The 53085-nt window shown below is 41.9% G+C and overlaps 1 protein-coding gene across 1 annotated transcript; it reads left to right on the top strand.

Annotated features, from left to right (window-relative positions):
- Positions 1-8054: 8054 nt before the first annotated feature.
- On the top strand, positions 8055-38836 carry nat16 (N-acetyltransferase 16). Its single transcript, XM_014207186.2, has 5 exons — positions 8055-8286; positions 23448-23671; positions 25722-25946; positions 26214-26483; positions 26791-38836. The coding sequence occupies exons 2-5, from the start codon at positions 23456-23458 to the stop codon at positions 27121-27123; spliced, it is 1044 nt and encodes a 347-aa protein (XP_014062661.1). The 5' UTR covers positions 8055-8286; positions 23448-23455; the 3' UTR covers positions 27124-38836.
- Positions 38837-53085: the final 14249 nt, after the last annotated feature.

The raw sequence follows: 53085 nt of genomic DNA, 5'->3' as shown, positions 1-53085 counted from the left end.
TTAGAACCTTTGGAGTGTTTTCTGTCCAAAGCTAATAATTATATGCATATTCTAGTTTCTGGGCAGGAGTAATAATCAGATGAAATCGGGTACGTTTTTTATCCGGCCGTGAAAATACTGCCCCCTATCCATAACAAGTTAACCTGTCTCCTCTCCTTCATCTGGGGCAGCAGGTAGCCTAGTGGTTAGAGCGTTGGACTAGTAACCAAAAGGTTGCAAGATCAAGTCCTCAGCTGACAAGGTTAAAAGTTGTTGTTCTGTTCCTAGGTTGTCATTGAAAATAAGAATCTGTTCTTAAACTTCTCTGGGGTATGTGGGACAGTAGTGTCCCACCTTGCCAACAGCCAGAAAAATAGCAGCGCGCCAAATTCAAAGCAACAAAAATCTCATAATTCAAATTTCTCACACATACAAGTATTATACACCATTTTAAAGATAATCTTCTCGTTAATCCAACCACAGTGTCCGATTTCAAAAAGGCTTTATGGCAAAAGCATAGCATTAGATTATGTTAGCACAGCACCTAGACAAGAAAAACCACAGCCATTTTCCAAGCAAGGAGAGGCGTCACGAAAAACAGAAATACAGCTAAAATGAATCACTAACCTTTGATGATCTTCATCAGATGGCACTCATAGCACTTCATGTTACACAATACATGTATGTTTTGCTTGATAAAGTTCATATTTATATAAAAAAATAACATTTTACATTGGCGTGTAATGTTCAGAAATGTTTTGCCTCCAAAACTCCCAGTGAACGAGCACATCAATTTACAGAAATACTCATCATAAACTTTGATAAAAGATACAAGTGTTATGCACAGAATTATAGATAAACTTCTCCTTAATGCAACCGCTGTGTCAGATTTCAAAAAAGGTTTTCGGCGAAAGCACACTTTGCAATAATCTGAGTACAGTGCTCTGACAACAACAAGCCATACAGATATCCGCCATGTTGGAGTCAACAAGAATCAGAAATAGCATTATACATTTTCACTTACTGTTGATGATCTTCATCGGAATGCACTCCCAGGAATCCCAGTTCCACAATAAATGTTTGTTTTGTTCGATGAAGTTCATCTTTATGTCCAAATGCCTCCATTTTGTTTGTGCGTTAGGTTCACTATTCCAAATGCAGAAGGTGCACGCACTAAAGTCCAGACGAAAAGTCAAAAAATGTATATTACAGTTTGTAGAAACATGTCAAACGATGTGTAGAATCAATCTTTAGGATGTTTTTATCATAAATCTTCAAAGATATTCCAACCGGACAATTCCTTTGTCTTCATAAAGGAAAGAGAACTGAGCTCGAGCTCATGGCTGCGCACGTAACTAAAATAATGGCAGACTGGCAGACACCTGACTCAATCAGCTCTTATTCTCTTCCCATTCACAGTAGAAGCCTGAAACAACGTTCTAAAGACTGTTGACATCTAGTGGAAGCCTTAGGAAGTGCAATATGACCCCATAGACACTGTATATTGGATAGGCAATCAATTGAAAAACTACAAACCTCAGATTTCCACACTTCCTGGTTGGATTTTTCTCACATTTTTGCCTGCCATATGAGTTCTGTTATACTCACAGACATCATTCAAACAGTTTTAGAAAGTTCAGAGTGTTTTCTATCCAAATGTACTAATTATATGCATATTATAACTTTTGGGCCTGAGTAGCAGGCCGTTTACTTTGGGCACGCTTTCATCCGGACGTCAAAATACTGCCCCCTACCCAAGAGGGGTTTTAACTGACTTGCCTAGTTAAATAAAGGTAAAGTCTACACTGATTGAAGTGGATTTAACAAGTGACATTAATAAGGAATCATAGCTTTAACCTGGATTGCTATGTCATGGAACGAGCAGGTGTTCATAATGTTTTGTACACTCAGTGTATGTGCGTGGTCTTTGTTAAGTGTTTGTACACTATGATAATGTGTTTGTCAATCAGTGAGTTTGTGCACCTGTACACATAACACAACTAATGGTGCAATAGCAGATTAAAAGTCTACATTCTTGTGTGCACATTAGTTTGTTTGTAAGCATGTACGTACTGTATCACATGTCAGTGTACGTGACTACTGTTCAGTTTGTGGATGTCACAATAGCAGAATAAAAGTCACCACAGTACCATTTTGCCATGCTAGCTGAAATAGAACTGGAATAGTACAGTATGTGTGTGGAAAGATTTCTTAACGCTACTTACAGTGAATTACTGACACTTCCTGTGATTGCCTCTGTTGTCTGTAACAGTGTTCTTTCGTTCTTAATAGCGTTGAAATAACTTAACTTTCTTTATATTACAACGCTTGCACAACTACTCACTTTCACTCACATCAGATTGTCAAGTGAGGGAATCACCTGTTTATAGGAAATGACAAATGAGAGACACAATGCATATCTTAGGTAGGTATGCACGCTACTGATGTGACATTCCAGTTCACTTTAGATAAGATATTGATATGAGACGTTTTGGAGAATGAAGTGATATTGAGCAATGAGTCATGTATGATGATGTAATAATATAAGAGACCAAATGTAATTCAAGTTCTTTAAAGTTATAGTATGCCCTCTCTGGCTGTCTGGTCTGTGTAATCTAATGTCTCTGTCTTTTGGTAGATACAAGAACACCTTGAACCTTTCAATTTACCATGCCCATTCTTCTACTCTAATGACAGTTAAATACAGTAATTATAGCTTAGTTGGGGGGGTTGTGAGGAGGAGCTACCAAATAACACAACAGTGAAGTTCAGACAATGCAGCTAGGAGATCGATTGGGCGTTTTCCAGTGGATGGACCAGTAAGTGTGTGTGTTAGTGCGTGTGTCTAACATGACATTTGTCTTGTCAAACACACAAAGTGACGGCAGAATGGTTGGACAATATAATCCATGGCAGTGTCAACAACTAATACTAAATACAGTGCATTCGGAAAGTATTCAGACCCCTTGACTTTTTCCACATTTTGTTATATTACGGTCTTATTCTGAAATGGGATTTAAAAAAAAGATTCCCTCATCAAATCTACAGATTGATGAGGGGTTTTATACATTTTTGCAAATGTATTAAAAATAAAGAACTGAAATATCACATTTACATAAGTAGTCAGACCCTTTACTCAGTACTTTGTTGAAGCACCTTTGGCAGCGATTACAGCCTCGAGTCTTCTTGGGTATGACGCCGCAAGCTTGGCACACCTGTATTTGAGGAGTTTCTCCCATTCTTCTTTGCAAATCCTCTCAAGCTCTGTCAGGTTGAATGGGGAGCGTCGCTGCACAGCTATTTTCATGTTTCACTAGAGATGTTCAATCCGGGCTCTGTCTGGGCCACTCAAGGATATTCAGAGACTTGTCCCGAAGCCACTCCTGCATTGTCTTGGCTGTGTGCTTAGGGTCGTTGTCCTGTTGGAAGGTGAACCTTTGCCACAGTCTGAGGTCCTGAGTGCTCTGGAGCATGTTTTCGTCAAGGATCTGTACTTTGCTCCGTTCACCTTTGCCTCGATCCTAACTATGTGTGTGTAGTCTCCCTGTCCCTGCCGCTGAAAACATCCCCACAGCATGATGCTGCCAACATGCTTCACTGTAGGGATGGTGCCAGGTTTCCTCCAGACGTGATGCTTGGCATTCAGGCCAAAGCGTTCAATCTTGGTTTCATCAGACCAGAAAATCTTGTATATCATGGTCTGAGAATCTTCAGGTGCCTTTTGGCAAACTCCAAGCAGGCTGTCATATGCCTCTTACTGAGGAATGGCTTCAGTCTGGCCACTTTACTATAAATGCCTGCTTGGTGAAGTGCTGCAGAGATGGTTGTCCTTCTGGAAGGTTCTCCCATCTCCACATAAGAACTCTAGAGTACTGTCAGAGTGACCATTGGGTTCTTGGTCACCTCCCTCACCAAGGCCCTTCTCCCCCGATTGCTCAGTTTGGCCGGGCAGCCAGCTCTAGGAAGAGTCTTTGGGGTTCCAAACTTCTTCCATTTAAGAATGATGGAGGCTACTGTGTTCTTGGGGACCTTCAATGCTGCAGAAATGTTTTGGTACCCTTTCCCAGATCTAGTTTTAATACATTTGCAAAAATTCTAAAAACCTGTTTTCGCTTTGTCATTATGGGGTATTGTGTGTAGATTGCTGAGAAAATAATAATATTTAGTCCAGTTTAGAATAAGACTGTAATGTAACTAAATGTGGAAAAAGTCAAGGGGTCTGAATACTTTCCGAAGGCACTGTATATTTGAAACAAGTAGGTTATTTTATAATACACACATAACTAAGTTCACAATATTGCACTTTCTTTATCTGGCTTTAATATATGTCATTTAGCAGACCCTTTTATCCTAAGCGTGCATACATTTTATGTATGGGTGGTCCCATACATAAACTTCTGTCATCTTCAGACAAATTAAATGTATTCATTTGGGACATTGAAACTAAAGCCAGCATATGTTTTTTTGCTTCACCAAAACTGGTGTCTAACCCTTTTGGCCACTTGACACAATCAAGACTGTACTCAAAAGACTGCCCTCCACTGTGTAATGTTGAATGCTCAATCAAACTGAGCCAGATCTGAATGACACAGTTATTTACCTGGAATTAATCATAGAATCAGCAAAAATACAATGAAAATGTTATCTGGAGTTGGATTATATTTAGGCCTAGATTGTATCTATTGTATCTAACTTCATGACATTATTCTTATTTCCTTTTCTTTGCAATATAATTTCTCAGCATATTTAATACGCAAGGGAATAGAAGAAATCACATCCATGAAAAGGGTGCAGTGACTCAACACAATCTATTGTCTGAGTATCAGGCGTATGTCCAACAACTGTTTTCACTCAGTACACCCTCCCAGAAAGGCAGCACCTGAGGAGAGAAGCAGGTTTCTCCATCCTTTGTCCCTCCTCCCCTCGCGAATGCTGTTTAAATAGCGGGTGATTGATAAAACGTATCGGTGCTCATCGGCCATTGGACATAAACATTACACAAGTTGGAAATCGCAAATTCAACAATGAGTGGTTTGGAAGGAATCAGTGGCTAACTGCAAGCACATAAACAATCAATGTCTAAATTGTCTCAAGGCTTAAAAATCCTTCTTAACCTGTCTCCTCTCCTTCATCTGGGGCGGCAGATAGCCTAGTGGTTAGAGTGTTGGACTAGTAACCGAAAGGTTGCAAGATCAAATCCCGAGCTGACAAGGTTAAAAGCTGTTGTTCTGTTCCTAGGTTGTCATTTAAAATAAGAATTTGTTATTAACTGACTTACCTAGTTAAATAAAGGTAAAGTCTACACTGATTGAAGTGGATTTAACAAGTGACATCTATAAGGAATCATAGCTTTAAACTGGATTGCTATGTCATGGAACGAGCAGGTGTTCATAATGTTTTGTACACTATGATAATGTGTTTGTCAGTCAGTGAGTTTGTCAATCAGTGAGTTGCAAAGCATTGCAAAGCAATCACTAGCCTGCTTTTCAGTGGAGTGGGTGTGTGGTCTGGGTTTAAGGGTCTCTTTACCAAGCTTAAAAGGATAAACATTCAACATTGGCTATGCTGCCAATCTGGCATACTCAAAACAACGGGAAACTCGGAACTGGGAAATCTCAGACTTCAGTGAGTTCGAGACAACTGGGAACTCTGAGGAAAACGAGCTCCGACTGGGAAAGTACGTTTTAAACGGTCATCGAACTTTGAATTACAAGTCCGGAACTCAGGCCTCATTCTAGAGCTCCGACCTGAAGATCACTGACATCATCATGATTCGACCTTGTTTTTTTCCCCGAGTTCCCAGTTGTCTTGAAAGCACCTTAAATCCAGAGAATTCCAGACTTTGATGACTGTCACGTTCGTCGTAATGATTGGACCAAGGCGCAGTGTGAGTAGCGTTCCACATCTTTATTATAATGTGAAACTTAAGCAAAATACAAAACAATAAATGAACAAACGAAACGTGAAGACAGTGAAGTGCAAATAGGCACCTACACAAAAACAATATCCCATAACCCACAGGTGGAAAAAATGCTACTTAAGTATGATCCCCAATTAGAGACAACGATAACCAGCTGCCTCTAATTGGGAATCATACAAATCACCAACATAGAAAATGAACCTAGAACCCCACATAGAAAATATAAACAAGAACAACACCCCAGTCATGCCCTGACCTACTCTACCATAGAAAATAAAAGCTTTCTATGGTCAGGACGTGACAATGACAAAGTTTGAAGACAAACTTTTCCCACACAGGACCATCGTGCCACCTTCCTGTTCAAGTGAGCACAACACAAGAAGGTGAGTCCAATAATGCCTTGTATGCTGCTTCATAAGTCATGTCATAAGCCAGGGCGATATGAATGCTGTAGCTAAGAAAGTAATATTAAGTGTATGTTGTGTAGTAAGCTGTTAGTAGCCAATGTGCCTCATCCTAATAATTTGGTCCCTTTCCCCCCTCATCATTTTGCCTACTGTTCTGACTTGGTGGTGCACATGTAGCCTATATAGCCTGTTTTAGAGAAATGTAATCATCGGATATTGTAAGAGCTTTCATTGTCTGCTTATATGCTCTCTTTATTAATCTTACGGTTCTGACTTGGCGTACTGGGAGAATACTGTAAAAATGGCCCATGTTCTGAATTCTGTCGCTGTACATTTAAAAAGTGCTGAACAAATAGTTATATTGACTAAGTCCATCCTAGCTTGCTCATTAATGTCTTAATCGAAATTACGGATTGCCTCTTATCGGCTCGTCGTCCCCTTATGTCATAGTTTGTATATCTCAATTGTCAGTAGAAACCAGATTTGTTTAACACTCCTGTTGTGTTCGTTTCATAATAATTAATTCTGTGTTCCCGGTCCAAAATGACCACCCCATTATAACCGATTATAAATCCATAATAATACATATATTATCACCTAATGTTGTGTTAGATCTTTTTTTATCAACTTAAGTTATTGTGAACATTACAAGTTTTGAACTTGAATCAGCAAAAATGCAATTAAATTGTTATCTGGAGTTGGATTATATTTAGGCCTAGATTGTATCTATTGTATCTAACTTCATGATATTATTCTTATTTCCTTTTCTTTGCAATATAGTTTCCAAGCATATTTAATACGCAATGGAATATAAGAAATCGGATCCATGAAAAGGGTGCAGTGACTCAACACAATCTATTGTCTGAGTATCAGGCGTATGTCCAACAATTGTTTTCACTCAGTACACCCTCCCCGAAAGGCAGCACCTGAGGAGAGAAGCAGGTTTCTCCATCCTTTGTCCCTCCTCCCGTCACGAATGCTGTTTAAATAGCGGGTGATTGTCTTTTTATCAATCAGATTAAATTAACTAAATTTTTCAGAGAGAAAACCTGTAAATCGGTCCAATTTGAACGGAACACAGCAATTTTTTTTTAAAGACAGTAAATGAGGCTGAATGAACAGTTTCGCTGCCAGACAAGGCTCCGCTGATAGCCAGGTGTAGCAGTGGTAAGGTGATGGTACTGCTGTTGGGACTCTGCTGTTGGGACAACTTGTGGGCACAGTTTGTCACCGTTATAATGCCATTAATGTATTATTTACTGTAGTGTTGTGTTGTGTAGTGGCTTTGCTGGCATGCATCTAAAAAGAAGTTTTTGTTTGGCCCACCCAGATTTACATGGTAAACTCGCCACTGCACAGAACCACAAATCATTTGAAAACAAATCCAATTTTGATAAACTCCCATATCTATTTTGTGAAACACCACAGTGTACCATCACAGCAGCAAGATTTGTGACATGTTGCCTTTCATACTTCAACTATTTGCATATTTTTTATAACACTGTACACAGCCGGTAATATAACATTTGAAATGTCTCTATTCTTTTGAAACTTTTGTGAGTGTAATAAGCTATTTACTTTTAATTTCCGATTGTTTATTTCACTTTTGTTTATTATGTATTCCACTTGGTTTGACAATGTAAACTTGTTTCCCATGCCAATAAAGAGAGAGAGAGAGAGAGAGAGAGAGAGAGAGATATTGATGGGTGGTTGGGTGGGGGATATTTTGGTGATGATGGTAGGCAGGGGTTAGGATAGCCTAGCCTACTACGAGGAGAGAGAGCCGAGCATGCAGGGTTTGTAGGAGGGGCCTAAACGGTCATCTCTTATATTGAAAACTCGAGCCGGTGGCTGGGAGAATTCGTATTTTATCCTGAATTTGAACAGTAGCCGCTGTGACCACCCATCCACCTCTTGCACCTGGCAATACACCTGCCGTTACCGACAACACTTGCACGAGACCTCCGGGCTTCACTAACGGTAAGAGGGAATTAATACATTTCACCGGCAGTGGCAGACATTTGGAGCACATCGGTGAGCATAGTCAAGTTTATCGATCACTCACGATAACGGTATCCATCCATGATCGATCATTATGATTTTGTAATATTTGTTGTCATATTTTAAATAATATTTTATTTCTAGGCCAAATTATGTTTTCATAGAAGGCAACGTATAGGCTACGTGTGATCGGATATTCTGCATTGCCTTTCTATCTTGTCTCTGTAGCCTACCTAAACCTTTTCTCATATTCCCGACCCGATTATTCCACTATCCCCATCCTATTCTTATCGGCCATTTTGTGTGGCCAAATTTAAGGAATTTACCCGAGAGACTGAGTTACAGCGGAGGGGATGGTAATGATAAAGCAATGAAACGATGTGTAGACTACCCCGAAACTAGTCCATAGGCTACAATGCAGGTTTTATAGTCTACTGTGGGCCTATAGCATTATGGAATTGTGTGTCTGTCTGTATGTACTATAGTATAGGTAATGCGGATGAATGATGCCGATAGCCTATCTAATCGAATATGGACATGATCAAAGATTCATCCAATCACCGTTGAGGATGCAATCCTGGCGCTGTCACCACCATCCCCCTCAGCCGAATATAATAAATGAATATAGTAATATGAAACAATAAAGATAACAAACATATGTTTATCAGATATCACCTTTCGGCATCACTTTTGCGATATATTCATTTGTTAGGCTATATCCAAAGATCGGCTATGCAGTTGCAGTCAGTATGGAATGCTGAAAGCCCCTGGAAAAGGAGTCGCATACATTTAGGCATAAAGGACAGATAGATGAGCGGGTGGAAGCGGGGGATTTAGGGGGCAGGAGATGGCAAGCTACGATGAATAATTCCTTTATTCACAACATAGGCTATGTTGCATAAATACGCATCTGCGGCCGCAATGCTATGGCAGCTGTGAGGGAGCTGCTGAGCGGTGCGCGCGCCTCCGGTATGTGTACGTACAGCACGTGCTTGGATAGAGTCGTGACAGCTAGAATTCTTATGTTCTCTATACGTTGGTGCACGTGTGGCGCAATTTAGGTTATAGTCTATTTCTCCGAATTTAGCTATAACAGCAATTCCTGTAATTCTAGGTATAGGTTTAACTTAACATGTAAAGCAAATACAGCATGTATAAGCACACATGCTATGCGTGCATTCTAGGCAATGGTTATTTCCCAGCCGGTGACAGTTCCACCGTGATCCGTGTGTGCAGTTAGTTCGTGATTTATTCAAAGCCTGTTCTATTTCTCCACATTCCGTCTGGGTTGGGAAACTCGCTCACATTCGGCACGAGGAGCTGTGGGAGAGAGACTTCTAACCAACCTGCCCATACAGTGCGCGTGCCGTGCGCCAAAGAGCGCGTGTGCGTGCGCTCGTGTTTTTGCTCCTCTCTTTGGGAATGAAGAGGGAATGCATGCATACTTTGTGATCTGATTCCACTTGGCAGTTTGGAATGAAAGAGGGGAGACATGACAGTGTACTCATGATTAGATGTATCAAGAGACAGTTGAAGAGGGAGAAAGATGGGAAAGCACGACATTGAGTAGAGCAGATTCAGGACATCATGGCCTGCAAACGGTTTAACCTTTTATAGATATACAGACAGTTCTCTCTTTTTTATCCTACTCTTTGATTTCTGGTCTGTCTGTCTCTCGCTCTCATGCGTTCCCTCTCTCTTTCACTGTCTCTCTGTGTCTCTCACTCTTCTCACTCTAGATAGATTTGGGATGGAGTGAAGTGAGTGTCGCAGCATTTTCAAAGGACATGCTGGAAGGACTTGCGCTGCGTCCCACATGACACCCTGTTCCCTATGTAGTGCACTACTTTTGACTAGGGTCTGTAGGGTTCTGGTCAAAAGGAGGGAAATACATAAGGAAAAGGTTGCCATTTGGGACATAGCCTGTGCGGGGGGGTTGCACCATTGTCCCGCTTGAGCAGTTAGTTATATGTTTTATCATGAAGGACTGTCGTGGAAATTCAGTACTGAGAGAAACTTGGTCATTTTTTTCAAACAATCCACTTTATTTAATATCGATTAAATATTGCAATAATGAGGCTGGTCGACCCCCCACTCTTGAGTGTTGGACTGAGTAACCTAACCCTTACACAAATGCAGAGTCCTGTATATAGCTGACACTAAGAATGCTTCATTGTGGTTGGTTCAACCACTTCATGCAGACCAAGGAGCATCATAAGCCACTCTGGGTTCATCCTGTCATTATCCGCACGGGGGAGTGGTCTTAACCCCACCCTGGCTTAGTTTCCCAGATGCAAGGATGATTTAGAGACGATGAGGAATTGTTCTAAACTCCTGGCTATCTCTATCTCGGTTACACCCACCACATCTTGTCTATGTAATGCAGTCTTTAACTCATCTGTCAGCTCAAGCCATCTCTAGTGACCATACGCCCAGATTAGCTGCAGGGAACTAGAGTGGAGACCATAACTAACAGACACTACTAGGACAGAAATGTCCTACTATTAGTTAAGTAAATAATTGTTAAATATCCAACAAATCAGGTACGTATGTAATTTTTCTATCACAGGGCTCAGTGTACGAATTACAGGGGGGTGGGGGTGGTCTCTTCCCTAAATGCAACAACAGTCAAACTTTGGGGGGTCTCTAAATAATGCTAATTTAACCATTCTCCTTTTTGTTTGAAATGCAATTTACCTGGGCATGAAAATGAAAGCTTATTCTAAATGAAACGAAGACCCCCACCTATCTGTTATGGTTTAAACCATTTATTGGCTGTTTGGATGTTGGAATTATTTTGGAGTGGATGAATATGCACAGGTAGCCTGCTTTTTGAAGTGATTTGTTTGACAATCCTATGAAAACATCATGACTGGTTGTGTTCATGCCACATTAAAAGGTCATTCTTTTTTGCCTTTAAATTTCATGTCATTTACTATCAGGCCCATAAAAAAATTACACACTTAGGAGGTACTATGAAAAGTTAGAGCCCCCCCACCCACGCACACACACAAACAAACACCCCCCCACCCCTCTGCATCCGCTCTCCTTTCTATCCATTCACCCCTCTTTCCTTCTATACACACACATGCACACACACGTGGCCAGAGCACACACACACCCTATACGCTCTATACACACTCATTTGATCCCCCCCCTCCCCCAACACATTCATCAACCCCCCCAACCCTCCTCCCTCCCTCCCCTCCCTCCCGTCCCTCTTAACCCGAAAGCAATTCTGGTGAAGTTAATTTATTCAGACTCACTGAGGTGCCCTCTATACCCACACAGGACTGAGTACCGACCATGCAGTTTATAAAGGCTTAACAACACAACCGCACGCACGCACGCACGCACGCACGCACGCACGCACACACACGTACACGCCCACACCCACACCCACACCCACACACACACACATACATTTTGGGGCGGCAGGTAGTCTAGTGGTTAGAGTGTTGGGCCAGTAACCGAAAGGTTGCTAGATCGAATCCCCGAGCTGATAAGGAAAAAATCTGTCGTTCTGCACCTGAACAAGGCAGTTAACCCACTGTTCCCCGGTAGGCTGTCACTGTAAATAAGAATTTGTTCTTAACTGACTTGCCTAGTTAAATAAAAAAAGTAGTTGGTTGAAGTTCCTCATGTATTGCCTACACACTGATCTGAGATAAGTTCTGTATTTTTCCACCCTAACGGTTAAGGTTAGGAGTGAGGGAGGTTAAGCTGATCCTAGATCTGTGTGGATTGGCTAACTCTCTTACCGGAGTGAGTGACAGATAGAGTTATGGAAAGGTAAGAGTGTTGATGAGTTCAGTGCAACAGCGTCATCATCAGCTATTCAGTCTTAAAAGTCTGTTGCTGCATTTGCTTGCTTGTGATGCTGGCATTATTGTGATGCCGATCTGGGTCTTGTTCATTCGGCACAAAACGGAAGAAAACAGACTGAAACAGGTAGGGACCTGTACTTTTCCAATATGAGATGTTCATTTCATTTTCATTGCGTGTCCTAATGATCATGGTGATGCATGCCAGGGCATTTGTCCTGTGTCACCCACATCAGTATAATGGACCTCAAGGGAAACAGACTCATGCCTTCATCATTCACAGCTGGATAAGAATAGCATGTTTGTTTCATAAGTGTTTTCTAAGATGTTTTCTTTAACATAGAGATATGAAAAAGGGTAATGTTTTGTTCGCACTCTCTAATTTTCTACTATCCCATCCCCAGCGCATTGCATCAAATGGATGCCCATTTTTGTTTAGGTTTATCAAATCAAATGTTATTTGTCACATGTTAGTGTGTTAGTGTTTGCTTGGTCCAGCGCAGCTCCAGTAAAATGTATGGCTATATTTCTGAAGCTCTAGTATGATGGATGTCTATATTTCTGCAGCTCTAGAATTATGTGCGTCTACATTTCTGCAGTTCTAGTATGATGTACAGGTAACTGCCAAAATAAAGGAAACACTTGAGTAAATGAGAAATACAAGGTATGTTTAAAGTAGGTGCTTTCACACAGGTGTGGTTCCTGAGTTAATTAAGCAATTAAAACATCCCATCATGCTTAGGGTCATGTAAGAAAATGCCCAGTTGCTCATTATTCGTCGTACCATGGCTAGAAGAAGAGATCTCAGTGACTTTGGAAGATCGGTCTCAAAGGAGCATAGAGGGTTTAAAGGGTGTGTGAGTGTGTGTCTCAGTCACCAGGTCTCAACCCAATTGAACACTTATGGGAGATTCTGGAGTGGCACCTGAGAAATCCACCAAATTATAGAATTTATCGTGGAAGAATGGTGTCGTATCCCTCCAAAAGAGTTCCAGACAAGGCGCATTGAAGCTGTTCTGGCGGCTGGTGGTGGCTCAATTCCCTATTAAGACCCTTTATGTTAGTGTTTCCTTTATTTTGGCAGTTATCTGTATGTCCATATTACTGCAGTTCTGCTAGTATGATCTAATATGTCTATATCAGTGGTTCCCAACCTTTTCTGTTCCGGGGACCACCAAAAACCTTCAAAAGCTGTTGAGGACCACCATCCACGGAGACGCACAATCTTTTAAGCATTAAATATATTTGCGAACAAATTTTGTCAATTTCAGCATTGAATGTAACAAATGAAAGGCCTATTATTATTATAAACAATTTATATTGTGAAAAATAATGTAAAATTGCTTACAATGCCATTAATACTCCCAAATATTATTGTTTTTGGATGTTTTTTTTTTTTTAGATATATACAAAATATATATAAAAGAATTTACAGACCAGCTGCAGTACTCAGGACCATGTGTAGAAAAAGCACTGTTCTAAGTATGATCTAATACATATATATTTTCTGCAGGATGTACATTTCTATTTTCGCAGCTCTAGAAGGATTTCCAAACCTAACCCAAGGATATTGCATGTAATTCTCCTTTTCAAAATGTACACTTCTCAAAAAAATAAAGGGAACACTTAAACAACACAATGTAACTCCAAGTCAATCACACTTCTGTGAAATCAAACTGTCCACTTAGGAAGCAACACTGATTGACAATACATTTCACATGCTGTTGTGCAAATGGAATAGACAACAGGTGGAAATTATAGGCAATTAGCAAGACACCCCCAATAAAGGAGTGATTCTGCAGGTTGGGACCACAGACCACTTCTCAGTTCCTATGCTTCCTGGCTGATGTTTTGGTCACTTTTGAATGCTGGCGGTGCTTTCACTCTAGTGGTAGCATGAGACGGAGTCTACAACCCACACAAGTGGCTCAGGTAGTGCAGCTCATCCAGGATGGCACATCAATGCGAGCTGTTGCAAGAAGGTTTGCTGTGTCTGTCAGCGTAGTGTCCAGAGCATGGAGGCGCTACCAGGAGACAGGCCAGTACATCAGGAGATGTGGAGGAGGCCGTAGGAGGGAAACAACCCAGCAGCAGGACCGCTACCTCCGCCTTTGTGCAAGGAGGAGCAGGAGGAGCACTGCCAGAGCCCTGCAAAATGACCTCCAGCAGGCCACAAATGTGCATGTGTCTGCTCAAACGGTCAGAAACAGACTCCATGAGGGTGGTATGAGGGCCCGACGTCCACAGGTGGGGGTTGTGCTTACAGCCCAACACCGTGCAGGATGTTTGGCATTTGCCAGAGAATACCAAGATTGTCAAATTCGCCACTGGCGCCCTGTGCTCTTCACAGATGAAAGCAGATTCACACTGAGCATGTGACAGACGTGACAGAGTCTGGAGACGCCGTGGAGAACGTTCTGCTGCCTGCAACATCCTCCAGCATAACCGGTTTGGCGGTGGGTCAGTCATGGTGTGGGGTGGCATTTCTTTGGGGGGCCGCACAGCCCTCCATGTGCTCGCCAGAGGTAGCCTGACTGCCATTAGGTACCGGGATGAGATCCTCAGTCCCCTTGTGAGACCATATGCTGGTGCGGTTGGCCCTGGGTTCCTCCTAATGCAAGACAATGCTAGACCTCATGTGGCTGGAGTGTGTCAGCAGTTCCTGCAAGAGGAAGGCATTGATGCTATGGACTGGCCCGCCCGTTCCCCAGACCTGAATCCAATTGAGCACATCTGGGACATCATGTCTCGCTCCATCCACCAACGCCACATTGCACCACAGACTGTCCAGGAGTTGGCGGATGCTTTAGTCCAGGTCTGGGAGGAGATCCCTCAGAAGACCATCTGCCACCTCATCAGGATCATGCCCAGGCGTTGTAGGGAGGTCATACAGGCACATGGAGGCCACACACACTACTGAGCCTCATTTTGACTTGTTTTAAGGACATTACATCAAAGTTGGATCAGCCTGTAGTGTGGTTTTCCACTTTAATTTTGAGTGTGACTCCAAATCCATACCTCCATGGGTTGATAAATTGGATTTCCATTGATTATTTTTGTGTGATTTTGTTGTCAGCACATTCAACTATGTAAAGAAAAAAGTATTTAATAAGATTATTTCTTTCATTCAGATCTAGGATGTGTTGTTTAAGTGTTCCCTTTATTTTTTTGAGCAGTATATATAACCAGAGAGAAGGGAAGAGGAAATTAGCCTTTTGAAATTATGCAATGTAAAACTGCCATATATCAGGATAGGAAGTTTGGGATTTTGACAAAAATTGTAGGATGAGAGACAGATAGAGAGACAGAGAGAGAGAGAGAGAGATAAAGAGAGAGAGAGAGAAAGAGAGAGAAAGAAAGAGACAGAGAAAGAGAGCAGGACATTAGAGAATGAGACATTTATATAAACAAGGAGACGTTCTGTAAAATGATGGGCTGATGAAGATGGGAGTAAAAAGAGGGCGAGTGGGAGATTTATACAAACGAGAGGAGGTACTGTACTCATGCTTGATGACGATGCCCTCAGACAACTGTTAAAACAGGCCACCAATGGCATTTTGATTACATGTAAACGTCATGTTCCATAGCGTGTGTGACGTCCTCTAGCGGAAAAATCATCTAATTTAGACTGATTAGAAGCTGCCCATAGGCACATATCTAGGATCAGCTCAGGCAATCCCAATCCTAACCCTAACCATTATACGGGCAATGACAAAACCGACTTCAGATCAGCTGCTCTGGGTAGGAAATACTGTACAGGGGAAATACAGTGTATAAATACGTCATGGGATTTTACCACAGAAAGTTATGTAAACACACAAGCATAAGCACATGGACTAGATCCAGAGGGAAGGAGTCAGAGGAAAGAGACAAAGAGCGAGGGAGAGAAAGGGAGAGAGAGAGGGAGGGAGAGGGGATGAGGCTGCTGCCACGTGCGTTTGTTGTGTGTGTGTGTATGTGTTCGTGACAAAGAATGATAGAAAGAGATAGAGGCTACTACCCTCACGTTGCACTGCCTATCGTGACGTATTTACAAAGACAAAACCGAACTGACACCAGGGGGTTACCCTTTTACAATCACCTTGAAACACTGCAGCAAAGAGCCTTCTTTAATGTAGCCTAATTCAGGAACCGCGACTGATGTTCAGTATCTGCTTTGTGAAAATGAAACGTAATCTCCAGTTGTAGATTGTGTTGATGTGTTCTCCCTATTCAGATGAGAGGACGGAGAACTGTATCGCGCCTTTGCAAAATTATCACGCGCACGCGCACGTCTCGTGTGCTAGACGATGATGGGACGTATCGACGTGGCATTTTACCTCACACGGATCGGCAGACACTGCTCGCTGAATAAATCATCCAAGATTAGAAGTGTGTAGAGAATCCTCTATCTTACCCCGTAAGGTCTTCAAGATAGAGAACAAGGAAAGTCATAGGTGAGTATTTCATCCAGAAATAGATGATGTGAAGAGTGTTATGTGTAATAGGTTAATTAAAGGTGTGATCTGTAATTTCTTTGTCCCCTAAAGGTGGGATCTGTCGTTTCTTTGTCCCTTGTGTGGCCCACGGGATAAAATTGACAAAATCAAATGGAAATCTCAAACTCCCCCACACACGAACACACACAGTCACACACACACAGTCACACACACACCACGCACCTGAGTTATAGGATAGGTTATTGTGTTGATATTGGACTTACACTGCAATAGCATGAAGTACTGAGGTCACACTTATTGCATACTACTCTTTGTTTTGTTTTGGCTCTCTAAAACTCGTAATAACTTGGCCTGCAGGCCTGTCGCTCCAATCCTCTGTGTTTAGTAAAAGAGTGAGGACAGTAGCGCGTGTGTGTGTGATGGTGTGTCTGACAGTGTGTGCATGTGCATGTGTGTGTGTGTGTGTGTGTGTGTGTGTGTGTGTGTGCATGTGTGCAAGTATGTGCTTGTGTGTGTGTGTGTGTGTGTGTGTGTGTGTGTGTGTGTGTGTGTGTGTGTGTGTGTGTGTGTGTGTGTGTGTGTGTGTGTGTGTGTAGTCAAGAGCATCATCATCACAACACTGTGACAGCAGCACTGTATAGCCTAAATCCTCCTCTTCGCTGTCATCCTCTGTTGACATGTGATCCAGTTTAGTCAGTGTCACTGCTGTTTCAAATGGATAGGAAGAAAGAGATTTTCAGGGCAAATGGATTTTACTTTATTCTATGCTTTTTATTCTATTCTATCCTATTCCATCCTTTTCTATCCTATTCTATTCTATTCTATCCTATCATATTCCATCCTATCCTATTCTATTCTATCCTATTCCATCCTTTTCTATCCTATTCTATTCTATTCTATCCTATCATATTCCATTCTATCCTACCCTATTCTATTCTATCCTATTCCATCCTTTTCTATCCTATTCTATTCTATCCTATCATTTTCCATCCTATTCTATCCTATCCAATTCTATCATATTCCATCCTATTCTATTCATCCTATTCTATTCTATCCTATTCCATCCTTTTCTATCCTATTCTATCCTATCCCATCCTATTCTATCCTATTCTATTCCATTCTATTGTCCTATTCCATCCTATTATTTTCTATCCTATCCTATCCTATCCTATCCTATCCTATCCTATCCTATCCTATCCTATCCTATCCTATCCTATCCTATCCTATGCTATTCCATCCTATTCCATCATATTCTATCCCATTCCATCCTATTCTGTCCTATTCCATTATATCCTATTCTTTCCTTTCCTATTCCATCCTATTCTATTTCACCCTATTCTATCCTATTCTATTCTATCCTATTTTATTCTATATTGTTGTGAAATTGTTAGATATCACTGTTAGATATTACTGCACTGTTAGAGCTAGAAACACAAGCATTTCACTACACCCGAAGTAACGTCTGCTAAACACGTGTATGTGACAAATACAATTTGATTTGATTTGACACACTGTTTCTAAGAGATGGGAAGGAAGAAGAAATGGATTCCAATCTATTTCATTTATTGCATATAGGCTTACTGTATACATGACGTGGTTTAAACATACACTAAATATACAAAAGTATGTGGACACCCCTTCAAATGAGTGAATTTGGCAATTTCAGTCACACCCGTTGCTGACAGGTGTATACAATTGAGCACATAGTCATGCAATCTCCATAGACAAACATTGGCAGTAGAATGGCCTTACTGAAGAGCTCAGTTGAAGAGCTCACTTTCAACGTGGCACTGTCATAGGATGCCACCTTTCCAACAAGTCAGTTCATCAAATTTCTGCCCTGCTAGAGCTGCCCCGGTCAACTGTAAGTGCTGTTATTGTGAAGTGGAGCAACAACGGCTCAGCCACACAAGCTCACAGAAAGGGACCGCCGAGTGCTGAAGCGCGTAAAAATCGACGCTTCTTGGTTGCAATACTCACTACCGAGTTCCAAACTGCCTCTGGAAGCAACAAGCCTAAGATCACCATACGCAGTGCCAAGCGTCGGCTGGAGTGTTGTAAATTTCACCACCATTGGACTCTGGAGCAGTGGAAACACGTTCTCTGGAGTGATGAATCACGCTGCACCATCTGGCAGTCCAACGGACATATCTGGGTTCGGCGGATGCCAGGAGAACGCTACCTATCCGAATGCATAGTTCCAACTGTAAAGTTTGATGGAGGAGGAATAATGGTCTGGGGCTGTTTTTCATGGTTCGGGCTAGGCCCCTTAGTTCCAGTGAAGGGAAATCTTAACACTACAACATACAATTAATTACATTCTAGACGATTCTGTGCTTCCAATTTTGTGGTAACAGTTTGGGGAAGGCCCTTTCCTGTTTCAGCATGACAATGCCCCCGTTCACAAAGCGAGGTCCATACGGAAATGGTTTGTCGAGATCGGTGTGGAAGAACTTGACTGGCTTGTGCAGAGCCCTGACCTCAACCCCATCGAACACCTTTGGGATGAATTGGAACGCCGGCCTCAAGCCAGGCCATAATTGCCCAACATCAGTGACCAACCTCATTAATGCTGTTGTGGCAGAACGGAAGCAAGTCCCCACAGCAATGTTCCAACATCTAATGGAAATCCTTCCCAGAAGAGTGGAGTCTGTTGTAGTGGCAAAGGGGGGACCAACTCCATATTAATGCCCATGATTTTGGAATGAGACGTTCAACAAGCAGGTGTCCACATACTTTTGGTCATGTAGTGTGTCACTTGGTTCCTCTTTGTTTCAGTATGTTTGCTTGCCTGCCAACCAAACGTCAGCAAGAACATCATGCAGAAACAACCTTCCTATCCTCTCTTCTCCTCCTTACACCATGCAACTCTGACAGGCTTTTGTGTTTCTGTAATGGACAGGTGTCTGTTAACACTCTTAGAAAAAAGGGTTCCATAAGGGTTCTTCGGCTGTCCCCATAGGAGAACCGTTTTTGGTTCCAGGTTTGGTTCGGGTTCCATGTAGAACCCTATGTGGAAAGGGTTTTATATGGAACCCAAAAGGGTTCTACCTGGAACCAAAAAGGGTTCTCCCATGGGGACAGCTGGAAGAACCCTTTTAGGTTCTAGATAGTACATTTTGTTCTAAGAGTGTATCTGTGTAGTAATTATCTTTCTGATGTGATATCTAATTTCACTGAGGAGGTTGACAGACAGAAAAACGAGTGAAGATTTAACGCGGGTCGTAGACAGAGGTGTGTGCGCGCGCGCACGCGTATGTGGACGGTTGATTGATTGGAAGGGCGCTGCTGAGGTGTTTATTGATGTCATGCTAAAGTTCACGCGGCAGTTAGTGATTCATTGTGTGTGTGGTTTGTGTGCGTGACACTGTCACTGCCCCCCCCCTCCTCCCCCAGTGAGTTTATGGCACCATGCCTATGCATGCCAGTTGATGGAAAAGTACCAGTTAGAGACAGGGAGAGTGTTAGGTCTGGTGGGGCCAGACAGTGTTTTCTCTGTCCCAGGCAGGCGGCTTCCCTCCCTCCCCTCCCCAAGCCCAGACACATCTCCCATCGACAGATTATCGGAAATGTCTGGCCCTGCTTCACTGCTTTAGCTAGAAGCCTCATTCCCCCTGGGGCCAACTAACACTAACTGTCCATGCATGCATGGGACAGAGAACACACACACAGATGGAGACAGAGATACACTCTTACACATAGAAATACACCAAAAAAATGGTATGAAAATGTATGCACTCACTACTGTAAGTCACTCTCGATACGAGTGTCTGCTAAATGACTAAAACGTAAATGTAAAATGTACACACATATTACACACGGACGGAGAAACACACACACATGGACACACACACACACACGGATACATACACACATGGACACACACACACAGGCTTTAACCACTCAATAACCTCTGCACCTTTCCGGAATCCCTTTCCAACGACCTGAGCCCTCCTCTTCTCTCGCTCGTTTCGCCCCATTCTTTTCCCAAGCTCAGAAAAATGTGATTGTTTTCCGAGTGAGCCAGTGTTTTCCGAGGAATCCAGGGAAGCGGGTGAGGGGGAATTACCGAAGGGATTAGGGGGATAGGGGGTTGGCAGAGGGGGGCGCGCCACAGGGACGGATGCCAGTCGCCTCTCTCTGTGCCACATACAAACTGTTGCCAAACTGGACGGGCAAACTGGGCTGGGGTCCTGGCGATGACCAGAAATCACATTAGTGCCGTCTGTGTGGTTAGGGGTTGTGTTGTCTGTGTTTTTCCTGACCAAGACCCTTTGAGGTTGATGTGTTTTGAAGCTACTTACTCTGTCTGACCAATGCCCATTGATGTTAAAGTTGACCCATTGATGTGAATTACAGGGATATGGTTGAAGTGTTGTGAAGCATAAAGTATACAGGCATCTAAACAGTGTATGGGTGTAATAGGAATTGCCAGGACTGTAATGGGGAAATGTAAGATCACTAAAGTTGCATGTATTTGCATATATGCATATATTTATATAGTATTATACAGGGCGCATTTGGAAAAGAGACCTAGGTCTCAATAACATGAAGGTCAAAAAAGGTCAAAAAAAGGTACAAAAATAAAAAGGTAAAAAAAACAATAATAATAATATTTAGTTTAGAGTGATTAACACAATGTTTAGCATATTCATATATGATGTACTACACATGATTTCCAGTGTTCTATTTGTGACACTCAAGGTGCGGGTTGATGGTCACTAGACTTCACACTGAATGTTATGGATTATTTTAATATCTGTTGATAGTGATTGACGCCAGACTGCGAATACAACAGTGAATAATCAGTGTGTCCTCGGTCCTTGTACCTCCAGTCTGGCATCAATCACTATCAACAGACATGAGAATAATCCATAACATTCAGTATCAAGTCTAGTGACCATCATCCAGCACCTTGAGTGTCACAAACAGAACACTGGAAATCATGTGTATTACATTGGGGTGACAGGTAGCCTAGTGGTTAGAGCATTGGGCCTGTAACCGAAAGGTTGCTAGATTGAATCCCCAAGCTGACAAGGTAAAAATCTGTCGTTCTGCCCCTGAACAAGGCAGTTGACCCACTATTCCTAGGCCGTCATTGGAAATAAGAATTTGTTCTTAACTGACTTGCCTACTTAAGTAAAGGTTAAATGGAAAATATACAGTTTATTAGGTACACCCATCTAGTACTGGGTCAGCCTCCAGAACAGCCTGAATTCTTCAGGGAATGGAAATGTTGCTCAATTGGAATCAAGGGACCTAACGTGTGCCAGGAAACCATTACACCGCCTGTACCATTGACACTAGGCAGGATGGAGCCATAGACTCATGCTGCTTTTGCCAAATCCTGACTCTGCCATCAGCATGGCACAACCCGTTGTGGTCGTCTGCTGCAATAGCCCATCCGTGACAATGACAGACAAATTGTGGGTTCCAAGATGCCATTCTGCACACCACTGTTGTACTGTGCCGTTATTTGCCTGTTTGTGGCCCCGCTGTTACTGTAGATTGCACGATTCTTGCCATTCTCCTTCGACCTCTCATCAACGAGCTGTTTTCACCCAAAGGATTGCCGCTGACTGGATGTTTTTTGTTTGTCGCACCATTCTCGGTAAACCCTAGAAAGACACTGTTGTGCGTGAAAAGCCCAGAAAAGCCCAGTCCATTTCTGAGATTCTGGAACCGGCACGCCTGGCACCGACGATCTTACCACTCTTAAAGTCACTTAAGGTCACTCGTTTTGCCCATTCTAACGTTCAATCGAACGGTAACTAAATGCGTCTATGCCTGTCTGCCTGCTTTATATAGAAAGCCACGGCCACGTGACTCACTGTCTGTAGGAGCGAACCACTGAGTGAATAAATATGCTAAACATTGTGTTATTCACTCTAAACAACATTTCCCCATTAAATTGGGTATTTGTCATCTTACTTTTTGAAGGATACTTTGTGTACCTAGCAGCTTTGGAGAAATGCTGGATGTGAGTTCTGCAGCATATTTCCCTTCTGTCGAACCTGCTGTTCAGTATTTCTCCTTAAAGGCCCAATGCAGCTATTTTTATAGCAATATCAAATTATTTTTGGGTAACAATTAAGTACCTTACTATAATAGTTTTCCATTAAAATTGTCAAAAAGAAACACAAAATCGCTTTTTAGCGATTTTATTGGCCTATTAGCTAATTTATCACCTGAAGATGTCATCAGGCAAGCCGAAACTCCACCCATGCAAAACCTGCGGATTAGAAGGTCATGTGTAGATTGTATTTTCAACCAGCAACAATCAGGAAATAACACAGACTCACACTTTTACAGTGTAAGTTTCATAAGCTGTTGTACAATATGATACAAAACAGAATTTTGACTGCACTGGCCCTTTAAGATTGGATGTAATTTATCTATTTATCTCTAGAGTATATACTGCAGCTTTACTTTACTGGAGTTAAATCAGATCACATTCTCAATTACAGCAACGGATGTGCTTCCTGTCCATTTGCTTTATAGGCCTGCTCCTGGTCCCTAATTCGATTTTTGCACTCTCTCGCCCTTTCTCTTTCTCCCTCTTCCTGATCTCTATTGATCTCTCTCCCTCACTCCCTCCTCTCATTTTCTTTATATCAATCTATCTCCCTCCAATCCCTTCTCTTTCACTCCTTCACTATTTCTACCCGATCTCTTCATTTGTCTATTCCTCTCTCTCTTTGATCTTTTCCACCCTTCTCTCTCACTCTCCTACTCACCTTCCTCTTCTTCTTCTCTTCCTCTCTACTTTCTCCAATATTTTTTCCTCTCCTCCATTCCCCCTTTATCACTCCCTTCCTCTGGCCTTCCTCCCTCTCCATCCCATCTCTCCCCCTCCATCCCTTCTTCCTGTCTCCAGCTGTAAAGATGAAGATTGAGAACAGCCTGCCCCGCCCCCAGCTCCCCGAGACCCCTCCCCAGACGGGCCTCCAGTTCACCGTGGCAACAGAGGAGGACTTTGAAGAGATCATGGCGATGAGCCAGGACATCTATGGAGGGCTGGACTACCTGCCGACCCGCTACACCGCCTGGCTGTCCGAGTCCAACCGCACCGTCATACTGGCCCGCAAGCAGGGAAAAGTGGTGAGAAAAGGTTATAAAGTGTGTCATAAGCATGTTGTAGCATGTTTATAAAGATGTTATTAAGGTGTTGTAAGAGTGTTAGGAATGCTACCAGGCCTGGCAACAGGAGACCAACTGTACCGTTGTACTGGAGTGCAAACAGGGCAAAATGGTGAGAAAATGCTATAAATGGTGTTATAAGCTGTCATAAGGGTAATATAAACATGTCATAGCTTGTTTATAAGGGGGTTATTAAGCTGTAAAAAGGACCGTATAAGGAACTACCAGTACCTGCCCACGCACTACACTGCCTGGCTGTTCGAGACCAACCACACTGTCATACTGATGCTTTGCAAACAAGCAGGGCAAAGTGGTGTGAGGAGTTACAAGAGTCTTAAAGGAACCCTGGAGATTAGGAGTGGCCTACTTTGGAACCATTGAGAGTTACAGTTGAAGTCAGAAGTTTACATACACTTAGGTTGGAGTCATTAAAACTTGTTTTTCAATCACTCTACAAATGTCTTGTTAACAAACTATAGTTTTGGAAAGTCGGTTAGGACATCTACTTTGTGCATGACACAAGTAATTTTTCCAACAATTGTTTACAGACAAATTATTTCACTTATAATTCACTGTATCACAATTCCAGTGGGTCAGAAGTTTACATACACTAAGTTGACTGTGCCTTTAAACAGCTTGGAAAATTCCAGAAAATTATGTCATGGCTGTATAAGCTTCTGATAGGCTAATTGACATCGTTTGAGTCAATTGGAGGTGTACCTGTGGATGTATTTCAAGGCCTACCTCCAAACTCAGTGCCTCTTTTCTTGACATCATGGGAAAATCAAAAGAAATCAGCCAAGACCTCAGAAAGAAAATTGTAGACCTCCACAAGTCTGGTTCATCCTTGGGAGCAATTTTCAAACGCCTGACGGTTCATCAGTACAAACGATAGTACGCAAGTATCAACACCATGGGACCACATAGCCGTCATACCGCTCAGGAAGGAGACACGTTCTGTCTCCTAGAGATAAACATACTTTGGTGCGAAAAGTGCAAATCAATCCCAGAACAACAGCAAAGGACCTTGTGAAGATGCTGGAGGAAACAGGTACAAAAGTATTTATATCCACAGTAAAACGAGTCCTATATCGATATAATCTGAAAGGTCGCTCCGCAAGGAAGAAGCCACTGCTCCAAAATGTCCTCTGGTCTGATGAAACAAAAATAGAACTGTTTGGCCATAATGACCATTGTTATGTTTGGAGGAAAAAGGGGGAGGCTTGTAAGCCAAAGAGCACCATCCCAACCGTGAAGCACGGGGGTGTCAGCATCATGTTTTGGGGGTGCTTTGCTGCAGGAGGGACTGATGCACTTCACAAAATAGATGGCATCATGTGGGAAGGAAAATTATTTGGATATATTGAAGCAACATCTCAATACATCAGTCAGGAAGTTAAAGCTTGGTCGCAAATGGATCTTCCAAATGGGCAATGACCCCAATCATACTTCCAAAGTTGTGGCAAAATGGCTTAAGGACAACAAAGTCAAGGTATTGGAGTGGCCATCACAAAGCCCTCACCTCAATCCTATAGAAAATGTGTGGGCAGAACTGAAAAAGCGTGTGTGAGCAAGGAGGCCTACAAACCTGACTCAGTTACACCAGCTCTGTCAGGAGGAATGGACCAAAATTCACCCAACTTATTGTGGGAAGCTTGTGGAAGGCTACCCAAAACGTTTGACCCAAGTTAAACAATTTAAAGGCAATGCAACCAAATTCTAATTGAGTGTATGTAAACTTCTGACCCAATGGGAATGTGATGAACTAAATAAAAGCTGAAATAAATAATTCTCTCTACTATTATTTTGACATTTCACATTCTTAAAATAATCCTAACTGACCTAAAACGGAATTTCTACTAGGGTTAAATGTCAGGAATTGTGAAACTGAGTTTAAATGTATTTGGCTAAGGTGTATGTAAAGTTCAGACTTCAACTGTATATTACCTAGAAATAACAAGAAAATTACAGATATCCTTTATCCTGCCGTTCCTCCCCTCCCCCCCACCAGATTGCCCTGGAGTCAGTGTGTGTGATAGATGACGGTGACACCATGCTGGTGGAGGGGTTACGTGTGGCCCCCCAGGAGAGGGGGAAGGGCGTGGCAGGGGTGCTTCTGCGGTTCTGCTCTCAGCTGGTCAAGTCCAAGTGGCCTGAGGTGAAGGTGACCAGGCTGACCCGCGACGATCAGCTGGGGCCCAAGGACTTTCAGAAGTACCGCCTCATCACCAAACAGGTAGGTATTGGTTAATTGGTTAATTTGTTGCTTGCTTGATTGGTTAATTGATTGATTCGTATTGTAAGCCTTCCAAATTTCCAACATTTTCCAAGTTATTTCTAGTCGTCCTATTTCTGACTAGAAACCATTATAACTGTAGTCCACTTGTGTCAGGAAATCATGTTCTACCAAAATTACAGATTTCCCCTTTCACAACAGTCTATTAACCAACCATACAACCTTCTCTTTACCCTACGTCCTTTCACCACCGCCTCTCTCCGAAAGGGCATCCTGCTAGTTCGCTTCAATGCCGAAGACCTCAAGCTCCGGCTCTCCGAACTGGGGCTGCATGTGACCCTCCCTCCCTCCTCTGAGGGTACCCCCCAGGGTTCTGACACCCCCCTGGTTCCCCCGGTCCTTCTGGACCTCAACGAGGCCCACCAGATGTTCCTCAACTCTGGCCTGATGTCTGACGTACTCCCTAACGCTACCATCGTCCAGGACTGGCAGCCGTTCAAGCCCCTACCCAGCAACATGGCCATTCTTCTCAAGAAGGTAAAATATTATATCATAATGAGGACCTAAATGGAAATAAGTTGGTTGACTTTATCGTGTTTAGGGTTGCAAAATTCCTGTAACTTTCTCCAAATTCCAATGTTTCCCAGAAATCTCGGTTGGAAGACTCTCGGAATCAGGAGAAAATAAGCATCTGTATAACTTGGGAAAGTTACCCTAATTTTGAAACCCAAACGTTTTTAAAATCCTTGAATATTTTCAATGTATTGCACTACTCCCATGGCTGAAGCAACTCTATACGTATTTCACATCTCTCAAATAAAATGAATTCATTCGTTCATTCAAGGACATCGACTGGATGGTGGACGACCGCGACGTCCCCGCCGTGGCCAGCCTCTGCACCCACCCCTTCCGGGTGCCCGGAGGTCCTTACCGAGTTGGTGACGACACGTACTACCTCAACATCGACGTGTTCGGCAAGGACATAGGCCTGGTGCTCCAGCAGTTCCTGAGTCACCTCCGGCGCCACACAGCCACCCTGAAGGGGTACGTCATGTGCCAGATGTTTCTGTATCCTCCCATGTGGAAACCCATGGTCGAATTCTGTCGCCAGACACTGAAGGTGGAGCTGGTTAAGGAATACACAGAGCAGTGCGTGGTCGAGTCGGATGTCATGTAGCTGGCAGAAGAGGAAGGAGGAAGAGGAAGAGGAGAAACAATATGAAGGAAAAAAAAAACAGGAAAAGTTGACAAATTCAGAAAATGTTTCAGCGACCCAACGAATGAACAAACCACGTTCTCTTCAGAAAATGAAATGGAATTGTTCCCAAAGAAACTTCGGAACAATTAGCAACAACCTCCCTAAGCAAGTCTATAGTGAAACAACTTAGAAGCAGCATTAGATTTGCAATATGTTTGATATTAACACTACCGCTAACAAAAATAGTTTAGGAAAAAAGGCAGTTATTCAAAATACCTTTGACAAATTAGTTTCAATTAATTTCTCAGTCTTTTACCATTCAGTCATCGCAAAAATCTAACTCTTAACAACAGGAGTAACTTTATGCTAACGTTACTCCTTTAAAAAAATTGAAAATGCAAGCTAGTTTAGGGTATGTCATGCCGTTTAATCCTTTTTTTTGTAAATATAAAGTATAAATATGTACACATTCTGAATTGCAAATAAGTCTGCACAACTCTTGAGGCACTTTATTAAACCATATGAGCTGTTGTGCTAAAGTGCGAGTGATGAAGTGAGGAAGAGAGGAGTTGGGTTACTTTTAGAGATAACTGAATTTAACTGATTTAGAACGCATCACTCCCATCCATAGTAATGGTAGAAATCCTTTTGGACTTATTCTATCTAACACCGAATCCCCAAATACTGTCGAACAAACAATAGCCCTTCAGTGAATCTTACAGAGCATTTGCACGCTTATAATTCACACTAAATGGCTGAAACGGAGCAGCTAGAAACACACTTAGCTCATAACACTAAAACATGGCCAGTTCATTTGTAAAACAATTTAGTTGTCTTCGTTGTTTTTTTAACAGTCACTCAGTTGTTTTGTTTCTAAGCACTTCACCATATTGCTAATTTATTGCTACTTTTCCACATGTACTTGAATGCATCAGTAGTATGTAAAGAGGTAATATATTAACAGCAGAAGCTTTCTGGAGGCTTTCTTATAACAATGTGCAATCTAAGCTCACGCTATAGTAGATTGCTAACAGTGTGAAAAAGGTAGATGTACTATACAGTATTCCGCAAAGACTCAAACAATTGAACTAATATAGTTGAGATTGACTTAACATTAACAACATTGTTCAGTAGCTAGAGAAATATTTCAACGGTAAATGTCGCCATCACAAATATTATCTGACAACCTTTGTAAAGGTTGAATTCTAGTCCCTCATGGTTGTTGAAAACATCAACATAGATGCTACAGTCACTCTAAGACACTTCATATCCACTCTCCGAAGCTCCATAGCCACCCTAAGAAGCTTCATAAGCTTTGGCACGTGGTAAGAGCTCAGCAAAGCAAATGGGACACCGTTTGCTCTCAAAGGCCTCATAACCACTCGACAAAGCTTCATAGCCACTCTACTAAGCTTTATAAGCTTTTGGCTCTTTGCTCTTGAACGTTCCCTTTAAGAAGTGATGCTTTTGACATGACGTAGCACTGAACGAGCCTACATTGCAACCCCCAAATTGAGACTGAAGCCATCTAAAACCACTACAGAAGAGAGACTGGCCATTCTATGGACTCTCCAACCTGCCCTCGTTGTAAAAGGGACCTTGTTGTAAGGGACGAATTGGACAGCGGAAGAGAATATCTTTTTCCATTTTTTTGGTACATTGACCCTTGTCTGGACACCCCATCTGTCATCCTCCTGTCTTCCCGAAACGAAAGGTTAAACGCACTCACACATGATGAATGAAGGATTGGACTGGATCGATATCGGACGATAGATGGACAAGATGCCTGGAGAAAGTGGAATGAAGAATGAAGCAAATGTCATACCGGATTCCATATTCGTCAAAGAAAAACAGAAACAACAAAACAATACTTTGTAAAGGCTGATGATGATTTTCTCAGTTCTTTGAGAAGCACTTTCTATTTTTTTCACCCATTGAAGAGGCAAAGCTGGACTGACTCCCCTTTTTTTCTGCAGCTAGTTGTGAGGAAGAGGAAGATAAAGATTTTAGCAACCTGAATCCAGTGGGGAAGAGAAGAAGAGAAGTAGTACACAAGCAATCCTACATAGATGTATTTTTAACAAGATTGGCATTCACATTCTAGCCCATTTACATCTACCCAATTCATACACTCCACCCCCACCCGACTCTAAAGTCTTACCCCTACCCCACATACGAAACCCCACATGAACCCCCCCCCAGACAAATAATTTCTGAGAAATTCTCCATGATATGGGAAGGTAGAGCTTTTCCTCACAATCAAGAACAACCCCTCTCTCATTCTCTCGCTCTTCATGAATAGATTCAAGACCAATTTAAAGCCACTGAGTTTAAAACATAATTATGTAGATTATCTCCAGCTCTTGGCTGGTCAAAGGTAAGGGGCCCTGGTTGTACTGTCATATCCATGCTGGCCATCTGGTGTATGTAAATGGTCTTGGAGAGCCTGCTTTCCTGCTGCTAGTGTGTGAACAGAGGACCAGATGATGGGGGGGGTTTAACTGTTCATGAAACTTAAGTAAAAACGTTATTAACCTAATATAAACCTTACTTGGCGTCTGGTTCATAAAAACCTATTCAGAAAACCGCCTAGTTAATTGTGGCTTCGTAGGACACACAAGCGAGTAATACTTTTTAGTTGGTGTTGGACATTCATGAATAGAGATCAGTGTATTTACAGGAAAGTCATTGAGATGGGAGCAGAGGAGCTAATATGTCTCTCTGATAAGACAGAATAGTATATCCCTGTTTGACCTTTGAAAAGGATCCTCTTTTCTCTCCAGTCCAGTCCACACCCCATAGTCTGCCTGTCGGTCTGTCTGCACAACTGGCAAATGGAAAGCAGTCCTACCGTTCCTTCCTGGTCTCCGTAGTAACGGAGCTCTCAGTTCTTAAAAAGTCATCCGAGTGTTAGTGAGGAGTGCGATATAGCTATCTTATAATAACACAGTGTCATGGTAGTTTGACGGTGGTGGACGTTGCATGGTCTCAGATAGACCGTGTTGTATTGTATAGCCTATATACCCTGCAAAGTCCACAGACCCACTGATCCAATGGCTTTCCAAGACCACGTAGCTAAAATGGATACTACAGCACGGTCCGAGGATACGACAGGGAAGGATGTATTTGGTTGGAGGGTGAACGCGCTAGGTAAACTTACTGTATCTGATATGATACACACGCACGCACGCACACATACACGCATCAGATCCACACGAAAGGAAATGTCACCTTCCCAAAAACGACCCCCTCAGCCCCCCATCACACCCATGCAATCTATTGCCCAAATGCCCACTTACCCCCACGACAACATGTCCTTATCTATGTTGTATCTACTACCACAGGGACAAGGTTGTTGTCATACAAACTGCCTCCGTCCCCAACATACCCACCCAGGAAAGACTGTCTATATCCATGTTCTCCATCTCCGCTTAGACTATACAAACAGTTGTCTGGTGAATTGGTGGTTTGTCTGTGTCGTCTAGTATATTTCTATATATTTGACCTACAGACATGTGCACAGTATTTCCGAGAGGATGTGGGATTCAGTAGGTATATTTTGTCTTGGTACTTATTTGATTATTTGTAAAGGTATGTTGGGTTGTGTGTTTGAGGGAAAGCTCGAAGACAACGTTTGGTAGAGATCCAAAGAGACTGGATTGGTTCTACACTGCTTCAAAATTAATTTGTCTACCATCAGAAAATTCAGATTGATCAAAAGACTATAGCAGATAGTCCAAGCACTCTGATTTATCCTTGTACTCAGAGATATTCTCTAGAGAAGTACAAGTCATCCACTGTTCTGAAAGATTCTAAACAAACTCTCCTCCCTCCCTTGTCCCCCAGAGCACACAATCACAGCAAAGAGAATGAATGGTGTTTTAACCAACAGCCTTGGAAATAGATATGGTCTATCTTTTTAGGGTTTCCTAAAGCACTGTGTAGTAGTATGTGACATGCACTTTACATGTGAAAGCTACTGTATGGATATGTACTAAACCAAGAGGAGGGTACTTCATACTCTAACCATCCCTGATAGCGCTGGTTTTGATTCGTTTTTTTTATTTTTTATTATACAATGAGGTTACTGTTACTGTGCTACCACTGAGTCTGATCTCGGTCTAATGATGGTAAAGTAAGCATTTTGTTCAGCCGATTCATTCGCCCTCTGCCGCTGTGATTCTGTTGGGGAGGGCAGCAGGGCAGCGAATGAAACGGGGGTCTGTTCAAAATGATTGATGGAGTGTTGGGAATGGAATGGAAAGATGGACGGAACACTCGATAGTGTTCTAATGTTTTCTGTCTCGTCAACGGCGATGTTAATCAGCCATGGTTACAATCGCCTCGGTTACGCGACTCAGAGCAAAGATAAGATCTCCGTTGTGAATGAATTCTTTCTCGTTATGAATCTGATTGGATGCTTAATTGGTTGATTAAACATAATAATCATACATACTCATTATTGATCACATTTGATGTACAAACAGTGCTTTGATTTACAATTTCGGTGACTGTCGATGGCTGGTTATCATCTTGCTGTGGGTTTGTGTTCTCCAATTGTACAAATTGTTAATTTTGTCTGAGATTCTTTCGTTTTTTTTTTACAATTATTTTATCTTATACTAATTATTTCCTCTTATCTACTCTGTATTTTTCCACCATCCCATTTTTTTTCAGTTTAATTCCTCACCCATGTTCACCTTGTTCTTAAAACCTCTCAACATTTAATCTCTTTAAATCTAGATTTGGCATTTTTGAGCAGAGACGGTTATTATTAAAAGCCTGAGCTGTCATGAAGTAGATAGAGCAGAGACGTGTTACAGTTGTTAGCATTTTGTCTGATAGGGAGCATGAAAGGTGCCATGGGATGGGTTTCAAACACAGGGAAGATGTATTGTCTCGAACTTGTATTGGTAACATTGCTTGGTCCCAGATCTGTATGCGTTTCAGCCATCTCCTCTGTCTTTGATAGTCAGAGAAAGTTGATTAAAACACATACTGATCTGGGACCAGTCTAGTGGCTAGTGGTAGCTATGCTTGGTGGTGGAGAAGGAGAGAGTAAAACGAACCCCTCATCCCTCCTTTAGGAAATGGCTTTTCACTTTTTTTTTCTGGGCCTGGTCGCAAAGACAGACGAGGGAGGGAGAGATGGAGGGAGGTCATAGAGGATATGGGGTTGAGGGAAGGTGAGGTCAGGGAGAGCAGGAGAGTTGGAGGGGAAGGAGGGATGGTGTGGGGGTTGTGGAGAAGAGGAGATTAGAGTAGAGTAACAGGAGTCGCTCTCTCTCTCTATTATTGCATTACCACTTTGGTAATTAAAGGTCATAAGAGGTTGGAAAAACCAGGGGAGGATGGTTACAGTAGGAACTGTAGACTCTACTGTACCCCAGGCACCCTGAAACATTCTGTGAAGCTTTGTAGCCACACTAAGATGCTTTATAACCGCTCTATGAAGTTCCATACTGTAGAGTCTCTGCTTTTACCCACGTTTGTGGGTAAAAGTTCAGGCAAAAACGTGGGGGGAGACAGAGATAGCAACAGAGAGGAAGAGGTGAATGACAACTGAGGACGAGGCCGGTCAAACTATTTATACATACTACCATTGATATGTATCCACAGTATGTGTCCTTGTAGACACTACAGCAGGGCTCTCCAACCCTGTTCCTGAAGAGCTATCATCATGTAGGTTTTCTCTCCAACCCCAGTTGTAACTAACCTGATTCGGCTTATCAACCAGTGATTAGAATCAGGTGCGCTATTTTAGGGTTGGAGTGAAAACCCACTGGACGGTAGCTCTCCAGGAACAGGTCTACAGCCTGTGTCTCATTGGCAGTGTTGTGAGTGATAGATTGTCTTTTCTGGTCACCAGTTATTTCGACTGGGTTACATTTTTCACATAACCAGTGTTGTCTTTACATCTGCTATCCAGGGTAACTAGAGAACCAGGAAGTCAAGTAAACGCTCGATGCTGTTCTGTATGCAGAGGCTGTGTCCGGAATGACACTCTATTCCCTACATAGTGCACTACTTTTGACCAGAGCTCTTATCAAAAGTAGTGCACTATATAGGGCAAGGATGGGCAACTGGCCCATGGGCCGCCCCCTTTTGATGGCCCTCGGATCAATTCAGTTGGGATCTCAACTTACTGTTGCAGGTTAGAATAGTAGAATACACAAGGTTCTCTGCTCTGCTGGCCAGTATTTATCTCCGCTCATACGCAAGTAATAAAGGGCTAGTGTACTAATTTGATGGAGAAAATGTATTTTTATATTTTAATATATAAAAATAAAAATGTGATTTATCATGGGGTGTTGAAGTACCCTCAGCACCCCTACTTCCCGCGGCTATGCAAACATTTCTCTCCACCTTATAGCAAAATGTGTAGAATTGCAGGAAATGAGTTATAAAATTGGTAAATCTCTCTGCCCCATGGAAAAATGTGGAGAATTGTAGAAAACTTGCTTTAAAACAGCTACATTTTCTCTACACTCCATGGCAAAATGTGTAAAATTGCACAGAAGTACCTCTAAAGATTCTAAAATGTTCTCTCAGCTGTCAAGGGGGGGCTGTTAAAATAATTTGCTGCCAATGTGGTGGGGGGTATGCACATATGGGTACGCAGACCCGCGAGTAACTGTGGTCCCTCAAGATGAGTTCAGATTTTTTTGGGTCCCCCACCCCCATCAAAGTTGCCCATCCCTGATATAGGGAATAGGGTGCCGTTTCAGACACACGATCAGGGTTTCCTTTCAAAACTAAAATACATTTAATCCCCTATGGGGAGGTGAGAACCAGCAAGGTTTGTATTTATATATATATAGACTAACTCCACATGAGATGGGGTTGAAGGCCCATCGCCTGCTGATGGCAGGATAAATGATACAGTAAGGGGCCCTAAACACACACATACATTCATACACACACACACACACTTTACATGCGTCGACATGAACACAGGCAGGAGTGTCTATTCCTCTCCTAAACTGCTTACTGCTTACCCAGCGACACTGAAGAGGCTACGCGACAGTTAGCTAGAGTTTCAGCCAGACTTTCTCCCCGCGTGTGTGCGTGCATGCCTGCGTGTGTGCGTAATCGGTCGACGTGTCACAGTGTCTGGTTGCACGGGGAGAGAGACAGAGACCCTTTTCAGTCAAATAGGGCAATGGTCTCCTTACCAAACCACCTGATCCTCTACTGTCTCAGCGGGTTGTGAATGGAAAGACTCCTCCTCCGTCCCAATTGGCACCCTATTCCCTCTGCGGTGCACTACTTTTGACCAGGGCCCATCGGGCTCTGATCAAAAGTAGTGCACTATGTAGGGAATGTGGTTCCATTTGGGACAATGACTCTGTAAAGAGAGAACAGGAGAAGGGGAAGAAGAGGAGAAGGGGGGGGGAGAGGTTAGGAAAGAGAGATGTGTAGGGTTTTTCAGATGCTTGTCTCGAGTTATCTCGAGCTTGGAAGTGGAGAAGAGGGAACGAGGTGAGAGGTTAGGAAGAGAGAGAGAGTTTTTCAGATGCTTGTCATGGTTTTGGAGAGAGGCGGACGGATACCTACTGTCTACTTTTATGGCTGTTGGAAGCTGCTGCTGGTGGATGTGGTTTTGGCTCAATGCGTGAAGCTCTGGATGTTGGAATGGACTCTGTGTAGAGGGTACAGGATAATGGTCATTAATGGGTCAATTATAGCTAGGCTTGGAATGGATTCAGACAGTGCTGCCATTGATATCGAGTAGCCAGGAGTAGTGTAGTTGTACACAGACATACACATGTAATACACACATGTAACTTATGTAATACACACACAAGCACATGTATTCACACACATACTGTAACATGTCAAATTGATCATAATCCCATTTTTCTATGTTTTCTAAATGAATGAAAGCGCCTACCTATAATGCATGTTTGATCATCGCCCTGTCCTGGGAAAGTGGTTTTACATTTGTTTTGTTTTCCTTTGTTTTTTGTTTTTTTCATCCCTTCTTTACGTTTATTTCTCTTTCTCTGAACCCTAAAAGAGTCTTAAATCTCCTTATTCAACTAAAGGTTCATTTAAGACAAATCTTAATCTAGGTCAAAGACAGAAATGCAGGGTAATTTTGTGTCAAAATGTTGTCCAAACCTGTGAAAAGGAATTAAGAAGAGAAGCACAAATGAAAGCTTAATGTTTGCAAATGATAAATTAAACTAAAACGGTCATTAAAACAACACACTTTCAACTGAAACCACAAGCAGAACTAAGATGTTTCAAGTCTTTTCCTCTTAATTTCCTTTCCGAGGGGGGGATAAAAGAAAATTATATAATGTGACTACTTGACCATACTGCCCCATGCCAATGTCTCTTTGAACTGTGAACAACTACTGTATTGTGCTTTTGTGCATTTATATGTTATGACTGTTGATGAAAAATACTGTAAAGAACATGGGAGTGGAAGAAACCCTAGGAATAGAAACATGGCGGCTGTTACCATTGATTTGAATGGGGATGGCCATTCTAGGAATTCTATCTCTAGGGGTGAAACGCAACTGGACCCTCTACCCTATCTGTCTGTGACCATGCATATAGCCTCTTGTGTTGTGATAACTAATCGTGCTAACCGTGCTATGTGCATGTTATCCAACCCAAAGTAGCACTGACTGTCCTGCATATGATATACAGTATGTACCCTTGTTGCATACTTTCATGTGTACATTGTAAATAGCCTAAAAATCGATCTATCTGAAAGGAAGTCTGAATATGGACTTTTAGACGAAGACAAGACACATCATATTGTAGTTTTGTATGTTTGAACAGTTTAAAAGAGGTTTTAGATGCTATATGCACTTTAAGATCAAAACAAACATGAAAACAGTCTCCGGTTGCGTATCCATACCCAAATTCTGGAAAAATGTTAAGTGGGATTTATTTTTCTGTAACACCAGACCAGGGTGGGGGGGGGGGGGATTTCTGTGTAACACCTGACGTGGTCATTCAGTGGGGTTTCATTCAATTCACTTCAAAGGTCTCAGAGCTTCCTGATCAATTGGTCCACCACCACATTCATTCCTCAGGTAATCTTGAGTGAATACTCTTACTTACTCCCTTTCTTTCTTTGTTTCTTATTTACATCCAAAGATGTAAAGCAAAGAAACAGCATACTATGATATTATTCTCCCTATTAAGTGGAATAATAAACCCGAATACTGGGGTGTTCTGGGTCCAAATGTCAGTTAAAGTCAAACCAAAGTCTTCTCAGATGGTCTCCCAGGCAACACAACACAGCCCCATCTGTCAAACTATACTATTGTTATAACGTCACAATCAGAATTGATTATCTATAATATTAAGGTCGAAACACAGCTTCTCTGTATGACCTACTGTAAAAATCGAAATAAAAAAAAATCACTGTAAATGTACCTGTACAGAAATTGAATGATGGCAATTACTGCTGTGCCTGAAAGTGACTTAACAATCTCCTTTATTAGAAATAACAAGAGATATTTGGAGATTCCAAGATTAGATGTATCTGGAGACGCCTTTAAAGTTAACAAATAGATAGCTTTGGTCAAAGACATGGCCATTGCTGTTCATGATTGTTTTTATTTTTCAACATCAAAAAACAAAAAGCGGCAAAATATTCACACGTACCTTGCCAAGCTTTCCCTATAGGGGTCCAACTAAATGACCAATGTCTGAATGAACATACAAATACATATGTTATATAGACTTGGGTTAGATGAAAGTGCCAAGACCTTGACCCCTGCTCGAAACCACCAAGGTCCTAAGGTCAAAGGTCATAGAGCAAAGGTTAAGGTGCTGGAGTTTTCATTTAGCCCTTTTTTTCCTTGATATGGCTGCAGCTGTCGAGTTTCACCTAGAGTCTCACGATTATATACGGATGCACAGTATAGTGTGGAATATATTGTGCGTTGAAGCCTATATGCCACTGACTCAACAGTTATAACAGGTTATAACCTGCAATCAGGTTATACTGATCAATTCATGCTAGTATTATAGGATCCTGAGTGATAAAAGTCAGGATATACTGTATATTTATTAGTCTAATAACTTTACAGTTTTAAGTCATTTTAGTGAGACTTCTTATTGGATTTACAGCTGTGTGTCTGCCGAGGGGTACATACAATAATCAAGCCAAGTTGGTTATTTGAAAAAAATGTATTCCTTTTTTTTCTCTCTTATTAATCGTTTTTTTTATACCCAACTTTCCCTGCTTATTCTCAAGCGGTGATTTGGAGAAAAAAACGGATTGAAAAAAAACGATTTAGATTTTTTATTTATTATTATTATTATTGATTATTATTATTATTATTATTCCGTTTTCAGAAGAGAAAACCATTTGTGAGACTGACAGATGCAAAACTATTTTAAATACAATCATTTTTTGAAAAAACCTTTACAATCTACGAGAGGTCTATTGGACGTGTTGTTTTCCTCCACCTCGAATGCAAAATGTGTGAATGTTGAGGAGTGACGATGGGTTTGGCGCAGAAACGTGGCTAGGTTTACACTGAGCAAAATGACTAAGTTCAAACATACAACATAATACTTTAGAAACCTCTTAGGACAATACTTAAGATACTACTTTAGATATGCATTTTGACTTTGTCTACGGCAGTATTTTTCTGTATTGACCAAATGATTGAGTTATGCATTCTTTTAACACGTTACTTTTTACTAAGGAGGGAAGCTAGTATTATTTGGGGGGAGAGTATATGCTTAGATATGGGACACAGAGGTAGAAGTTAAAGTTTAATGGCTTTACACACACACACTCACAAAATGATTTTTCGGTGTAAACCTAGCCATATACTTACATGTAATACCATTTTTTTTTAACGCTGTATAATCTTAAAGTGATGGCTACAAAAGGGGAAGTAGTATTCACTGGTAACATTTCTTTCCTTTTTAATTTTGCTTGCGTTTATATAATATTGTTGTAGTAGTAGTAGTAATCTGTAAAGAAAATTGTGCATTTCAACATACCTCCCTTTCTCTCCATTGTTAGGATAGGTAGTTTAACCAAGGACGTTTTAACATCTACAAACATATAAACCTTATTACATGTATAATGCAACAGTAGATATTGTGACATTGTTAAAGACAGAACAGCAGCAAAACACAGAAACTTTGTGTAACTGTAGAAACATTGTGAAGCCATTCTAACATTGTGATGATAACAGCAAACTGAAGTCCAGGCTGCTTATGTGTGTAGTAGTATTTGAGTAATATTTGAGTAGTATTTAAGTAGTATATCTGTAGTGGTATTTTTTTCTTATAGGATAAACGAACAATGCAAGACCAACAGGGAAGAGATGCAAAATGTTAGAAAATGAAACAGAGCACTACAGACTCTGACGTTTTCAGAAGTTCTTTGTTGATTGTTTCTTTATGATTTTTTTTGTTCCTTAGTTTTTTTTCTCCTCAACTTTCTCTGTTTTGATATTTGCCTTTGTTAGGTGTTGTTAGGTAAAAAGAAAAGAAACACGAAAAAAAAAGAGAAAACAACAAGTGCATGCCAGAATGTTAGGCTCTTTCTATATATTAAAAGAGCTCACTTTTTGTGTTAGACTTACAGAAATTTACAAGGACAAAAAAAAGAAAAGAAAACAAGAAAAATAAAGGTGGGGTGGTGAGATGTGTGTGTTTTACAGGGGCACAAACAACGAACAAACAAAACGCCACGACAATGTGAGAGTGTAACACAAGTGTTATTATGCACCACAATGTACAAACACACAAACATAAAAAAAAAAACAGATAGCATACCCATTGAACATAAATCACAAAAAAAGGCACATGTGTAGGCTTCGGGCTACATTTACCATTTTCTTTCTTTAATTCTTTCTTCCTTTCTTTCACGCACACTCTTAAATATACAAACACACAGTAGAATGTAGTGTAGGTTAAAAAAAAGATTGACGTTAAGTTGACATTTTGGTAAAAACATTTGTAAGCATTGTCTGAAATGGTGATGCCGAACAAGGCTTGATGGGTGGAAGATTTAAAAACAACAAACAATTATCTGTTTATAGCATTAACTCAACAACCAACATAACTATGACATTTTCAATGGCACCACAGTATCAGAACGATCCTTTTCTCAAATTTACTGTATTTATATTTCAGTGGTATAGGCAATGTTACTTAAGTAGTTGATGTGTGGCAGGGCACAGAGAGAGAGAGAGAGAGTCAGCATGGAAAATCAATCTAAGTTTTAAATTGTCCATAAAGATGGCATCCATTAGAAGGAGTTTTGGGTCACACACACACACACACACACACACACACACACACACACACACACACACACACACACACACACTTTTGGGTTATGGCCTTGGCCCCAACACTGGGTTTGATGGAGCCATTACTAAACAACTCAACACTATAGCCAAGCAGGGATACATTCTGTTGGAACTCAATGTTTAATGCATATGCAAAATAAGACTTGGTCAATACACAACAATACAATGGAATATAGGACAAGCTGGAACTTATCTCAAAGTTTATAACACGTTATAAAAGGTTATATAGAGGTTACATGATTTTTCATGTCATTATGTTTTTCAATACACAACAATACAATGACACACTTACCATAGAGGTCAAAAGGAACTTGTGTCAATTGTTACCATAGAGGTCAAAAGGATGGCTATATAGAGGTTATAAAAGGTTACCAGATTTTCCATGTCATTATGGTTTGAAATGACACATTAGCCCACTAAATATCAGGGATTTATAAGAGTCAAGGCTGTTGTTTCTCGGTGGGTTGTAAAAGTATTTGTCGGAAAATAATTGACAGTAGCCTACTTTGGGTATTTACATTTTGACCAGCTTTTGTTAGGCATGAAGGCTTGATGGGTGGATGGTTTGAATACGACAGTAAATCAGTGAGGGAGTACGTGGCTGTGTGTGTGTGTGTGTGTATGTTGTGCTCTCTGCGACCAAGAAAATAAACAAATAACCCCTCCACCCTCCCCCACTCAAAAAACAAAGCACAGAGATAATCTAGTTTTGTGGGTAGAAAGAGGACTGCATTTGCTCCTCTGTTTTTTGTTGTTGTTTTTTTTCAGGTGCCCAGTGTGTGTGTGTGTGCGCGCACGCGTGCGAGCGGGAGCTCTTACCAATGCGTCTGTGACATGACACATGGATATTTCTCTCTCTCTCTCTCTCTCTCTCTCTCTCTCTCTCTCTCTCTCTCTCTATCCATTCCTCTCTGTCTTTTTGTATTTAAAACACACCAACCCATCAAAAGGTATCGGCTGTATAACACTTTTAAATAACACAGCACCCGTTTTTAAAAACACTTTAACAACTTTAACTGCAAACGGTAATAGAAATGTATAAGATTCCAATGGTGTCTATGGTCTCTCATCTGCTCTGACATGGTTGTGGGTTAATTTAGGGGGGGACAACAAATGGCTGTAAATGACAACCTGCAATAGCCAGATCACACTCCCTGGAGAGGGAGATGGAGAACGAGTGAAAGAAAGGGAGGAATACCGACAGAAAAATTAGGAAAAAAAGCTAGAAACAGAAAGAGAGGGGGCCAAACTAGCTTTTTTTTTTTTTTTAAACATCAGACAGTAGAGTTTAGGGCTAATCACCAGATTAGGGTTTAGGGCTAATCACCAGATTAGGGTTTAGGGCTAATCACCAGATTAGGGTTTAGGGCTAATCACCAGATTAGGGTTTAGGGCTAATCACCAGATTAGGGTTTAGGGCTAATCACCAGATTAGGGTTTAGGGCTAACCACCAGATTAGGGTTTAGGGCTAATCACCAGATTAGGGTTTAGGGCTAACCACCAGATTAGGGTTTAGGGCTAACCACCAGATTAGGGTTTAGGGCTAATCACCAGATTAGGGTTTAGGGCTAATCACCAGATTAGGGTTTAGGGCTAATCACCAGATTAGGGTTTAGGGCTAACCACCAGATTAGGGTTTAGGGCTAACCACCAGATTAGGGTTTAGGGCTAATCACCAGATTAGGGTTTAGGGCTAACCAGCAGATTAGGGTTTAGGGCTAACCACCAAATTAGGGTTTAGGGCTAGATTAAATTTGGATCTTGGAAGAGTCCCGCTATGGCGTGAGACTGCATTTACTTTAAACGCTGCATGCCGTATGTTGGCTCAATCGGAAATGACCTAATTTCAGTCGCGCTATAACGCAGATTTTCCTCGATCCGGGTTGAATCTAGCCCTATGGTTTATTTTGGGCAACAAATAGGAACAGAGAACAGTAAACAGAAAGAGAGAGGCCAAAGGCTTTTATTACGGTCGCGGATAAACACCACTAGGGTGTCACGGCTGTCTGAAGAATGGGACCAAAGCGCAGCGTGTGTATCGTTCCACATTTTATTTACTGTGAAACTATGCAAGACATACAAATACACGAATGAACAAAACAACAAACCGTGACGAAGAGGTGCAACATACACTTACTCAAAACACAATCTCCCACCAACCCAGGTGGGAAAAACAACCACTTAAATATGATCCCCAATTAGAGACAACGATGACCAGCTGCCTCTAATTGGAGATCATCCCCCCCAAAAAAACATAGAAATACAACAACTAGAATCCCACATAGAAATACATAAACTAGACAAAACCCCCAACATAGAAAAAAGACACTAGAACCAACATAGACATAAATAAACTAGACAAAACCCTCTGTCACGCCCTGACCTCCTCTACCATAGGAAAATAAAAGCTTTCTATGGTCAGGATGTGACATAGGGTTTATTTCTGGTAGCAACAAATGGTGTCCATGTTTGACAGGTGGGGTTAGACGGGGATGATCCACCAGTGCCAGCTGACCCCACATGCTCCATGACCCCATATGGTGGCCCCCTCACTGGGAGAGACAGACAGACAGCACCCTCCCACAACCCTGAACCTAAACCCAACCACCTACCATGGTGCGGCTAACACTCACACTGGGGACAGACAGATGGACAAATGGATCCATTTGGTATGTGTATAGAAGGGGGGGGGGGGTTTGTGTTGGTTGAGTGTGTTGTTTTCTGCCCGCAATTAGCAACGGCCATTCAGTATTCTTTTTGAGGTTTTAATTGGGCCAGACCACACAGGAGACACTGATAGGCACAAACAAACAAACACACACACACACAGATAGATAGACTCAGAGCTGCACTTAGACTGGGAAGAGAATCAAGGACATTTTGGGACATTTGGGGCCCTAAAGAGGGGGAATGAGATTGACCAGGGGTGGTTAAGACAGGGAATAGTTGTAATCTTTCCCAATTGATTTAGCGGAACTTTATTTTAAAATGCTTTTTTTAAAAATCCTTTTGAGTCTTCAAGCTACCTTGCTCTTTTATTTGTTTGGTTTTTCATTGTTTTTATTGATTTAGCATGGACATGTCTTTCTTCAAGATACACAACACCACGGTCTACCTACTGTACAGTGTTCTAACCCCTGGCCATAGCAACACCACACAGACAGTTACTCTTACAGAGTTACACTCAATGAATATCTTAGGTGACGATCTAATCACTTTACAAGGTGGCAGGTCCAGTAACGTGCTGTTAACACACACACACACACACACACACACGCACGCAGTCTTGTATAACTAACCTTCTGGGGACTCACAATTCAGACCCTAACTCCAAAACCTAACCTTAACCCTAACCCTAGCTCCTTACCCTAAACCTAATTCTAACACTTATTCTAACCTTAACCCTAAACTCCCTAGAAATAGCATTTGACCCCAGTTGGTCAAATTTGTGTTTATTTACTTTTCTTGTTAAACACATCCACACACACACACGCACAGTTAACAACAACAGTTTTCACTTTGAGCTGCATTTTGTGTATGAGATACCCTATAGGCTACAAATAACGTTCATTTATGTATAATGTACTGTAGGTACACAGTAGTCACATGCACTGTGGGTGGACACAATACAGACAGACACAATTATGACCATGAGTGCTCTGCAATGGGATGAGTGTTGTTCTATGCTGCTGTATATATATATTATCAGGATATGGTCTTATATGATTTACTTATTTCCATGCATTATACTGTAGCGCATATAGGGTTTATAAATAGTAGTAAGATATAGTGTTTATGCACACACACACTCCTATCATTATTATTTTGATTTTGCACATCAATTTAGGATATAGTATGAATACCTCATAGCCATAGTCAATAACTAATTGAAATGGTCTACCAACAATATTACATTTCATTTATATCTAATTCATGTATCATACATGTTGTATTTTTCGATCCATGGCCATATTGAAGCCCTGCTCTGCACAGACAGTAACACATCATGTGTATGCAAAGACACACACACACATCCATACACACTGAGTGAGTAATGTGTCACATGAATTTACAGCCCCCTAGCTGCTGCAAACCCCGGATGACATCGAACGCACAATAATCCCTCCATGGCACTGACACCCCAAGGTTGAATGCCACTGTGTGTGTGTATATAATGCAAGTGGACCAGACAATAACGCAGTGGAATTTTCCTCTCCTCCTCCCCCTCCCTCCCCCTCTATGACCCCCCCCCCCCCCAATTGCACTGTGGGGGAGGGGCGGAATTCTGATTGGACAGAGTTGGGGCAAATGTGGGAGGGAAGTTGTGTGTGTGTGCGCGTGCATGTAGTGTGTGTGTGTGCACGAGGCACGCTGGCACAGTTATCCCAGCTGGCAGTGTCTCTCTGTGCCCCTGGGCGTCCATGCCAAGCTCATGGCTCAGCATCAGAGAAGAGGAGCGGAAAAGGAGGAGAGGGGAGGAAAAGAGGAGAGGGGGAGAAGGAGGAGGGGATGGGGGATACTGTAGGACTACAGGCTGATGTAACAAACGGCCCTGCAGCGCATCGAGCCTCCCCTCTCCTCATCCCCCCTGATACACACACACACACACATATACCTCTTTAATCATTATGAGCAGACTGTAGGCGAAGCAGAGAGAACATATAGGGAGGGACACGGGATTACACCATCCACCTACATAGTCTTTACTAAGGGGTGCCATATCTATGTAGAATATCTATGATCTAGGGTTGGGAATCAATTTGAGTAAGTATTAGATATTAGTGGCTAATTACTTCATAAGACCTGCAGGTATACAGTATATATATCCCAATCTGTGTCTGTCACCATTGCAGTGCTATGCAAGCATGTGGGTGTTGGGAGGGAGAAGCCTAGCTGCACCCACACACACACACACACAGCCATAGAGAATTAATTGTCCTTTGTAATCTTAGCGATAACAACAAAGCTAAATAAACACATATATAAGTTCCTGCAACAAGATAGTTTATAATACACATGGTCATGCTGTGCCAACTGAGGTCACAGTGTGTGTGCGTGTGTGTGTGCATGTGTGCCTGCGTGACTATGTCCATGTATGCATGCATTACTAAGTGCTTGTGTGTGTATGTATATGTGTGAGTGTATCACTGCTTCACTACTTCAATGTGAGAACCATGTGCGTTTGTACAGCACCGCAGAGGACTGTCCCCACAGTCATGAAGCTGAATGTGTGTGTGTGTGTGTGTCATGACGCTGAAACTGAAGTCTCTTCAAGCATGATATTCCCTCCCAGACCGGAGGATAGAACCAGGATGGACAGATGGGTGAGGGGGGAGGGGGGGATAGAGGGCGGGACAGAGATGGAGATACGAGAGGGATGGAAGGAAGGAGGAAGGGATGTAGACAGAGAGAAGAGGAAGTGGGAGAGAGGGATGGAGAGAGAATGAGAGGTAGTGGAGAGGGGGGACCAGACAGATGGAGAGGGAGGATTAAATAGAACCTGGAACATTTTGGATGAACATCAACACTAAGTAATAATAACGGAAGTGAGATGAATATATGTACGGGCAGTCACCTAGAACAGATCAAAGTGTTTAGAAGGGAAATCACGATGTAATAATGAGAATAAGATTTAGGGCTTTACCCTTGTCTTGGGTGCGTGCTTATGTGTGTATGTGATTGATTTTATTTTATTAGGATCCCCATTGGCCGACGCCAATGGCGACAGCTAGTCTTACTGGGGTCCGACACATAACGAAAAAGACATTACAGAAAAAAGAGTTTACAGTTGACATACATTTAAAAACATGAACATGTAGTGTGTGTTTGCATCTATCAGTTACAGATCCATGACAGTACATACACACAAAAAGTAGGTCACGTGGGGGAAAGGCGTTGTGCCATTTATTTTTGAAACCAGGTTTGCTGTTCACTTGAGCTATGTGAGATAGAAAGGAGTTCCATGCGATCATGGCTCTGTATAATACTGAACGTTTCCTTGAATTTGTTCTGGACCTGGGGACTGTGAAAAGACCCCTGGTGGTATGTCTGTTGGGGTAAGTGTGTGTCAGTGCTGTGTTTATGTTGACTGTGCAAACAACAAGAAGTGATACAGTCAGTCTTTCTCCAACGCTTAGCCAAGAGAGACTGGCATGCATATTATTTAAAAAATAAAATACAATTCTAAATCATTTTCAGATGTTAAACAAAATGCTTATGTTCCTGGCTCCAACAGTACATTAATGCCTAACAATACAAAACAATACAGGAAAATCCAAAAAAGAAAAAGAAAGGAATTAAGAAATATAGAAATATTAGAACGAGCAATGTCAGAGTCCAGAATATAAAAAGTGCATTCAGAAAGTATTCAGACCCCTTCCCTTTTTCCACATTGTGTTTTTTTTCCCCTCATCAATCTACACACAATAATCCATAATGACAAAGCAAAAACAAGTTTAAAAAAAACAGAAATACCTTATTTACATAAATATTCAGAACCTTCGCTATGAGACTCGAAATTGAGCTGAGGTGCATCCTTTTTCCATTGATCATCCTTGAGATGTTTCTACAACTTGATTGGAGTCCATCTGTGGTAAATTCAATTAATTGAACATGATTTTGAAAGGCACACACCTGTCTATTGTCATGACGTTGCCCTGTTGGGGCAATTTATGACCCTCGTAAATACCTTTCCCCCTTTTCTCTCCACTCTACAGAATGGACTCTTGGAAAGCCCTTTGTTAACATAGAGAGAGTATGGTAACATAAGAAGGTTGGGAAAAATAACAATATTTCTGTAATCCAACCAGTTGGTACTTCAAGAATATGACGTCAGATCAGTTGGTGGCTAGGACATTATATCTGATAGCACAACATAAATTGTATCTTGGAAAGTCTACACATTCTAGTTATCAGATTCACATGGAATTGTTGTGCAATTTAAATGTTTAAATATGAAACTATTTGTGAAAAGATTAAATGTAATTTTAACTTCTAAATGAGAGAATTGTTTTCATAAAGTAAACCATGCTCACTCAGTGGCCACGCCCAAGTGAACAGACATTGGTTGAGCACTATGAAACACGCCCTTCTCTCCCCCACTACAAAAGCCTGTTGACAGGAGTCAAACCTTAGTTCCCGATGACTTGAGGACTAGTGTCCTTGCGTTTATAAGGGCTAATTTCAACTACAACCTAGCGAAATTAACATTTAGTTCCCGATGACGTAAGGACTGGTGTCCATACGTTTAAAAGGGCTAATTTCAACATGGAGGTGACGATCACCACGCTGAAATGGTGAATTTCGACTAGACCAGCCAGAATACAGCACGAGCTGAGTATGGCAACTTGGTATGAACTTTGAACTCTTATTCGCTAAAGAAGTGATACATCCTAGACGTCGAATAATCAGCAGCAGCTGTAAACGTACGTGGCCTAGGAAAGGACAGACAATCTCCTGAGAAGACAGGGTACTACAATGTATCCGCCATACAACACTACGACCAGACAGATTCTACAAAGTACAAGGCCGATCTCTGCTGGGCAAACCAGTCTTCCATCTTCGACCCATCTATCGAAGCGCAGCTCAGGGTAAATATATATCTTGCATTTTCCTTTTCCGAATGGGCGTTTATTAGAATGCATAAGATTCTGTATTTACATTAGCATAGCTTTTCAAGGTCCGATAGAGAACCAATATCCTTTGTACCACAGTCTTCCCACTTTTTCATTCAAACCCAACCCTCTTTCTTTGTGTAACCAGCCGTCATATCGGTTTCGTCCGCTAGGGACTTTTTCTTTTATGACATGATTAGTAATTGACGTATGATCCATCCTGTGTATATGTAATTCTGTGTGATTAATTAGGTATTTAGTAAATAAATAATTTAGAAAATGTTGTATTGCTGATTCAACTTGTTAGCCAGGGTTCGTGAAGATAACCAAGACTTTTACGACGTTCAGATGAGACTGAATAAGGTTACAATTAATAATTGACTGCTATTGATATAAAAGATCTTCAGATCTTTAAGAGTATATTCGGAAGACAGGAGCTCTATGAACACTCTTCCGTGGGGCCCCAGGTTATAAACGAGTTAATTGTTGCATGATTTAATTCAATCATGTAATCAATCAAACGTTAGGTAATCGGTTTGATAAAATAGCCTGTCACAATTTAATCAGTCGGAGACGAGACACTATATAAGGTCCCACAGGTGACAGTGCAATGCAGAGCAAAAACCAAGCTATGAGGTCGAAGGAATTGTCCGTAGAGCTCCGAGACAGGATTGTGTTGAGGCACAGATCTGGGGGAAGAGTACCAAAATATTTCTGCAGCATTGACGGTCCCAAAGAACACAGTGGTCTCCATCATTCTTAAATGGAAGACATTTGAAACAACCAAGACTCTTCCTAGAGCTGGCCGCCAGGCCAAACTGAGTGGAGAAGTGGAGAACGGGGAGAAGGGCCTTGGTTAGGGAGTTGACCAAGAACCCGATGGTCACTCTGACAGAGCTCCAGAGTTCCTCTGTGGAGATAGGAGAACCTTCCAGAAGGACAACCATCTCTGCAGCACTCCACCAAGCAGGCCTTTATGGTAGAGTGGCCAGACGGAAGTCACTCCTCAGTAAAAGGCACATGACAGCCCACTTGGAGTTTGCCAAAAGGCACCTAAAAAACTCTCAGACCATGAGAAACAAGATTCTCTGGTCTGATGAAACCAAGATTGAACTCCTTGGCCTGAATTCCAAACGTTACATCTGGAGGAAACCTGGCACCATCCCTACGGTGAAGCATGGTGGTGGCAGCATCATGCTGTGGGGATGTTTTTCAGCAACAGGGACTACTCAGGATCGACGGAAAGATAAACGGAGCAAAGTACAGAGACCATATGACTGGACAATAATCAAAATAAGATACAGCTAGAACCTGCAGGACTTTCTTTGTGGAGTGTGGCGTCAAAAAAGCATGGACAGACCTTTCCCAGTCTTGACAATATGTTTGGACCATGACAGTTTACAATCTAAGGTAACACTAAGTCATTTAGACTCCTCAACTTGCTCAAGAGCAACACCATATATTACCAGATTCAGCTGAGGTCTAGAACTTAGGACATGATATGTACCAAATACAATGCTCTTAGTTTTAGAGATATTCAGAACCAGTTTAATACTGGCCAACCATTCTAAAACTGACTGAAACTCTTTGTTTAGGGTTGCAGTGATTTCACTAGCTGTGGTTGCTGACGTGTGTAGGGTTGAATCATCAGCATACAGTTGAAGTCGGAAGTTTACATACACCTTAGCCAAATACATTTAAACTCAGTTTTTCACAATTCCTGACATTTAATCCTTGTAAAAATTCTCTGTTTTAGGTCAGTTAGGATTACCACTTCATTTTAAGAATGTGAAATGTCAGAATAATAGTAGAGAGAATTATTTATTTCAGCTTTCATTTCTTTCATCACATTCCCAGTAGGTCAGAAGTTTACATACACTCAATTAGTATTTGGTAGCAATGCCTTCAAATTGTTTAACTTGGGTCAAATGTTTTGGGTAGCCTTCCACAAGCTTCCAACAATAAGTTGGGTGAATTTTGGCCCATTCCCCCTGACAGAGCTGGTGTAACTGAGTTCGGTTTGTAGGCCTCCTTGCTCGCACACGCTTTTTCAGTTCTGCCCACAAATTTTCTATAGGATTGAGGTCAGGGCTTTGTGATGGCCACTCCAATACCTTTACTTTGTTGTCCTTAGGCCATTTTGCCACAACTTTGGAAGTATGCTTGGGGTCATTGTCCTTTGGGGATGGTGTCCTTCGGCTTGTTTGGCCATAATGACCATCGCTATGTTTGGAGGATAAAGAGGGAGAAAATTATGGCCAAACAGTTCTATTTTTGTTTCATCAGACCAGAGGACATTTCTCCAAAAAGTACAGTCTTTGTCCACATGTGCAGTTGCAGACCGTAGTCAGTTTTTTTTATGGCTGTTTTGGAGCAGTGGCTTCTTCCTTGCTGAGCGGCCTTTCAGGTTATGTCGATATAGGACGCTTTTAACTGTGGATATAGATACTTTTGTATCTGTTTCCTCCAGCATCTTCACAAGGTCCTTAGCTGTTGTTCTGGGATTGATTTGCACTTTTCGCAACCAAAGTACATTAATCTCTAGGAGACAGAACGTGTTTCCTTCCTGAGCGGTATGATGGCTGCGTGGTCCCATGGTGTTTAAACTTGCGTACTATTGGTTGTACAGATTAATGTGTTACCTTCAGGCATTTGGAAATTGCTCCCAAGGATGAACCAGACTTGTTGAGGTCTACAATTTTTTTTCTGGGGTCTTGGCTATTTTCTTTTGATTTTCCCATGATGTCAAGAGAATATGCACTGAGTTTGAAGGTAGGCCTTGAAATACATTCACGGTTACACCTCCAATTGACTCAAATGATGTCAATTAGCCTATCAGAAGCTTCTAAAGCCATGACATAATTTTCTGGAATTTTCCAAGCTGTTTAAAGGCACAGTCAACTTAGTGTATGTAAAATTCTGACCCACTGGAATTGTGATACAGTGAATTATAAGTGAAATAATCTGTCTATAAACAATTATTGGAAAAATTACTCGTGTCTTGCACAAAGTAGATGCCAAAAATATAGTTTGTTAACAAGACATTTGTGGAGTGGTTTAAAAACGAGTTTTATTGACACCATCCTAAATGTATGTAAACTTCAGATTTCAACTGTACATGGACACACAGACTTTATTTAATGCCAGTGGCAAGTCATTGGTAAAAAAACAGAAAAGATTAGAGGACCAAGAGAGCTGCCCTGCATACACAACACTTTACATGTTTAACATTAAAGAAGCTTCCAGCTATTAGATAGATACTTTTGTATATATAGTGTATGTGGACACCCCTTCAAATTAGTGGTTCCGGCTATTTCAGCCACACCCATTGCTGACAGGTATATAAAATCGAGCACACTGCCATGCAATCTCCATAGACAAACTTTGGCAGTAGAATGGCCTTACTGAAAATTTCAATGACTTTCAACATGGCACCGTCATAGGATGCCTTTCCAAGTCAGTTCGTCAAATTTCTGCCCTGCTAGAGCTGCCCTGGTCAACTGTAAGGGATGTTATTGTGAAGTGTAAACATCTAGGAGCAACAACGGCTCAGCCGTGAAGTGGTAGGCCACACAAGCTCACAGAACAGGACAGCCGAGTACATAGTGCGTGAACATCGTCTGTCCTCAGTTGCATCACTCACTACCTAGCTCCAAACTGCCTCTGGAAGCAACGTCAGTACAATAATTGTTCACCGGGAGCTTCATGAAATGGATTTCCATGGCTGAGCAGCCACACACAAGCCTAAGATCACCATGCGCAATGTCAAGCAATGGCAGGAGTAGTGTAAAGCTCGCCGCCATTGGACTCTGGAGCAGTGGAAACGCGTTCTCTGGCGTGATGAATTACGCTTCACCATCTGGCAGTCCAGCAGATGAATCTGCATTTGGTGGATGCCAGGAGAATGCTACCTGCCCCAATGCATAGTGCCAACTGTAAAGTTTGGTGGAGGAGGAATAATGGTCTGTGTCTGTTTTTCGTGGTTCGGACTAGGCCCCAGTTCCATTGAAGTGTTATTTTAATGCTACAGCATACAATGACAACTTTGTGGCAACAGTTTGGGAAGGCACTTTCCTGTTTCAGCATGACAATGCCCCTGTGCACAAAGTGAGGTCGATACAGAAATGGTTTGCTGAGATCAGTGTGGAAGAACTTGACTGGCCTGCACAGAGCCCTGTGACAACCCCATCGAACACCTTTGGGATGAATTGAAATGCCGACTGCGAGCTAGGTCTAATCGCCCAACATCAGTGCCTGACCTCACTAATGCTCTTGTGGCTGATTGAAAGCAAGTCCCCGCAGCAATGTTCCAACAGTGGAAGGCCTTCCCAGAAGATTGGAGGCTGTTATAGCAGCAAAGGGGGGACCAACTCTATATTAATGCCCATAATTTTGGAATGAGATGTTCGATGAGCAGGTGTCCACATACTTTTGGTCATGTAGTGTAGTTCTGAATCCACGATATGGCAAAGGTTGAAAAGCCATAACACATATGTTTTTTTCAACAACAGATTATGGTCAACAATATCAAAAACCACACTGAAATCTAACAGTACAGCTCCCACAGTCTTCTTATGATCAATTTCTTTCAACCAATCATCAGTCATTTGTGTCAATGCAGAACATGTTGAGTGCCTTTTTCTATAAGCATGCTGAAAGTCGTCTGTTGTTAATTTGTTTACAGAGAAATATCATGTGTGTGTGTGGACGAACTGGAGGGTGGCGTGAAGAGAGGCATAAAAGGGGGTTAGGGGCACAACGAGGAGGGGTTGTGGGTGAAAGGGTTAAGAAGGGGGTAGGGCGACGGGAGAAGGTTGTATAGGAATAGTGTGAGTGCTTATTGATAAATTATGAGTAGTCATTGTGCATATGGTTCTGCTTTTAACAATCCTTCTATATTTTCTTGTGTTTTGTGTTTCCAAAATCTCTTGTAGAGTTTGGGAATACTCAGAGCAACAATAAGAGGATAAAAAAAGAGAAAGCGAAAAAGCATTGGGTTTGGCTGTGTATTAGTGACCTATTTATGGGCACACATTCCTAAGGGCTTTTCAGATACAGATCTATCAGTAGGTTGTCTAGTTGTGCAGAGACAGTTTCCCACAGACCTGAGTCTGTATTTACGAAGAGTCTGATCTAAGATCAGGTCCCCCCTCTAATTCACTATGATTTATGAGGCAAAACTGATTCTAGGACAGCAATCCTACACTCTTAGAAAAAAGGATTCCAAAAGGGTTCTTTGGCTGTCCCCATAGGAGAACCCTTTCAGTTTCAGGTAGAACCCTTTTTGGTTCCATGTAGAACCCTCAATGGAAAGGATTCTACATGGAACGTAAAATAGCTCTACCTGGAACCAAAAAGGGTTCTTTAAAGTGCTCTTTGGACAGCCGAAGATCCCTTTTAGCTTCTAGATAGAACCTTGACGGCGCTCTAGAACAGGTTCCGGCACCTTTCTCACTGCAGACAGCACAGCACTCAGCTCAAAATTCCACCCCATTGTTACGTAACCTTGACATGCCAGCCCTGCGATCTGATTGGCTGCTGCTTCCCGGCCCTGCGATCTGATTAGCTGCTGTGATCCTGGAGGACAACGGTGGGCAGCGACACACAGAATCTCCCCTCTGTCTGTAATGGACTGATGAATCCCACGTACGCACACGCACGCTCATGCACACACACACACACACACACACACACACACACACACACACACACACACACACACAGACACACACACAGACACAGAGCTCAGATCAATCTACAGAACATAGGAAGGCAAAGAGTCATCTAGGAGATGAAGGCCAAAGCCACTGGGGCTACGTCTCAAATAGCACCCTATGTCCTATATAGTGCACTACTTTTGACCAGGGCCTACATAGCTTCCAGTGTGTAGGAAGGCTACATCTATATCTATCATCAATCTGCAGTGTGCTGTGCAGAGATAAAAATACTCCTCCACGTGAATTTAAACTAATTTCACAGCTGTGGCCAAAACCAGGGTTCAAATACTATTCTAAATCAT

The sequence above is a fragment of the Salmo salar genome, chromosome ssa07, assembly GCF_905237065.1.
Source record: "Salmo salar chromosome ssa07, Ssal_v3.1, whole genome shotgun sequence".
Lineage (NCBI taxonomy): Eukaryota > Metazoa > Chordata > Actinopteri > Salmoniformes > Salmonidae > Salmo > Salmo salar.
This window is presented reverse-complemented; position numbering and strand designations above follow the sequence as displayed.

Coding starts and splice junctions, on each gene's coding strand:
- nat16 (XM_014207186.2), top strand. CDS start 23,456: ATGAAGATTGAGAACAGCCTGCCCCGCCCCCAGCTCCCCGAGACCCCT. Junction 23,672..25,721: donor CCCGCAAGCAGGGAAAAGTG/GTGAGAAAAGGT, acceptor CCCCCCCACCAG/ATTGCCCTGGAGTCAGTGTG. Junction 25,947..26,213: donor ACCGCCTCATCACCAAACAG/GTAGGTATTGGT, acceptor TCTCTCCGAAAG/GGCATCCTGCTAGTTCGCTT.